At 36.1% G+C, this 67,306-nt stretch overlaps 1 protein-coding gene across 1 annotated transcript; it reads left to right on the forward strand.

The window, feature by feature from the left end:
- Positions 1-14,091: 14,091 nt before the first annotated feature.
- On the forward strand, positions 14,092-47,728 carry DSG4 (desmoglein 4; the record flags this gene model as incomplete). The annotated part of the gene is made up of 16 exons (XM_084252798.1): positions 14,092-14,139; positions 24,004-24,039; positions 25,823-25,954; positions 26,635-26,790; positions 27,137-27,281; positions 29,098-29,264; positions 29,853-29,987; positions 30,831-31,016; positions 35,051-35,325; positions 35,909-36,048; positions 38,390-38,608; positions 41,294-41,581; positions 42,638-42,777; positions 42,933-42,996; positions 44,003-44,211; positions 46,961-47,728. 16 exons carry the CDS (start codon positions 14,092-14,094, stop codon positions 47,726-47,728), a joined length of 3,108 nt encoding a protein of 1,035 aa, XP_084108924.1.
- Positions 47,729-67,306: the final 19,578 nt, after the last annotated feature.

Genomic DNA, 67,306 nt, shown 5'->3' on the forward strand with positions numbered 1-67,306 from the left:
AGTGGTAGATGCAATATTGATGAATCCTGGGGAGTTTGCAATATATCACACTAATTATTCTCTTCATCAATGGTTCTGACTTAATAAATGAAAACCTGCCAAGTACAGACCTGAGGGTGAAGTAAGTAATACCTTGTGTGGCTGTCATCACTAGTGATCAATTACCTCCCAAGGAAGCAGGCAGAAACCACATTGTACTCTCAGATTATGTTTTTAAAGTGCTATCCATTTATATCCAGCTCTTTATTTATACATCTCTTAAAGTTAAACTGATTTACTTAAGCTGAGCTGTGAATAAGAAACCTACAGTATGGTTAAGCTTTGGGGAAATTTTTTAAGGGGATCTGAAAAATGTTTTAGGACATGTAAAATATTAAATGGAAAAAATTAGAATTGCTTGGTAAAGTGATACCATACTGTTAGTTTTAATTGAGTTTAGTACTTTTTAAAACAATTCTCTTCTGTCACTTTGAAGGGATGAACTAGAAACTTTTAACAGAGTTGATGATATTGTGTTAGCAAGAATTGTACTAGACCACCCCATTTCCTTACTCTCTCCCCACCCCAGCTGAATTTGCTCACTAGCATAAATTTTATATTCCTGATTTGTCAACTGTCAATAAGCTCTTGGTATCTACATGCTTCAATTTATAGGTTCCAAATTATTTGGTATGATATATTTTTCTAGTGTCAAATTTAGCTATATACTATTTATGGTATGTCATTTCTGTATGTTTGCTATATCATGTTAACTAGTTAAAAATCTCTAAACAGAATTTAACTATTCTTAGAAAATTTATTATCTCATGATAAAGGAATTTTCTTCTCTTTTCTAAATTCAGTGTTAATATGTGCTCTCTAGAGTGAAACTGGATATGACAAAATCTTTTAAAGACTATCCCCACAACTACTTAAATTTCCCAGGGTCTTATCAGATCAAAGTTTAATTATTCAATTTCCAAAACATGTTAAAGGCAACTGGGGGGGGGGGTGAATTACTTTCCCAGTGCCATTTTGATCCATGTTATAACAGATGATGTCAATATTTTCAAAGCCATAATACACATCCTTTTTGAAACTCTGTAGCCTGTAAATTTTTGATAGTCTGTAGCATGCCAAAGTGCTGAGGTGTCAATAAATCATTCACAGGGAGTCTCTTTTATTTCTTCTTCCCAGTTGGAGGGTTCCACTAATAATGGGTACTCTTTACAGAAATAATCAAAATATATTTACTGAAATATACTTGAATATGCCTGGATGTAAGAGTTTGAAGAAATAAAAACAATTATTAATTAATTATAAGCTAGTTAATAAAGGGAAGGGTATCTGAACATAAAAAATTTACTTGTAACCTGGATATAACATCATCAGAAGTATTTTTTAATATCTTCCAGAAATTTTTTTTTAGGCTTTCTGAAAAATGCCAGAGTGACCATCCTTAAAAACTGTCACTATTAAGATCTATTTGTTATATAAAAACATGAGATACAGGGGAAAAAATGGCAGAATTAGTCATCAGTCTTTCTGGAAAGATAATTTGAAATCTAATTGCCTTTTATTTCAGGTTACATATTAATGTTTTAACTCTTTATTCCTAATTTTAAATGACCTTTTCTTAAGTCCTCAAACTTTCTGTCATTTAAAGGCATGTTATCTTTTTCAATGAACAGCCTTTGAGCAGAGTTTAGTTCTTTATTTTAGATGGTTTACTTCTCATATACTTTTAGGTCATTCCACAGACCTAAAAGATATTGAAATTATTATATAACTGAATACTTATAATTCAAATCCATATTATGAGTTGAATCTCAGATCAACTTATAAAAAAAGAGAAGAAAGTTAATTTAAATGGTATGTATATGTAGTTTATAAACAAAGTGTTTAATGTTTATAAAACATCTAACTTTCTAAAGAGGTGGTCCCCAGGGGCAAAAATTAGTGTACCATAATATTTTATTCTGTAACATTGACCAAATTACTATATTAAGCTGATTTTAATATTGAATTCCAGATATATCAGCTACATATTATTAGCTTCTATGCATGTTGCCCAATATAATTGTATTTTCACTGAAATTGTTAACAAAAACTGTTCCCATTTGGGGTTGTTTGTATGACTTCATCTGGCCATCTGTGCTAATTTGTGTATAAAGATTTTTGCATCATAATCTTTTGATACAATTTTCTAATAGATTTTTAGTTACACAAAAAAATTATGTATTTACTCTAATCAAATGTTTTTAGCTATATACACAGTCAATTTCTGAATTTATACCAGTATTTGAATGTCAGCCATGGTGTATAATACATTTAACATGTAACTATAATGGGAGTTTTAAATCATTGGTTAAAATTATCTTGGCTATTTGGGAAAGATATTTGATACCCAAAACAAACTTTTTAAATTATTTTTATACTTATTTCCCATGCTTATTTTATAAATTCTAAGCTTTTTGATGTATGGTATTTTTAAGACTTAATTCATACAGCACTAGAATACAGCAGTTCACACAGATTACTAGAACCCACAAAATAGTTCTGTTCAATTTGTCAGGACAAGCAATTAAATGAATCAACCTATTAACCATCAAATAAACAATGAATAAAACAATGCTAAGCAAAATATTAAAATGTAAAACAACAAATAATCTATTATTTGTCTATGTTCCCTTCATTTAGTTATATGTATTTGAGTTACTAAACACTTCATCTACAAGCTATAGTTAATCTAACCTGTTTTTTTTTTTTTTTGCTATTTTACAAGTATTTTTAGACTCTAATATGCAATTTTGGTGATGTTTAAAACGAAGTGCTTTTCTGCAAGTTTCAGTATAAAACTTTTTGGATTATTTGGGTGCTAGTTCATTGCTTGGTCATCTGTTGGTTATTTTAAGTTGGTTTGTATTTTTAAAAGAGTTGTGTTTGCAGCAATAAACTGATTGATATGACTCCTTATCTTTTCTGAGTTATAAAAGGGGGAGAGGTTTAGACTGTAAAGAATAATTAGTGATTCTCAAATTTAATTATTTTCATCACATATAGGGGAAGAAATTTTATTTTCACACCATTAAAACTTCTTTTCATTTTCCACTTCCCAGTTTTTTTTCTATGTTCACTGATGAGCTTCCCCTCCATAGTGCTGCTTAGTGAGGCAGAGCACAGAAGTGCAGCCTGATAAAATTGATAAACGAGAAAGAGCTTGTATTTTGAACCTTAATTTGATACTTTTAGTATCTTTATGTTTTCATCTTCCCCTCTTTCATAAATTTTTTATTTTGTTTACATTAGCATTTAATTTCTTTTAAAGTGGCTTTTCTTCTTTTTAAAATCCTACCTTTTCAGGCCTCCCTGGTGGTGCAAGAGGTTAAGATGCAAGCTATGAAGCTATCCGCAGCCACTGCAGCATGAGCTCAATCCCCGGCCAGGGAGCTTCCCACATGACACAGCAGACCTCTCCTGTCTAGCCCGCTGCTTCCCTCAACAGTGTATTTCAATCAATCTGCCCCTTCTATTCCCAACTCTGTCTCTGGTGAATCCTCTCACCCTCCACACCTCTGGCCTGCACCCAGTTCTTGTATGCATAAATAAATTAATCTTTAAAAAAAATAAAATAAAATCCTATTTTTTCATACTCATTGGGTATATATCTTTTTTGCTCTCAGTTCAACTTCCAGACCATTATCATCTCCACTTTTTCCAAAGCCCTTTCAGAACAGGTGATCGGTTTATTCCCTCTCCCTCTCTCTCATTGTGCCACTTACCAACCTCTTAAAGTCTCCATCTTTACTGAAGTACCTGTCCTGGTTTATATCTTTTCCTTCACCCCTGCTTCACCTACTTGATCCATTAGTAAGCTCCATTGATCCTATAAACAAAATACATCATGTCATCTAATAATTTATATCCCCATCTCCCTACCAATATGCCTCTTAAATGGTCTCTGTGCTTCCATTATGGTCTTCTTCAAGCAATTTCTATACATGAGCCTAGGTGGCCTTCTAAAATATCAATTAGATTAAGTTAATTCCCTCTTTTTAAGAATTTCAGTGGATTTTTATGTCTAAAATGCCCTAGAATATGTCCTACATGTGTGGCCCAGTTCTGTCATGAAAGATGATGGTGGTGAATGATGGTAGATTGATTGGACTGAGACAGTTGTAATGGAGAAGATAAAGTGATGTGGACTGAGGAAATGTTTTGGTCTTTGCAAGTAGTAGTCACTCTGCCTGAAACATTTTCCTTCTCGTTTTCATAAGGTTACCTCCTTTCATCTTTCAAGTAGCAGTTTAAGTATTTCTTTAGAAATATTTGACCAGCTTGTTCATTCTTTCACTCATTCATCCTTTCCACAGGTGTTTGTTGAATACTTGATAGTTCTTCCAAGCATTGGCGATATGACAGCAAACAAAACAGATGAAGTTCTGCCATGAGTTTATGTTCAAGATACAGAGGAGTAAGGGAGGTCTGACAATAAACAAGTAAATATATAGTAAGTTAGATGACAATCATTGGTAAATAGAAAAAAAAGTAGGGCAAATTGTGATAGGGAATGCAGGATGGAAGGGATGTTCCTACATATAAGGTAGTTGAAGCAGGACTCTTGTACAGAAATATTTGAGCAGACACCTGGGGAAAGTGAAGGAACAAGCCAAGTGGCTATGTAGGTACCAGATGCTTCAGGCACAGGGGTCAACAAAATTGCAAAACTTATGAGGTAGAACATTCTTGGAGTATATAAGAAAGAACAAAATAAAAAATGTGGCTGAAAAGTGAAAGAAGGCCAGCAGGAAGATATGTTGCCTGAGAGATAATAAGGATGAGACTGAGTTTGTCACTGAGGGTGACATATTCTGAGTCCCTGGGAAGCATGGGCAGGGGACTGCTCTGCTCAGATTTGCATTTTTAAAAGATCACCTAAGCTGGCTTTCTTAATGAAGCATGCCTACCACCTGGTTGGACTGTAACAGGTTAGTAACAAAGCAAGTGACAAAAATTAAACAAACCTCTAGACAGCTTAATAAGGTAACATGCAAAAAGAAATTTTTTTAAAAGCATACTGACCAATAGATTAATGTTAAATCTTATTAAAATTGTCTTGGAAAACCCCAAGAAGCACAATATATACAAATAGAATATAGTACAATGGCCAAAATGTCTGAAAACGAGGATAATTTTTGAGAATGTAGCTGGTGATAAGTTCAAATAAGACATACTGGGCCTCCCCTGGTGGTGCAGTGGTTGAGCGCTGGTCTGCGAAGCTGCCCACAACCTCTGCAGTGCTGGTTCGATCCCTGGATGCTGGCAAGGGTCCCACATGACATGACAGACCTCTCCTGCCATGCCCGCTGCTCCCCTCAGCAATGTATTTCATCAGTCTGCCTCTTCTGTTCCCCTCTCTGGCTCTGGTGAATTCTCTCACCCTCCCCTGCTTCTGACTATACCCAGTGCTTGTATAAATAAATAAATAAATCTTTAAAAAAAAAAAAAAAAGACTTACTCCAGCTGACCCTGGGAAACTTACTTTTCCTAATTTTATAAACAAAGCTTAATTATACCACACTTGGAATAGCCCAGTTGCTCTGTGCCAGGATCCCAGTCATCTCCCCTTATGTACAAACTCAGTGAAGCTCCTGCTTCAAGAACTGGTCTAAAAAAAATTGTCTAAAAATGAACAATGATGTAAAAAATAAATTTAAAAGTAAATAAATAAAAATTAAGAAAAGAAAAGAACTGGCCTACACCTGCTCACAATGTCAGGCTGCAGTTCTTATCAACACTACCATCTTGTTGAACCCAGAACATAATGAAGCATGACTTCCTAAGGTAAATCTGTTGATCAAATTTATAGATACCTCTTTCAAAATGTACACTAGTTCCTACTGGATAAATTACTGACCTGAGTGCCACAGTTTATTCTAATAACATCTTGGATTGGTTTCACCCAGAACAGATCCTGAAACAGGACTTGAGGGAGATTTGTGATTGGGAGGAGGAGGTGAAGAAACTACTGTAGCAAATGGGGAGATGAACCAGGAAAAGCCCCACCAGCCAGCCACCACCATGGGCATTGAAAACACTAGGGGCCAATGTAGTAGATGTATCACAGAATTAAACCTACACAGAAACGAGGGAAATCATGTATTTATACAACAGTTACCATCAGTTGAACAGCTGGAGACAGAATTCCCTGTGCCTGCTGCACAGATGGATAACATGACTCTGGCACCACTGAAATAAAGAAAGTAATAATAAAAAAGTAACAGGAGCAAACAGTTAGAAATTGATAATGGCAAAATATAGAAAGGGCACTAAAAAGGTCTGTCACAACTATTGGTATACTCAGTGGCACCCTGGTAAAATATGCTGAAAGTGACCTCAGAATTCTCTAATTTGGCAGGTTTTTCTTGAACATTCCTTTGCACCCTACTATCAGTCTACTCTATGGAAAAATATAATTATTCTCAATTACAAAAAAAAATCTAAAATAAATTTGAAAGAGAAAAAAATTAAAGAACAATTTTAACACATATGACAAAGGTTGATTTCCTTTATAGATGAAGAGAACTTATAAGGTCATAATAAAACATCAGTAGGGCCTGCCCGATAGCACAAGGGGTTAAGTTGCAGCACCATGAAGCTATCCGCAGCCACTGCAGCATCAGTTTGATCCCCAGAAGGGAGCTACCCACATGGCGCAGCAGGCTCTTCTGTCTCACCCGTTTCTCCCCTCAGCAGTGTGTTTCAGTTGATCCAGCTGCTCTGCTTCCCACTCTGTCTCTGGTGAATCCTTTCACCACTATCACCCCCTCACCTCTGGCCTGCACCCCAGCTCTTGTATGTATAAATAAATAAAATAAATCTTTAAAAAAAATCAGTATCAGGGCCTCCCCGGTGGTGCAGCGGTTGAGCACTAGCTTAAGAAGCTGCCCGCAGCCTCTGCAGCGCCTGTTCCATCCCCGGCCACGAGGGTCCCACATGGCACGCAGACCTCTCCTGCCACGCCTGCTGCTCCTCTCAGCAGTCTGCCTGTTCTATTCCCTGCTCTGGCTCTGGTGAATTTTCTCACCCTCCCGCACTTCTGACTGTACCCAATGTTTGTATAAATAAATAAATAAATCTTTAAAAAAAAATCAGTATCATAATGGTGAAAGGGAAGTAAAATTTCACATAAAAAGAAACACAAATAACCAATACCTCTCCCAATGAAGAGGTGCTTATCTTACCTCATTAGAAAAATGTCCATGTTAATCTGTTGACACATCTTCCTGAGCCACTCGTGAAGGTGGGTTAATTACCCTGGCCCAGTTATTCTTAAACTTTAACTTGCAACCCCAGAATTATCTGGAGACAATGCTAAGAATGAATAACTCTAGGCTCTATCTCCAGAGATTCTGATTCAGTAAATCAGGGGGCAAGAAATTTGACAGAGGTGCAAAGTCACCCAAGAAATATATTTCATATATTTATAAAGTCATAACAAATATCAGTAACATAATGGCAAAAAGGAAGTAAATATTTCACTTAAAAAGAAACTGTGTAGCTTTTGACCTTCTTACTTCTAGATTTCCTCTCAAACAGCTTGAGTCTAAATCTCATTCAGAGTCTGCTGGATGCATAACTAAATCATCAAAGAAAACTATATACACGTTGCAACTTTGCCAAGGAGGGGCATGGCCAATGCTAGCAAAGTAGCCAGAGTGACATCTGAGTAATTGCCACACCGTGGAACAGCTGCCAATGCCATCATCATTGGGAGTCAGGGAGAGGGCTAAGATGACATTTTTCAGGATAAGTATGCAACGAGTATGTAATAAGTATGCAGGTAATACACTTTAATTAATCCAGAGCTTAGAAGCCACGCTATTCTTTCTGCACTCATTTGGAGACACCCCACACCCAGAACATGAAGTCACAGAGAGAACCAAGGCTCTCTGTCAGTGGAAAAAGATGATGTTAGGGTATAAACTAACATCACTCTTATGGAATTAACATAACTCTTCAGGAAACTGACATTTAATCTCCATGATTTCTAACACCAACTAAATAACCTGGTAGCTGGCACCCGATTGTCATACATAAATTGACTTTAATGGGGAGACGGGTTGTTTATCTTCAATGCCATTATCTCAAGGTGAATGGTCAGACATGTATTCACAGCAACCACTCTATGTCAAAACCAAGACAAGCTTTGTTTACTTTTTATTCATTCCCCTCTGGCGCAAGCTAATGAGAATCTTTTTGCTTGAGTCAACTCTAAAAACTCCTTGCTTACTGATTTGACAAACACAGTTTAGGGCCATAAATATGTTTTAAATTTCCTTTCCTCTAACACCTGCTCTTAAGAAAGAGAGCTTCCCTGGGATACTTATACAGTATCCATTAGTCAAATGGATTTTTGAGGATATCACCTCAAATTTGTGATAATGTTATGGAAAACTTTGCTTTACCATCATTCTCATGGCATCTTTGCCTGAATAGATTTCATCTCTTTTTTCAAAAAGAATTTTTATTGGAACAAACTGAATTAGCTATCCTCTGTACAATTACCTTAAAAAGCAAGTATTAAAACACTGACTGGGTACTAGATTGATATGATATAGGAAACAGAAATGTCCTACTGTTTTGAAAGTAAGGTAAGACAGATTAGCCAAGCAGAAGAACAATAAGTAAATATCTAGAGCATCTCTGAAATTAAATGGACATGTTCATATGAGTAGATAAAATGCTACTATTTTTTTTATCAAACACAAATAATAGGACAAACTTCCTTGAAAAATTCTGTCTTCAGAACCAGCTATTAAACTCATAGTTAGGTAAACTCTAAGATATGGAAAGATATTTGAAAACAATAACATTCAGTCATCAACTCCTTTGCTTTTACTTATCTAACCAATACTGAAAAGTGGTTTAGCTTTTATATAAATTGACTATGAATCAAGAGGTGGAATCCTTTATTTTATCATCGACTATATTTTTTTATTGAGGTAACATTGCTTAACAATGTTGTATATGATTTAAAGTATGGGATTGCACAGCTTTAGATGTATGTCACCATAACACACCCACAACCAAAGGCACCTAAAGTCCTCCACCATAGTCCACTGGGCACCCTCCACATTTTGTTCTCTAATATCCCCCTATCCCTCCAGTAGCTTCAATTCTGCAGTCATAAATAGGGGTTTTTATTATTATTATTGGTTTAGTCTGTCTGGCCCTTTGTTTTGTTTATTTATATTCTAATGTAAGTAAAACCATCCAGTATTTGTTGATTTATCTCACTTATTTAGCTTAACATTATCATCTCCTGTTTCCTCCATGTTGTCATAAATGGCAAGAGCTCATTATTTTTATAGCTGAGTAGTACTCCGTTGTATATATAGACCACATCTTCTTAATCCACTCATCTATCCTTAGACACTTAGGTTGTTTCTATAACTTGGCTATTGTAAATAGTGCTACAATGTCAGCGAAATAAGCCAGCAAGAAAAAGAAAAATACCGGATGGTCTCACTCATAGCAGGAATTTAGAAAACCTAAATAAGGGGCCAGGAAAAAGACTAATTATAATAAAGTAAAAATCAAAATCAACAGGCAACTATAAACTAGAGACACACTATGAGAGGGGGAGGAGGGAGTAGGATCAAAACAAGAGGGGAGGGTGGGAATTGTATGGGGACTATAACCAAGATGAAAATGCATACATTGTGCAAAAATGATGTAAAAATATATAAAATTTAAAAAATAATAATAATAAATAAATAAATAGTGCTGCAAGGAACATAGGATTGGGTATATCCCTACAAATGAGTGGTTTTTTACTCTTTGGGTAGAAGAGAGAGGATTATTGCTCTATCTTTGCCATTAATAAACTGTAGAGTCTTTCTGGAATATAGCAGTAACATTGGTCAAAGAGAAGGAAGAGGGGGGAAAATAATTAGATTATCTCTATTAGTACATCATTCTATTTCCATGATAGCTGGTACCCCACAGGAGAAACAGGAGTAGCTGCTATGTATCCATCTAAGCTCAATTTTTTTTTTCTTGAAAGAGATTTCATTAACTGAAACTCTTTGGTGAGTCTATTTTGAAAGCATCTCTACATGTAGCTTTCCCAAGGAATAAGCACAAATGAGGTGATGGAGTATCAAGTGGCCACTTGTCAGTTATTTTTTTTTAATTAATAAATTTTATTTTTATATTCCCCATACAATTGCAATCCCCCCATTCTGACACCAATCCCTCCCCTCCCACCCCCCACCCCCCAAAAAGTGTCTCTGGTTCATAGTTTTTTGTTGATTTTGATTTTCACTTTCTTATAGTTATTCATTTTCTTGGACCCTTATTTAAGTTTTCTAGATTCCTGCTATGAGTGAGACCATCCGGTATTTTTCTTTTTCTTTCTGGCTTATTTCGCTGAGCATGATCCCTTCCAGCGCCATCCATGTTGCTGCAAATTGCATGTGTTTATCTTTTTTGAATGCTCAGTAATATTCCATGGTGTATATGTACCACATCTTCTTGATCCAGTCATCTATTTTTGGGCATTTGGGCTGTTTCCAAAGCTTAGCTATTGTAAACAGTGCTGCTATAAACATAGGGGTGCAGGTGCTCTTTGGAATTGATGTTTCTGTGTCCTTTGGGTAAATACCTAGGAGTGGAATTGCTGGATCATATGGAAGCTCTATGTTTAGTAGGTCCAGAAATCTCCACACAGCTCTCCATAGTGGTTGGACCAGTTTGCACTCCCACCAACAGTGCAGGAGAGTTCCTTTTTCTCCACAACCTCGCCAACATTTGTTGTTGCTAGTTTTTTTAATATGTGCCATTCTCACTGGTGTAAGATGGTATCTCGTGGTAGTTTTGATTTGCATTTCCCTGATTGCAAGTGATGTTGAACATTTTTTCATATGCCTGTTGGCCATTCGCATTTCCTCTTCTGAGAAGTTTCTTTTTAGCTCTTCTGCCCATTTTTTGACTGGATTATTTTCTTTGTTGTTGTTGAGTCTCATCAGCTCTTTGCAGATTTTTGTGATCAGTCCTTTATCATTAGTGTTGTGTGCAAAAATTTTCTCCCAGTTGGTGGGGTTTCTCTTTGTTTTTGTTATTGTCTCTGTTGCTGTGCAGAAGCTCTTTAATTTGATGTAGTCCCAGCTGTTGATCTTTGCCTTCACTATCACTGCTTTGGGTGATATGTCTGTAAAGATGTCTTTGCAGAATCTTTTCATCGCTTATAGTAGTATACCCAGATTCAAGTTCCGGGGTCTATTGAAATGAGGGGTTACAAATAAGGGGATCTTGAAGAATCACCTAAACAACCTAATACCTATTGATATTGCTTGTTATTTATTATCAATGAAATTCAGCCTGTATATAGCAATTCAGAAAGATCAAGTCTTTCTGTCAGAAGAACTCAACCAAAAGTGGCAGAAACAAACTCTTGCAAAATATCTTCATCAGACACACCAAAATAACTTTCCTCTTGTGGAAAACAACACATAAGAATCTAGACCTGTTTCACTTATTCTCTTTGGCTAATTAGGTTATTCTAAAGTAACATTAATTAAAATAAATTTCTATGCTGGTAAACAACTCTCAACTTTCCCTACAATGCCTGTTAGTGCAATACTCTATTATTGGTTGCCTCAGAGCCTGCTTGATAGTAGTTGTGAAAATAAAAGCATCATGACAGTTACTGACTTCTCCCTGATCCCTTCGTTCCTTCTTGAGCCCTGATTAATCCATTGTTTATAATAGTAATGCTAGTAAAGAGTCGCTTGACTTCTACTTTCTACTATTCTTCAGTGATTCCCATTGCAATTAAGGTTTCCCACATTGATTCTGCCTGATAACTCAAAGCACAATACTGTAACCATTGGAGCTTCTATATATTCTCTACCATCCTCTCATATTCATCCTTTTGATTTGGACAAAAAGACGGGTCTTATATACATGGCCATGATAAGCTGGCACATAGAAAATGGGTGTTAGCCATATTTTTTAAGACTGAAGTTGCATTTATTTGATCCACATTGTGCATAATTCAAATCTTAAATATTGTAACATGTTAAGTTTCCACAAGACACAAACCATCTCCAGAGCAGTTTATGGTGTGACTCTAGGAATACAAATATACACTGTTAGCTAGAACACAGCCCCACTCACTGGTTCAGTGCAAATTCTCATTATCCTTTACTCTAAAATAAGTCAAATTTCAAAATATTTGATACAAATATAAAAACAAGGCTGTAACATAATTAATGCCAATGAAAAGGCATAGTAATAGGGGAAAATGGCATTATATTCCAAGAGCCCAGTGTTTACTGGCACTATTGACAACGATATATCACCAGAATAAATGTTGCCTAATGCCATTTTGACCAAACTATAAAAAAGAAAATATTCTGTGGTAGATAAAATTGTTACATTTCCAGTCTCTGGGCAAAAATGCATGAAAACAAAGAATTGTGAAAGTCAATTGGATATAAATTACTATAAAATAATTTTAAATGCCTATTTATCAAGTATAGCTTTCCATTAAGTCTTGGTTTATAAATCATCAGTGGGTTTATAAATCAGTGGGTTTATAAATCATCCAGTCAGCGGGTGTATATTAGCATGCCAGATACTCTGGAGGACCACCTGAAGATGTATTTTAAAACATGGAACTACACCAGCCTAAATAGTGGTAAATTAGGCTGACCTCACTAAATATTAAGTTTAACTTGGCAGATATATACAAACACTGTCTCTTTGTAACAATTCATTTTTTTCCATTGCTAAAATACAATTTTCTGCTCTCTTCCTCATTAACGTCTTCAACATATAATCCATTTCTCTTCATTTGAGGATGCTATGTCAACCCTCTAATTGCCTAGACTCTTTTCTATGAATCCATAAATGCTAAACTAAGGTTCTCAAGAGACCAAGTGATATTTAGAATACTTTCCATTACTGGACATAGCACCTGTCTTGCTTCCAAATTGAAGTGATGGGGTAGTGAAGAAAAGATGCAGCCTCCCTTTGAAATTCCCCAACCAACAGATATTAGCAATTAGAAAACATTTAACTACATTTTTATCTTAGCATTTGTTGCTGGCAGTGTGAATTTTTTATGAGGAAACTATGACCTCTTCCAAACGCATTCTAAGAAGAGAGAAATACATAAGGGAACAATTTTCACAAATATCCTTACATTTTCAGGTTTTGGATTTCAGCTTCCTTTAAATAAATGTTTATAATAGTTTAAAAGGTGTTCCTCACTCATGTTTTTTACCCATGAAAGGCCTTGAAGAACACACTCTGTATTCTGCTTATCTTAAAACAATTTAGTTAATGTTAGAAAAAAAGTCAGAAAAAAATGGTGCTAAAAGGTGGAAACAGATACACATGTAAATTCATACAAATCAAAGGGTGTCTTTGACTTAATTTTTTTTCTCAGAACATCTGTAGGATTGAGAAATGCAGTTCAACTATAGAACTTCTTAAGGAGGGAAGCAAGAATCACCTGAATTAAGAATTGAGTTTCATTATTCCCTTTCTCCCCACAACACACTGGTATATTTTCACAATGTCCTCTGCTCAGTTCCTTAAAGGTGGTTCTGTAGTGGACAGGTGTATGTGTATGTGCTGTCAGTATATGTAATTTTGCTTTTACAATGTTGGCAGTAAGAAGAAGGCTACTAATTTTATTCAGCGTGATGATAGGTCCTAGCGTTTTAATTATTTTTCATGTAGTGAGTAATTTATTATTCATTGGGTATCTCCCCTGTAAATCTTGTCCTCACTCTGTAAGATTTTTTCTTTGGTGTCCAACAAAGGGTTTCATTGCAATAAGAATCAAGGTGTGTCTATGTTCTTACCCAGAGCCCAAACAATGCCAGCCTTGCAGACCAGCCCAAGAGTTTGGGGTGGGGAAACAGAGTCATTATAGAACATCTTCACTCCTCTCCCAGAGAGCACCAGAGTTATCACCCATGCCATCCTGAAGGGCATCTCAAAGCACATCTAACTGCAGAGCTGATTTCAGGAGCCAGAGGACTAAGACTAAAATTGAAGCTCACTTGGGTTTGTGCACAAAAGAAACCTGACGGAATGGACTGGCTCCTTTTCAGGAATATTTGCCTTTTGATCATTTTAATGGTGAGTAGAATTTAAAGGCCTGGGAATGAATTCAACCTGAGCTCTGTCTGCTGTCAGTTGTCAGACTTTCTAAATAGGATTTATTGCATTTTACACCCCTTTCCACAAAAGCAGTTTTTAAGTTCAACCTCTGGGAATTCAAAGGATTCTCCATGCCTTGAGGGACCAAACGCCATAGAGATTCAGGGTGAGAATGTACCTGAATTAGACTTAAATAGCATCAGAGACATAGTCTAGTTCAAATGAAATGTTAGAACAATTTTAACATTTATGATCAGAAATAAAATTGACAGATTGTTGTCAAAATTTCTAGTGCAAATGGATCCTAAATTTGTAGGGAAGTAAAGTTGATCAAGTGCATTTCTTTTAAATAGTTAATTCCCTGTGAGTTTGTTTCAAGGTAGAGAAATTTTAGATGTGACTAAAGTGCATTGCAAATAATTACCAAGTATTTAAATAATATTATAATTTTTTAGTAAGAAACAGCTTAAGAGTACTCTCCATAAAGCCATCAAGCATATTGTCTTTTGCCTGAAAGAAGTAGGGTAGCTCAAATGCCAGTTCCTTAAAGGGCCAAGGATCAGGTCAATTCCTGATTGCCAATTCAATTAGAAAGTCTACTTGAGACTCAATTGAAGTAGGTTAGGTTACAATAGGTTTCTGTCTATTGATTGCCAATGCCAGAGCAATTCAAACCAAAATAGTTAAAAGGTAAGTGAAAAGAAGGGGGGATTATTAGGAAGTTGTACTGCTGTTGCTGTTGTTGTTGTTGTTTTTCCCAAAGCAAATATAGATGTCTGCATCACAAACTTTCAGGAATGCCTGCAGACATAAGACAGAAGTAAGACATAAGGTTGGAAAATGATTTCCACCCTCTACCATGTTCTTAGACAAGTGTCATTCTACATGGAACTCATCTGAAAATCAGTTCTAAAAGGCAGAGCAGCTGAGGTTGGGAGATACAGGAACATATCTTGTCCAATTGACTTAGCAGTCGCCATTCTTCTAGAGTTCACTATTCTGTAATCTTCGCTACTGAAAGTCACACAGCCCACACTGGGAAGGGGACAGGGGTGGGACATTTCATTCTCTGAGGCTGGGAGACAAATGAGTAAACAAAACCATTTTTGAGAGATATTTGTAAACTGCAAAGAGAAGTGTCATGCCCTGTTATAAATTTTTACTTACATTGTTAAAGGGAGAGGGAAAATCTGGACTCAATATTTAATAAAAATATTCAATAAGATCTCCTGCTATATGCATGTTTCTACTCAGATACACTTGTTTTTGGTAAGGAAAACTGATTTCATTAATCAAGATTTTATAAACAACTTCTGAGCACTAAATTTTGCCTTTTACTCCACTCTGCACAGGCATGTTTTATGACAATATTATTTAATTGAAGACTTAATATTTTTTTTCCTCCTTGATCTTGAAAGAGTATTATGGTTCAGATTCTCAGGGTCTTCTCTTGTTAGTTTTATTACCCTTGGTAATTTGAGTGTTTTTGATTCTAATTTCTTCCCACACCCCACGGATACTAAAGTATTTATGTTTTACAGTTTTTGGTAATTGCAATAGACTTAAGTTCTTTATGTGTTTCTACTAGATCTCTTAAGATAACCATGAATAACTCTTTGAATTAATTAGAGATCTTGAGCATGATTCAAGATTGAAACAAATGAAGGAAATATTTAAGAAGAATCAATGTATTATTATAGATGTTGTGGAAAACAGGCGAGCCTGCTTGTCTTTCATTTCCTGAACTTGAACTCTGTCCCTTTTTCATTAACTAAATCAAAGGCTCTCTGGGGCATCATTGCAGTTTACAGTAAAGAGGGTGTGGCTGCCTCTTTAAAAAGACTCACCGGTACTTTGTGTCATCTATATCTCAACCACAAAGAGCACTTTGAACAAGGTTTTGACTTAACTTATAAAAGATACCCAAAACTCCAAGCTATAATAGGGTGCTTTATTTTATTACATAAATTCTTCCACATTTTCTTCCTAAGAATGCTCATTATGTTCTGTAAAATGAATTGGGGTCATGAGATACAGTCAATGCTGAACCAAGACTCAGAAGCCCCGGGATTGAGTCACTGTACCCCTCAAAGGGACTGCATAACTTTGGCCAAGGCACCTTGTCTCTCAGGGCCTCCCTGAGCCCATGTGAGAAAGTGTGGGTAGACATGATGTCATCAGATTTCTCTCAAAGCAGAAACACTGAGGTTCTCTAATTATCCCTGCTGAATAGTTATGTAGTAGAAGTTCCTCTCTGCTTCCCAAATACTATTTTCTTCTCTTTGGTTGAAGAATCTAAAGATTTGGGTATGATTGCATAAGTTTTACTATTACTTAAGGCAGAACAGTTATTAGTTCTAAGAGCCTGTATTTTATCCAGTTGACAAGATCATTAAAAACAGTCATGTAGCTTTTATCAGATAAGAAGTTTTGTGCACATATAGTGATCATTTGTGCTATGTAGGCGATGTAAACACTTCAATTAAATATTCTGATTCTTGGAAAGTAAAGCAGGTATGTGGCTAAACATGTAGTATTACCTCACTTTAAGTTAATAGACAGCAAAATTTCAAAATATATTTAGAACTGACCTAGTCACTGACTAGGCCAATTTAGTCCTTATCAATTTAGTTCTACCTAAAATAATGTGATTCTGATATATGAAACAAAAAATTGTTTTTATTTATATTATTGTCAGCAAATTTCTATAATGATAGACTGATAGGAAAAAACACCTTTTCTGAGTTGTGTTTTTATTTGTACTAAACAAAATGTCCTAGATTGTATTAAATAATTGTTTTTAGTATGGCTTGCTATAGAAAGTACTGGTTTCCTGATATCACCAAAGGTTATAAGGAAGCAAATCTCATCTCTAGTATTTTTCTGTTGTATAGTGACTAAAGTATAACCACATAGATTTTAAATCAAGTTGACAATTTTTTTTTGGTTCAAATTTCTGCAGAGCTCTTGGTACACTAAAACAAACTTTATACCAAAGAAATATCTAGTATTATTACCACAGCATGACCTATAACTAATGCAGTCTTTTCAATAATATCTGCCTATAGAATTATAAGATCAAAATTCTCTCAAAAATAACTCATGGCTCTTGAGACTCTATGAAGACATTTCATAGAGTCTTTTTTTTAAGGTATATCTCTGTTTTAGGGAATTTCCCAAGCTTAAGTACACAGTCTTATGAGTCCTGTTTTGTCCTTGAGTATCCAAGGAGGAGTTCTTTATAGAGCAATGAAACTGTTGTTTGATGTTTCTTTCCCATTCCCAAGTGGGATCACAGTTGGAATTCCTCATTTACAGACAGCATCTCTGATGACAGGGTTTGTGAAAGGAATGACTGCAGTGAAACCTTCAGGTATTACCTGTATGAGAAATGTTTGCCCTTCCTTTCTACATAGAAAATTACACGGCTTACAAACTAAAATGCCACTACTTGATACACCTGCAATTATAAACAAAAGTGGTATAATTAGACTTGAACTTGGCATCTCTACCGTGTTCCTATGAGGATGGCAATTGCTTTACTCAATTATTTTTATAAGGATTATTCAGGAGGGAACTGCTTATTAATAAGTTGGTCCTAGGTGTGTAAAGGACTTCGAAAACTGACTTCAGAAAAGGTAAGTTAGAGACAAAAAAAATAGCTTTGTGTAGAAGCTACTACTTTAAATACACTCAGTATGTAAGTAAATAATGCATATTCTTAATTCTACAATAATGACATATAATGACTTAGATTATACAGATCTCCTATAAAATCATCATAGTCTCTCTACAAAGTATTGAAAAAGAAAACTAGGCCCAGAAAAACTTCAGCAGTTTACCAAAGATTAGATAGACATAGATGAGGGCCTTCCCTGGTGGCGCAGTGGTTGAGTGCTGGGCTGCGAAGCTGCCTGCAGCCTCTGAGCACTGGTTTGATCCCCGGCCACCAGCGAGGGTCCCACGTGGAGCTCAGACCTCTCCTGCCACTCCCGCTGCTCCCCTTAGCAGTGTATTTCGTCAGTCTGCCTGTTCTGTTCCTTGCTCTGGCTCTGGTGAATTCTCTCACCCTCCCTCGCTTCTGACTGTACCCAGTGCTTGTATAAATGAATAAATAAATCTTTAAAAAAAAATAGACATAGATGACTTCATATCCTGTTATCCTTAGATGGTACATGTCAGAACAGATGAGAACTCATCTTGCATACAAAGATATTATATGCCTATACATAATATTTTATTAATGAAAACTTTTGAATGAATCAATGGATTTAGTTTCCAATCTGTCTTTCTTAGCAAGTCACTTCACCTGATATTTATGCTAATATGCTAATAGGCCACTTTAATGTGGCTAATGAGCTTCAAAGTGAACTTGAGGGTTAAAAATGGAGATAGAAAAAGAGACCAAAAATATTTAGTATATCAATCCATTCTCATTTCATGACCTTACACTAGCAAAACGTTTTAGAGTTAACAAAGTCATTTCACTCTCATATCAAAAACCCTGCAAGAAAAATACAAATACCTTCATTTTACAAATAAAGTAATTTTCAGGGCATAGACAATTCATAAGTGCACCATAAGTGAACCCAATCTGAACCAAATACTCATGTCCAAAACTCTATCCACTGTTTCAGAATCAAGTCCTTGTCCCTTTGGGCCAATGTTAAATCCTATTTATGCTTCTACATTGTCTATAAAATTCTAATCTCTTTTCCCATTTATCTGCTTTCTTCCCCCATTTTACAAACATGTGAGCCCTTTCTCTACTTAGTCTTCATTTTATTCCAGAGATTTATACACGCAAAGAAAAAAGAAGCGCAAACTCTGTCATGAACAACATGCAGAGACTGTAACACATTCAGGATGGAGCACACATCTCCCTGGGGTAGTTTTGCTTCCTCACCTGCAGGTGCCTCTAACCTTTACTAGTTCCCCTTTACTAGTTCCCTTTCACTCGTTCCTCACCATTACAGCAACTTGTTCAGCCATCTCCATTCTGTATGGTGTCTTTTAACCAGGCTCTCAGACCAAACCACATCCTAGGATGAGACATGACCTACATAGGCTCTAAAAAGGTAACTTTTATAGGCAAAGAATTTTTACAATTATCAGGAGCCTGTAACTACTTCACAGCTTGAGATTTGTGCAGTTAATGCTTCTGGGTGGAATTTAGGAAGATGATGTCATTTCATGTTTCTTCCAAAACACCCAATCATAGGTGATTCTTGAAAAATGAAGCGCCTCTTGATAGATTCATTTTTTTCATAAGGGCTGAGGATAAAACCTGTCAAGTTCCTACAGGGAAACTGGCACATAAATAGAGGGGATTTTTGGAGGGCTTGGCTATTGATTCATCAGTAGAACCACCTGCGCCAAAAGCAGAACTACTAACAATGTACCAAAGAGGCCTCCATGAGGCACAGTATAAATTCTGCTAGATAAGAATCTAAGGATCTAGCATTGAAACTGATATCTAGAAAAATGTCAGACAAGAAAAAGAATGAAAAGGAAATATTTACAAGGATTCTTAAGGCTACCTTCTATTGTAACCATTCTTTAATAAAGTTGGGTTCTGTAGTGAAAAAAAAAGCAAGGCAAAATAAATGCAAAACACTCCCTTCAAGACTCATACTCAGTCTTTCTGCCTCAAGTTTAAAGTATTTATGTCTAGACTACATTGCATTCTATGATATTAAACCCTAATTTAAGGTTATATATTCACTTAAGATATAAGTTATTTAACTTGGAAATATACATTTATTTTAAGGAACTTGATACCAGCTTAATTGCTACTATAACAATTAATCTGCAATTAAGTCACAGCTGTCCCTGAAATACAGGCTTCCCCCACTTTTTGAAAGTAAGTCTATTTGATATGATTTGATAGGTTATTTGTGGGGTCTGCTAATGCTCAAAAATTTTCATATATAAATTAATGTTAGATTATTTAAAGGCCCTGTTTAGGGCTACACCTGAGGGGAGAAACCCATTACTTACAAAAGTGAACAATAATATAAGAAAATAACAAATGTAAATAAAAATTAATTAATGTTAGAAATTTTGCTAAAAATCACCTATCAAATCATGCAAAATAGGAACTTTTGTATAGTGGGGGAAACCTGTAAGGGAATCCTTTCCTAGATCCTCAGAGTGTATACACACACATACATATTCACACACACATAAATACATACATACGCACACATACATCATTCCTCTAATTCCATCTAGACATGAGCATGCACCTGAACCTGAGGTATCAAGCTGTTCTCCTCCCCCAATTCCTGCTTTTAAAAAAATTATACCTCTCAGCTATGGAAAATATCGTACTGTTGCACTGCAATGGGTTGTAAAAATATCTGGGACAATAAAGCAAAGAATAATTCAAATATCAGCATTAGTATTGAGAAAGAGAATTTACTCTAAAGCTGGTAATGAATCCTTTTGAAAGTCATGTGGCCTTCAAATACTTCTTTTCAATAGAATTAAGAGAATCTAATAGAGTTGCCTCTAGTAGGTCATTAAAATGTCATTTTTCAAAGACAAATTACTCTACAGGTTTAGAGGATATGATTGAGAATAAGTTTAATGACTGCTACATTAGAAAATCCTTCAATATCATCTATTTATATAAATAAGTTTTCTCCCTTATAACTGAAAGACAAAACCAGACAAATTAGAATCAATGCTAAAATTTGTTTAATTCTAATAGTAATATTCATTCATGAAGTAATTTAAAAATATTTCATCCATCTCTTCACAATGAACTTGATAAGATTTTACTTTCTGTAAATAATAACACTGTATCAAAATTTCCATATTTGCATGCTGTGTAATCAACTGTGCTATTAAAATAGCATAGTTGTAAAATTAATTCAATCTATAAGAAATTGATTTTTAGATGCTTCCAATTACAGAAACAAAATAAAGTCTATATTCATACACATATTTTGTTACAGAGAAGTACGATAGAGTGCTTAACAAAATACTTAAACATATTTAAAATCTGTTTAAAAGTTAAAAATATATTCCAGTAGGATGAATCTTTGGAGTATAGAGGTCACTGACTGGGAATGTGATATCCAATTATTAAAGTGTTCATTCATCTATTTTTTAATGAATAGGAATGGTCATGAAATGACTACAGTATTTAGATTCTGTATACTATTTATTTAAAAAGAAATGTTAACAGTTTATCTTAAAATATCAACATTTATTGGAATCTGTCTGCAGAACAGAGACTAACCAGAGAGAGAGGATATGGGAACCAAAGAGAGAGCCCAGTGGACTATGATGCAGGAATATGGGTGCTTTGGTAGTGGGTGTGATATGGTAAGATACATCTGAGGAGTTATGAACCTATACCTGTGAACCATACACAGTTTTGTAAGTCAATGTTACCTCAATAAATATATATAATACATTTAAAAATTAATGAAACAAAATATCAGCCTTTGCAGTAGTCTTAAATTCTATCCTTTGCATCTATTTAAACTTACAATGAAATTTTTTTAAATGTCACTATAAAAAAAGTTTGAAGGAGCATATCATTTTTAAAAAAATGTAGAGCTACACAAGAAAAATCTTTTGAAGACTGGTGCAAAACAACATTAGAATTAGTCAACACAAACATCAATATTTTTCCTGAGACAAGGGCTGTAATTTTACAATAACAAAGTTTAAGTAAAGCCAGAGAGAGTTGGTAGTAAAATATCAGGTGATAGAAGGGAAGTTTAAGTTGTTGTGTAAATGAACATTTAAAAGAGCAACCGAGGTATTTTAAAATATTAAGAATTTATTTGAGCAAAGCTCTATTCCAGCTGGGTTGCTCAACCAGATGTGGCTCAAATGCTCTGCAGAAGTAAATAGAAAACACTTTTTTACCACTCTTACTTTTTTTTATTGACATAATATTGGTTGACACTGTCATTATATTTTGGAAGTATAGGATCCCTCTTTCAAGTGTAGTCACCCTAGCTCACCGACCACCAAAGGACCCATAGACCGTCACCACAGTGATTGTGCTCCCTTCCCATTTATTTTCACCCCTTCCCCTCCCCCCATGCCTCAGTTCTATATCAGCTTTCAAGGGTTAGTTTTTAAATTTGTCTTCATCTGAACCTTTGTTTGGTTTCTCTATATTCTATATCTAAGTGAAACTATTTGGTTTTTGGTTTTTTCTTTCTGACTTAGTTCACTTAGCCTAACCCCTTTCAGCTCCATTCATATTGTCACAAATGGCAAGCGTCCATTTTGGAAAAACTTCTGTGAGGTGGAAACAAGTAAGGAAATTGTTGATGGCTATAACTTAAAGCCTAGTTGACGATTTGTGATTGGTGCTTCTTTGCTTTTAATTTCATGACTTTCAGGTATTTATAGGCTTAGATTTTGATTTGCAAACACAGGTGCCAGGGCATCAGCATCCACTCAGTATAGTGGCACCCTTGTTTAATTAATTTAACAAGGATAACTAGTAAAATGGTGAATTGGATCTATTCCGGAATATACATACATACAATATTAACCTTGCAGACTTTTTTGTAAGCAGACAGAAACCAGGGAAGGATACAGAGAGAATTACCTGCCATACCTCTAATTGAATTATAAGTAGCTAGGCCTCCCTCTCACCACTTTACAGTTAAAAGTAGGTTATTGTGTTTATTAGAGCTCTGAGGAAAAACAGTAAAATAGGCTACTGGAATTCTGTGTCAGGCCTCTAATTTTGGAAGGGATTGAGTAATAGGTGGAAGAGAATATATAGAGGAGAAAGAAAAAGACAGAAGTGAAGAAGAGGAGGAAAAAGGAGAGACATGTAAGAAGCTGAAGACAAGGAAGAGAGCTTCTTATTAACAATGGGTTCATGTGCCAAGTTTACCAATATTTCTGCATCCACCAAGGCAGCACTTCCACAGGAAGACAGTGCCAGAGACTACATGTCAGAGTTTGGCACATAGCACTAAACAACAAAATAAATCAGCTCAGTTAACCTGCTTGTCCCACTGACCTGAATAGAAGACATCTATTAAAGTAATACACAAGGTAACCATAAAAATGCATGATGTCTATAGTATTAATTGACATGGGATTTTACCATGATAATCATTGTATGCAAAAAGCAAATTACCAAACGGCACATATAATTTTCTATTTGTTTTAAAAAAAAACTACAATTTATATATGCTTTGGGGGGAAGTCTAAAAGAATGTCTCCAGAGTCGTGGGATTTTGTGTGATTTTTGCTTTTTCTTCTATCATCCAGAATCATTTACTTTTCTGACAAAAAGAATATCTAACTCCCAAGAGGAAACATTTATTATGAAATAAAACATGATATACAGACAAATAAGACCATATTTTAAATACTGTACTTATTTTCTGGATCTAGATACTTTAGTAATATCTAATAATTACATGTGAGGAAGAAAGTGTAATAAGAGGAAACATTTGAATCTGCCAAACTTCTGATCTGTATTTTTCCCCTTTTGGATACAGTTCTCATTCCAGATCTTCACCCATCCCTCACCCCTCTTCCATCCAAATCCCTCCTCTCCTGTGAGACCATTTCTACCCTTCCATTTAGGCTCTTTGTAACTCCGTTGCGTGAGTATCCTAATTTGCTTTGCCGTAGAGTTTGTATATTTCTCTTCTCTAAAGGTTTAAAAGCATTGGAGGCTGAAAAGTCAATAGTCCTCATTTTCTAATATGCATGTTTATTCCATATTATCGACAAAATGTATATTTAAGAAATAAATTTATATAAGAGAAAAATCGTCAATGTTTTTATGACACTGCTTTCTTTAAATTATGCAAATTTGTGCTAATGCTCTGCCTTTTGTAACAGGTGGTGCTGGAAGTAAACAGTGAATTCATTGTTGAGGTAATGTATTTTCTTAACTTAAAGTTGAAAGAAAAACTAAATTTTTAATGCATCACATACCAAAATTCATAACATTTGGAATCAAAATCATTCAGATAAAATTTATACAAAATGGGGGGCCTTCCTGGTAGCGCAGGCAGTTGAGCGCAGCACTGTGAGGCTCTCCACAGCCTCTGCAGTGCAGGTTCGATCCCGGCCAGCCAGGGAGATACCCACATGGTGAAGCAGACCTCTCCTGTCTCACCTGCTGCTCCCCTCAGCAGTGTATTTCAGTCATTCTGCCTGTTCTGTTCCCCACTCTGTCTCTGGTGAATCCTCTCACCTTCCCACACATATGGCCTGCACCCCAGTTCTTGTATGCATAAATAAATAAATCTTCAAAAAAAGGTCACACACATGGACCCCTTTTGACATGAAATAGCAATGTAAAAACACACAATCCCAAATCTCCATGCTTTTAGGCATAGTTTGTGATAACTCAGTGTCGTCACTCCTACTTATCAAACTGTGTTTGTCACCCCTACTTATCAAACTATGTTAGTAACTTTATATGTTTCCCAATGTAAAGCAAAGCAAAAGGAGCACTGTAACGCATTAGAACAAAAGAGGAACTTCAGACAGTTACATCAGTAGGAAAGATAACTGATAGTCAGTCAATGAGATCAAAACTAAAACAAACAAGAGAGAATTTGGTGCCATTTAGAAAAGGACTCAGGAAATATAATCCTACTGTCCTCTCTGGCAGAGCTTTATCTTATTGGGTAGTTAAGTTTTCATTATGATGACCCTAAAAATTCTTTGGAAAAAAATTACTTTTCTAATCTCCATTAACAAAATAAGGAATATATGGTACATTTTAAGAATTTGTGTCAAATGGAGAAAAATGTGAATGTTTTGGTTTTTGAAAGAATGAGCTTCATTCTAATGGAACATTCTCCTTCCCAAATGGTAACTAAACAAAGCCTTACTGTAAACAAGCATACATCATCTGGGTCTCAATAAGTACATTACAAACAATAAGTACATAACACACATACAATACGTGTGTATGTACATGTATACAAATGTTTATGCATGCAGTTAAATTTCCAAACTCTTTAATAGCATAAAACTCTTAAATATTTTTCAACAGTAGCAACATAAGACTACAAAGAGAAAAACATATAGTAGCAAGCAGAGATACAAATGAGTAACTCTGAGAACCACATAAGTGTCCATGGCATTATTGCCGATACCATCAGTTCAGTTAAAATATTCTTCTAGTCCTGCAATAATACATTTAGATGCCTTAGCCACTGTGCTACCTTCGACAGAAGAGAAAAAAAACCCTTCCTCTTTTAGGTGAGTACACACACCACTACAACTTGCCTTTTCTATGGGATTCACTCACATGGAACAACAACAATCTTTTAAACTAAAGAGACCAAAATGTCCACTCAGAGCTCAGTGAAGGGTGAGGTCGGCAAAGTCTCACCCTGGTAAGGACAGATTGAGAAAAAGAAAAACTACAACATATCATCCAATATAACACATTATTAGCCCACACATGGCTAATTAGATTTGTTTCACTAAAATCATACAGGTTTAAAGAGATGATTGAAAAAAGTAACTAGCAGGGCAATCAAGTTACATCTATCTATAGTTATGAATTAGCAAGAATTTACTTTGTTTCTGAAATTCAATGCCATTGAATCTTCTGGGTACACCTCCCATGGTGAATAAATGCTCTTATTAAGTAAAATTGCCCTAACACAGTACAACATGTGAACTGTTTTTGCTTAAGGTGAAAGAATTAGACATTGCAAATGGCACTACAAAATGGCAAACTGTCAGAAGACAAAAGCGGGAGTGGATCAAGTTCGCTGCAGCCTGTCGAGAAGGAGAGGACAACTCCAAGAGGAATCCGATTGCCAGAGTGAGTGACGAAATGAGCAGGAGTATCCTGTGCTGATAACTAATGTTATCGCAGGGCAGAAAGCCCACAAACATCTTGACGATTTGCAGGCTTGTATTGAAAGCAGCCCCCCAATATGACTTAGAAAAATGGTTGACACAATCATTTGCTCATGTCACTAAGGGACTGTTTTGACTATCACTTGCTGGGACCTGATACAGAGTAGAGGGTTCTCAATGATCTTAGGGGAGAGACTGGGATCCCCACCACAACTGGGATTTGTTTCTCTGTGATCTGCTAATCCATGTTGTATTTCCAACTGTCTTTATTTAATTGTGGACATTTGGGTCACAAATCTTAGTATTTTACTGAGTGTTGTCATCTTTAGTGTACAGGTGAAATTTCAAATTTTAACTATCTTTGTTTAAATTAATGAGCAATAGATATAAAACTATTAAAACAAAATCTATGTGGCTGGATATTTACCACAAAACCTACTTGGCAAACAGTGATATGTTTGATATATAAAATTATTGCCAGTATCTCTAAATGGTGTATTTCTCTTCTGACTTAATTTATCTACCGTTTGATTAAATCATCAAACTCACATTTAGGTCAGTACATATTAATATAAAACACTACACTCATTTTTAAACAGTAGTAAGATTCTGATTTCACAATCCTACTTATTTTTCTCATAGATTCGATCAGACTGTGAAGCGAACCAGAAGATTACATACCGCATCTCAGGGGCAGGGATAGATCGGCCACCTTACGGAGTGTTCACCATTAATCCTCGGACAGGGGAGATTAACATCACTTCAGTGGTGGACAGAGAGATAACTCCACTTTTCTTGGTAAGTCACATCAGTGTATTTTGATTTATGCATATTCTTTTTCTTCCCTCATCATTCTTCCCAAAAAAATCATCTCAGGACTTGTGATAAAACACAGCAGACTGAGACCAAATGAAAGACTTGGAGTAGTAAAGCATATGAAAATATAAATTTATAGCTCGGAATTCTCTGTTGTGCTGCATATATATGCATGTGATCAAAATATTGATTGTATTTAAATTGCTAGATACTAATATGGTACAAGTCACTGGGAAAATTGTTCCCTTGCACATTTCCTGATATACATTCAAGCATGTTACTTTATTTCCTTTGGTAGAGAATAATAATTTTTCTCGACTTTCCACAGATTTATTGCCGGGCTCTGAATTCGCGGGGTGAAGATTTAGAAAGGCCTCTTGAGCTTAGAGTCAAAGTTATGGATATAAATGATAACCCTCCAGTTTTTACACAGAATGTGTACACAGCCAGCATTGAGGAAAACAGCGATGCAAGTAAGTAGAATGACATTCCTCTGCATTATTCATCCATTTGTCTTAGTCAGTAGACTTTGGAGACTATCACACAGACAATTTAAAGATCAGAAAATGCCAAACTTGCATTTTGAATAAACCCCACAAATATTAACTTAAAACTAAGATAGAAAAAATTTTCCTAAAATGCAAACTACCCACCTTGTTAGTGGAGGATTCTTAAATGTGTGATTTAGCCCCTTCCTTGAAGACTGTAACTGAGCTCATGACTAATTTATTCCAAATGAAAAAATTTTAGAAGAAATTGTGAGTGTGAAAAAGGGCTCTGTTCTGGTCTGTACCTCAAATTTTTTACTGAACCCCACCATAGAGTGAAGTATTCATTAGATCAGTCACAGAGAGTCATCAATGGCCTTCACAATTATGTTACAGTGTCTCAGTTCTTTATTTTTCCCATAATGTTTAATTTCATTTCCAAGTCTAACACTCTACTCTCTTCCTCTCTTTCTATCACTTCTGAATTTCTTTGTACATTTATGCTTTTTCTATATTGCTACCTATCTCTGTTCCCTCCCTCTTTGCCTTCTGCCTCTTTCTTCCCCCAATCCTCTTATACTCCTTTTCCTCTCAAATTTGTCTGCCCTTATACCTTTAAATAAAATTTTGGGGGGAAAAGAATGAAAAAAGAAATGTCAGAAGGACAAGGTAAGAAAGCAAAATATAGGTACTGAATCCAGAGTCAAAAAAAGAAGGAATGAGATAGTAGAGGAGAGCAGAGATAACAAAGGCAGAGATGAATTCGGGGTTTCAGGAAAAATCATTCAGATCCCCTAAAAATGATGTTGAAAATAAGAATTATAATTTTTTGTCCACATATAATGGAGGACATATAAAGTGAGGGTTTTGCCTCAGAGAAACAAAACAGCTTCCAAAGTCTGTCATTGTTTCTTCGGTGACATACTTCAGGATACCCTAGAAAAAAGGTGAAACCCACATCCAAGTTCACATCCATATTCATTTGGTTGCTGATTAGCAGCTAATTACTGCACCCTCATGTGAGAAGAGTTAATCACAGGGTCAAGGTACCCTTTGACATACTATCAACTCCATGAAACCTGGCTCATTCTCTTCAAGGAGTCCCTGACTCTGTGCTAGGATTTTTCACTTTGAGGACTGGCTGGCAAACACAGAAAGATCAGACCAACTCTGGAAAGTCAGTCTTATGGGCTGATATCTTTGGGGATCAGCCTGGGATGGCTATTCTTTCTTGCCATGAATAATTAAGAACTACTTATATACCTGTGGACAAATCTTTTCAATAATTGCATATTTTTGACTGTTTGGTAAAGTTTTGTTATCTTCCAATGCAACCAATAGTAATTTTCAGCCTTCCAGATGAGTGATAATTAAGAATATAGGTCTTCAATAAATAATTGCAACATTAAATTTAATTAAGCTGTAATCTTTTTAATTAAGCTTTTAAAAATAATATCACAGGGCTACAGCCAAAACAACTTGATAAAATTAGTTTCATTAGCTTTATGCTAACATCTATTGACCTTCATTTTCATATTTTAAAGATCACTATATTTTGTTACTAATTTATCAATATGAAAGGAATGCAAGTAATTTGTAAACTATGAAGGACTTCATAGGAGCAAACCATCGTTATTTTTGTAATCAGAGGTGTAGCTGTAAGTAAGCTAAGATTTTTCATGAAAATCTAGAACAGAGAGAATTCAAAAGGAAGCCAACCACTCTTTCATCGTATGCTTGATAATTTGCTGAACTGATTCTAAGAGTCCCAAATATTCTCCACCTTCATCTCCATTTCTAGACACATTGGTTGTAAAGTTAAGTGCCACAGATGCAGATGAAGATAATCATCTGAATTCTAAAATTGCCTACAAGATCATCTCTCAAGAGCCAACAGGTGCACCAATGTTCATCCTGAACAGGTACACTGGAGAAGTCCGCACGATGTCCAGTTTCCTTGACAGAGAGGTAAAACCTTCTATGAATAAATCATCAGAACTAAAGATTTTAAATCTGAGAATTGAAGGTGAAATGAACCCTATTTGTCCTTCCTCCCATGTAAAAGTGGGAAGAAAAAATAATCTTATGATTTTCAGATGAAAATTTTATAAAAGAAAAAATTATATTAAAAGACTATACAATTGGGCCTCCCCTGGTGGCGCAGCGGTTGAGCACTGGACTGTGAAGCTGCCCACAGCCTCTGCAGCACCAGTTCGATCCCCAGCCACCAGCAAGGGTCCCACATGGTGCACAGACCTCTCCTGCTGCGCCCGCTGCTCCCCTCAGCAGTGTACTTCAGTCCTGCCTGTTCTGCTCCCTGCTCTGGCTCTGGTGAATGCTCTCACCCTCCAGCGCTTCTGATTGTACCCAGTGCTAGTATAAATAAATAAATAAACAAATAAACAAACAAACAAACAAACAAATAAATAAATAAATAAATCTTAAAAAAAATAAAAGACCATACAATTATAAAAAGAAAGCACAATAACATCAACATGTATTAGTTTTTACTCAAAACAATTCTTAAGTTTACAATTATTTTTCATCTTAAATTAGGAACACAGTATGTATAACCTCCTTGTGAGAGGCTCAGATCGGGATGGAGCTACAGATGGACTATCTGCCGAATGCGACTGTAGAATCAAGGTTTTAGATGTCAATGATAATTTTCCCACCTTAGAAAAAACTTCAGTAAGTTGGTACTTTTATAATTCTTTCTCCATGAGTGTTGATAATCAATTTGTTTTCCTGCTAGTTTGTGAAACTGGTTCTATTCCATGTATGGACATATACAGCTTTGCTGTAGAAACCTTGGTGTTTCTTATGTATAAAATATACCTTAATAGATCATGTGATCTTTGAGTCATTATTCTGCACAAATCTCCTTTGTGAAAGCAGAAACCTGCCTGTTCCATGTTTTTTACTTGCAGAAAGTTGGAAATATATTACCATTGCACTAAAAAACATGTAACGATATAGATGCATCCTTATATGCCTGACTTGTTAACTCCATTAGAGTCCAAAGTATTCTCAACTTATATTATCATTTATAGGCATTAAAAAACTAAAACTAAAAATAGCAGGCACAAATTGGCTTGCCACTTGTTTTGGGGGTAAAAAAGCATCCTGTTGGACCACAGCCTCACTCCTGCCTTTACGTGATGTCTATGGTTTCTATGCTAGGCCAGCAGAGAAGAGTAGTCGCCACTTCAATTCTCTCCCCCACAACTACTAATAAATGTATTTCTTTCTGGCCCTTTACTATAAAAGAAGGAAGTAAATCAAGGAAAATCAAAAATAAGCAAGAAAATAAAGTATCAGTTTGGCTTTGACTTCACATACAGCATATGACAATTGATACTATCATAATCATTTTATTCTTATATTTCTGATTGGACAGTGGCATTTAATAATGGCACAAAATTGCTGGCATAGCTTATTGTTGTTGTAAATGATGATTCTGTATTATCTCACCATAAATATTTTTTCTCCTTCAAAAATTCATTGATTACACGGTGGGCTATGTTATTTCAGTACTCAGCAAGTATTGAAGAGAATTGTTTAAGTTCAGAACTGATACGATTGCAAGCAATTGATCTTGATGAAGAAGGCACCGATAATTGGTTGGCAAATTATTTAATACTCTCTGGAAATGACGGCAATTGGTTCGAAATCCAGACAGACCCACGAACAAATGAAGGAATTTTGAAAGTTGTCAAGGTATAGTATGGGATTTCAGTATTCTTCCAAAGTTTTAAATTAATAGAGACTCTGCCTCAAAAATTATACTCCACAGCTTTGAAATTGTTTATGTGGACAAGCACCTTAAGTTAGTTTAATGTGTCTGTCTGAGAATTCCAGTCCAGCAACACAACATGTATGACCAAGAGAAATAAGAAGATTGTTTTGTTCTCACAGTGCTTAATTTGAGGCAAGTACCCTCAAATTAGATAATAATATAAGAATTATAAATCACAATAGTAGTTTAGGGCCTCAAACTAATAGTAGTTTAGGGCCTCCCTGGTGGTGCAGGTAGTTGAGCACCGCATTGCAGAAGCTGTCCACAGCTTCTGCAGCGTGGATTCGATCCCAGTCTGCCAGCGAGAATCCCACATGGTGCAGCAGACTTCTGTCTCGCCTGCTGCTCCCTTCAGCAGTGTATTTTGTCAGTCTGCCTGTTCTGTTCCCCGCTCTGTCTCTGGTGAATCCTCTCACCCTCCCTCGCATCTGGCCTGTACACCAGTTCTTGTATAAATAAATAAATCTTAAAAAACTAATAGTAGTTTAGGTGTTATGATATTAAACAAGCAGTTGCCAAATAGATAGGATGGAGATAATAACTGAGAAGAAATTAGCTACTTTTAGCTAGATTTGTCCAAAAAGGTTTCATGCAGAGAATAGTGTTCAATGTCTTATAACTACAATTGTTAATGTGATAATGAAATGAGTAAACACATAACAATGAGAAAATGTAAAGCATGTTCAAGGCATGGTGAGCACTTTGTGGGACAACAGCAGAGTATTCACAGAGGAAAGGAAGGAGATATAAGAACTGAGATACTGAGCTGGGGTTAGTGCTGAGAACCTTGAATAAAGACTACAGCACTTGACATTTTTGTACAGATTAATTTTACTTAAACTATGCTTTATGGGCAATAATAAAATCTAAGAATAAAGATTAGAAACAAAACTACAAATCAGTGGAATTCAAATTCACAATACAATAAGGGAAACTAATATTCTCAGAAACATTACTAACAAAACTAAGGACTTATACCTCTAAAAATATATTTTGATATAAATATAAACACATTACATATAGCACACAATGTGAATGGTGATTAATCAACTGTTACTACCTTTCTCTATTCCAGTCACTGTGAAACTTTTCCAGACAGTACATTAGGGAGTCATTTTGCCTTCATCTGATACAAACATGTATTTCCCCATCAAATTTGCATTTATTTGATGGTTGTTTACAAAAATACATGATTGGAAATATAATTTCAGACCTCAAAATTGCACATACTTCAATCTATCAAAGTTCCAATGCCAATATACTATAACCTTTTACCCCCTTTATACCCTCCTTCCTTCCCTACCTCCCCTTTGGTAATCACCATAGTTTTCAGAGTCTGAGTTATTTATTTGTGTTTTGTCCATTTGTTTTCTTTTGTGGTTTATTTTCTACAAATGAGAGAAAACATCCAGTAATTGTCTTGCACTTTCTGACTTCAGTTGTCATAATCACCACAAGACCCAAAGAATAAAAATTAGAACCAAAACTACAAATCAATAAGAAACAAATTCACATTAATATAATAAGGGGAAATAATTTTCCTTTATTGCCCCAAAAGACTATTTTGACATTTTTAATAGCTGAGTAGCATTCAGTTGAATGTGTGTGTGTGTTTGTGCATGTGTGTGTATCACAATTTCTTTATCCAGTCCTCTGTCCATGAACATTTAGGTTGATTCATGTCTTAGCTATTGTGAACAATACTGCCATGAACACAAGCGTGCATAATCTTTTCATATAGTGTTTTCACACTTTTTGGATAAATACTTAGGTGTGCTATTGCTGAATATTTGACCATTTCTTGAGTCCCCACCATAGTGAATCTGCCCCTTTGCATTGAGATTTCTAACCTCCCCCTTGCATACTTTTTTTTTTTTTAAATAAATTTTATTGTTATATTCCCCATACAATTGCAGCCCCCCCATTCTGACCCCAATCCCTCCCCTCCCGCCCCCTAAAAGTGTCTCTGGTTCATAGTTTTTTGTTGATTTTGATTTTCACTATCTTATAGTTATTCATTTTCCTGGTCCCTTATTTAAGTTTTCTAGATTCCTGCTATGAGTGAGACCATCCGGTATTTTTCTTTTTCTTTTTGGCTTATTTCGCTGAGCATGATCCCTTCCAGCGCCATCCATGTTGCTGCCCCCTTGCATACTTAATATACTTAATATGAAAACATGAACCAGAATCTCCCAAGAATTAACAGTGTCATACTAAACTACGCCCAAAAAAAGCTGCATGTGAGAATCTTGCAACTTAAATTCCTATATTAAAATTTATTGAATAAAAATACTCACCAGTAGCCAAATCTCACTTTAAACTCCTACTGAATCACTTTTCAACCTTTTGGCTAAAATCAAGTGTAGTAAACTCCTACAGGTCACTCCCCTCCCACCAACTTCCTAACACACACCTGCATATTCTTTTTAAGAATAGTCTTTGATTATTTCTCAATCATGCCTTAAACTTCAGAGACTGAGTTTTTTCAGTTCTTCATTCTAAATCCAAGTGGAGGCTCAGGGTTAAGCAGTTGTTTTTATCATTCTTTGCACAACTCTAATCTCTGGGCACAATCAGAAAACCCTTGATAAACACTTGCAAAAAATGGTCTTGCCTTATCTTCCCTATAAGTTGGAAGATTGGACTTCAACTGATTTCCTTCCCTACATGCAGTGACTTTCTAGAATTGATGCATTTTGATGTGTATTAGTATATTTTCATACATTCTAATCAACAAGAAAACTCTTCTGGCTAACAAAAGCACACAAATTATGTAAACGTGAGAAAATGTCAAGAGATTTCTCTGTCAAATCAAAGGAGCTCAGATTTTTCATTTATTTAAGGATAGCATGGACTTTTAAAGAATAAAAAGTGGATTGTAGAAGAGGATTCTCTTCCAAGTAAAAATTCATTTTGAGGACAAAATTCATATTCATCTCTGTGCTTGACATTATGTGGACCAGGAAGGGAAACAGCAATTGAAATCCCAAATGTCAAGGGTTTTGGATGAAATTTAGTGAGGCATGTTGAACCAACCCCAAACAAGAGTTCAAGTGAGTTCCTATGAATATTTTTGTCCTATCAGTATATGTGGAAAATTTAAATAAAATCTAACATTTGTAATATAGAATTTTTCTAAGAAGCAGACTTACTGCTCAAGTTCTTGCTGATGACACTGACATCCTCTGTTGTCAATAAATGTGCTGCAAATGGGATATTTGCTTGCAGAACTCTTCTCAACAGACATTGCTCCCTTTCTTACAAACTCCTTTTCACTTGTGACTTTTCATGTCACCACATCAATCACTCTGGATCAAAAGATTCTATTCATCTTTTATCCAGGGAACCCATTTCAAAGGTGACTTTTCTCGGGTGTGATATTTACTTATTTAAATGTGCCTTGTGAAGGTGTCTTCTTGTTCACCAGACTCGGAGCAATTACAGTTTAGAGATGACTCTAACAATCATGAATTCTTCTTTAGAAGTCGTGCACACCTTTCTAAAAATTACATGTTCAATTACATCACCTATATTGGCTGCTTTATTCTGCTGATTACACTTTCAAGACATTCTCAGATGTGAATTCTACAAAGGAAGTCAAAGTCTTATTTATTCATTCAATGGTTGTGAACTTTTTAAGTTTCATTCTGTTTCATTTTCATTTTTCATAAACACCTCATTGGAAAAGAAAAATCATTTTTATATCAGGGTTTTTATATAATTTCAAAACTCCAAAATTTGAGTCCAATTTAAAGTCACAGATTGAAGTGACTTATCTGCTTGATCGCACAAAGGTAAAGGGAATAACATACCTGAAATACCTAATACAGTAATAAAATTTTATCAATTCTAAATAGGAATTTCATAGCTCTAGATATTATTCTAGCTTATTATTTGCTTATTGTGGCTTCTTAATCAGTCTTTCGCTGTTTCAGAGCTTCTTCTATCATTTCAGATGCTGGACTATGAGCAAATGCCTAATATTCATCTTAGTATTGGAGTTAAAAACCAAGCTGAATTTCACCACTCAGTTGCCTCTCAATTTCGAATGCACTCAACCCCTGTAAGAATTCAGGTTGTTAATGTGAGAGAAGGCCCCTCATTTCGTCCAAATTCTATGACTTTCAGTGTGCGAGACGGAGGAGTAAGAGGAGATTCTTTATTGAATTATGTACTTGGCACATATACAGCTGTAGATTTGGACACAGGAAATCCTGCAACAAATGTCAGGTACTGTAAATACTTTGCTCATGTTGGAGTGATAGAGCACAGTTCTATTCAGTGTTCATCCGTGTGGTGTGTGCTACTGTATGTGGGGGATTTTGTTTTTCTTTTTTCTTTTAGAAGATTATTGAGGAATTGACATTTCCTCTGAATTCTAATAGTATTTTAGAAGCTGTAAGGGCTCCTTCTGGCTGCAAGGGCTCCAACCTGTTACGTGTTGTATTCAGAGAGTAATTATAAGATCAAAGAGACTCCTATGGTTACTCTGTGAATCTCTTTGATCTTTTGTGGCCAGTTGTACCAACCTGGACCAAGATGAGTAAGCAATTTTGTAAACAATAAGTTACTAATTTTTTCCCTAAAACTTTTGTTACCTTGATTTTGGGGCCAATTTCAACCCTCTGTTTAATCTAAGAGAGGGGAAAAGTAATAAACAAAGTAGGTGTTTCAGAAATTTGATGAGCATAAAAAGAGTCAGAATTGGAGAAAAAGAAAGATAGGTATGTGTTAACACATTGTAGCTCTTATATGTCTTAAAATTGCTAACTTTGATATAAGCATAATGATGAACTCATTTATTTGAAAACAGGTATATCATAGGACATGATGCAGGTAGCTGGTTAAAAGTGGATTCGAGGACTGCTGAGATACAATTTTCTAGGGAATTTGATAAGAAGTCAAAATACATTACAAATGGGAAATACACAGCAGAGATCTTGGCTATAGATGGTAAGAGATTTATTTTCAGTTTTATGAAATTATTAGTACATTAAATATAAATATTATTTAATGTTGATATTGATTGACTCAAATAAAATACATCATTTTTTTGGTGCCAGCCAGACTTACTGAGAGTTCTAAATACCTCAGATCAAGAACTGAATTCATTATTCACTTACAACCAAAATTTATATTTAGGTCATCATTATGGTCTTATCTTTCGAGATGTTTAACTCAATTTATAGAGTATATTGGGAATTTTTACTTAAACTAAGTGCTACAAGGGGTGCATACAAGGGGTCATTTTGGGGTGATCTGAGCAGACATAGTGTCCCAAGGAATATAGATTTTGAGCCACTAAAACCGAGCAACAATGAGAGGCCTGTGTGAGTGTTACTCATTTGTGATGTTGTCTGAAATAAGATATTAAGGATACAAGAAAATACAAGGTTATTCCAACTTTGAGACATAATGTAAAAAGCACAGATGCACTGATTTAACTTGTAATCGGCTGCTTCTCATGGGAGGAAAAAAATCTATTAAGCATTTCTCTTAGAGAGTAGCAATAGGAGTTTGTTTTTTTATCAATAGTTAATTATTCTCTGGAGGAATTCATAGGAAACCAGCTACTACAGGATCAAGCAATACAAAAAGGCCAGTAACCAGAAAAGAAAGAAGAAAATAGATGTCCTAGATACATACCTAGTAGAAGATAGGCAATATGGGTTTGCATTAGTTTATGTATGGAGTTTTACAGTAGGCAAAAAATATATATATAGAAAGATAAATGGGCAGCATAAGATTATAAAAAAATTCGTAATAACACCCAAGCACAGTCAATGTAATTTTCTCTTTATCCTATGAGTGTCACTTTTAACATCTTGATCATTTCCATAAAGGATAGAGTCTTATTTGTCATGAATATTTTGAAAGTTCTGCTCCTAAAAAGAATTCTAGCCATGATGACCACAGTCTATATATTGGTGATATGTGAAAATGTTCCAAAACTAGAGTAAAATTATTTGTTTCAAGTAAATAAAGAGGGAAAAAAGGCATTATCAAAATGTGCCAACAGAAAACTAAACACAAGGTCCATATCTGTCTGGTCACCTAAGCCAACTGTCTGCACTGGCACAGAGCCATCCAGATGGTTCTGATAAGTTTGATACCTGGCAACCAGGTGAAGAGGTGGAGCTCTGTGGTTGACAAATGCCATAGTAGAGCGAACATTGTCAGCAACAGCTTGAACTTTGAGCTACTATATCACAAGGACACATGAAAGTTCCAGACTATGACACAGAAAGCAAATCTTTGAGTTAATCTGATGTCTGTCGAATGAGAGTTAAAGTCTAGGAAGTCCACTGCTGAATAGGGTACAGAACCACATAGGATACAGAGATAGGCTCATTTATTATCAATTTACTAAATTACAACATAAGAAGTCTTAAAAAGAAGTTTATTAATCTCTCAAAAAAGTGACCTTGTAAAATACCCTAGAGATGACAGCATTCTTTTTTAAATAGGGAAGCCAAAAATCTTTACAAGTAAAGCAAAATAAATTTTTTATTAACAGCAATGGAACATAAAGTAAAAGAAAAGTAGACTGAGTCCACTCCCATTTCTTGGTCCTCTGTGCTGTCTAATAAACTATAATCCAAAATTTGTTTCAGTGGGTTGGGAGGGGCTAGATTTGTATTTATTTTAATAAAACAAATATATTTTAAAGCTTATTTTAAAATGTATATTTATATTTTCAGAAGTGCCATTTCAGAGAGAAATGGCATCTAATGGATAGGATGAAAATAAACAGTAAATACAGAAAGAAAATCTGCACAATTATTTACTTTCAAATGTGGTGGTTTTGTTTGTTTGCTTGGTTTTTTGTTTGTTTGTTTGTTTGTTTGTTTGTTTGTTTGTTTTTTCACAAGGATTCGCCAGTATCCTATGAATGTAAGCTCTATGCTGGCCTAGAATCTAATTTGTGGGAACTAGAAGGAAATAAAAAGCACTCTTGAAGGAACACTCGAGAGTGAACACTCTCGAAGGAAGGACATTTCATGTTGCACATTAACTTGTGTAGAAGTTAGCAGGATGAGAAATATTTTAGGAAGAGTGAAAAGAATGTGCAAGAGTTCTGAGTTAGGAAGAGATTTGTCCAAAGAACTGGGAGGAGCCAGAGTGAAAGGTAGCAACCACTGGCAAAAGTGGCTGCAGGCTGTTGAAATAGATAGGAACCTCTCATGCACCATCCCAGGAGTCATTCATCCTGTTTCTGTCTGCTGCAGGATATGAGAATGAATTTTCAACCTGCACTATATTTCTCAAAACCCATGATGCTTTTCTGTTTCAGATGGTTCTGGGAAAACAGCTACGGGAACCATATGTATTGAAGTTCCTGATGCCGACGATTACTGTCCAGTTATTTTTGCTGAAAGTAGTACTATCTGCATTGACTCTCCATCCACCCTGATCTCTGTTAGTGATCACTCTTTTGGGGCTCCCTTTACCTTCTGTGTTGTCGATAAACCAGCAGGGACTGCTGACTTATGGGATATCAGATCAATAAATAGTAAGTGGAACACAAAGTTTCTCATACTTTCAGACCAAAAGCAAAAACAATTGCTAGGTAATTAATGAGGGCATGTAATAATACTTTATATCATCAATTTTGTGATACACTTAAGTTGTTGGAAAATTGTGATGTTTTCAGTTTTTAGTCATGTTTTTATTTATTTACTTATTTAACAATACTTGTCTCCAGAGCACCCCTAGTCCTTTACCATGCACCCATTAGGCCATCTCTCCCATTTGTTCTCACCCCTACCTACCCTCTCAAGTAGCCTCAACTCTGCAGTCGTATTTCTAGAGTTTGTTTTGGTTTAGTTTTGTCAGTTTCTTTGTTTTGTTTCTCTATATTCCATAGATGAGTGAAACCATCCAGTATTTGTCTTTTTCTTTCTGAGTTATTCATTTATTCACTTAGGATGATGCTCCCCTTTTTTAAACATCTGAGTAGCATTGCACAGTGTATATATACCACATTTATCTTAATCTTTTCATCTGCCATTGGGTACTTGGGTTCTTTCCATAACATGGCTATTATAAATAGTGAACATAGGAGTGCACATATGCCTTCAAATTAGTGGTTTTGTATTGTTTTGATAGATACTTGGAGTACAATTGCTAGGATATATGTTAAATCTATTTAAGTATTTGGAGGAACCTCCATACAGCCTTCCACAGGGACTAGCCTGTATTCCCATCAGGATTCCTTTTCTCCACATATGCCACAAAATTTGTTTCTAGTTTACTTTTTTAATAGGGGCCATTTTCATAGCACTGAGGTAGTTTCTCTTTGTAGTTGTAATTTGACTTTCCTTGGTGATAAGTGATGTTGAACATTTTTTTCATGTGCCTGCTGGCCATCTGTTATATTCTTTGGAGATGTGTCTAATTTATCTCTTCAGCCCATTTTTTTATTGGATCATATGTTTACTTTTTTCTTGAGTTGTATGAGTTCTTTGTATATTTTGGATATTAGCCTCTTGTCAGATGTATGATGTGCAAATATTTTCTCCCTTTTGGTAGGATGTCTTTTCACTTTAATGATAGTTTCACTGTGCAGAAGTGAAAGGAGCCCATTGTTCTTACATCCTCTGTGTGTGTGTGTCTGTCTGTCTGTCTGTCTGTCTGCCTGCCTGCTTGTCTCTCTCTCTCTCTCTCTCTCTCTCAATGAGATACCCATTATTCTTAAGTTGACTTTCTTCATGGCATTCAGTAGTTCTCTATTTGCTTCTTCATTTTCTTTTTTTTGTTTGTTTGTTTATTTGTTTTTTGTTTGTTTGCTTGTTTGTTTGTTTGTGGGACCCTCGCCAGCGGCCAGGGAACAAACCAGCGCTGCAGAGGCTGTGGGCAGCCTCGCAGCCCAGTGCTCAATCGCTGCGCCACCAGGGGAGGCCCGCTTCTTCATTTTCTTTAGGTCTCATTTCTCTCTTGTCCTTTTAAACCTGGGTCCTAGGGGTATTACTATCTTGAGTGTCGCCAATTTGATCTTCTATTTGAACTGTTGTATTTCCATAGCTTCCTCTAGAGGTGTTGATCTCATTTATTGAGCTATTTACCTCCTGAATTTCTGTGTTTTTTTAAAGCTTTACTTTCAAGCCTCTGTTCATTGATTTTATTTCTTATTTCAAAGCTCACTAATTTGAAATACAAGAACAACTTGTATTTGACCTGTTGTCCTGAGTTCTATTATCCTACATTGACTTGGTTTCTGAGTTTTATTTTAAGTTCATTTGTTATTACAGTAGTTGTGAACTCTCTATTTGATACGGAAATATAACTTTTCATCTTTTTGAGTTGTTCACTCTTCCAATGAATTTCCATGTGTTAACTAAAAATTACTGTTAAATTAAAATTTTTTAAATGTTTTATCTACATTGTGATTATAAATAGTTGTACATAAATATCAGTTTACAAATAACTTTATATAGGTGGGGTACTGAACAAATATATGATCAATTTGAAATAATAATTAATTTATCAGATGTTATAACTCTCTATTCTGTATTAATTCAGGCTAGTCACTTAATGTTTCTGAGATTTGGTTAATCCATAGATACATTTACACATTTTCCTCTCACTTAGGAGCACATAGGACCAATGAAGTCACTGTTATACAGAGCTCTGTGTGGGCCTTCCTGGTGGCCTAGGGGTTAAGTATCAGCACTATCATCACTATGGGCCTAAGTTCAATCCCGGACCAGGGAGCCAACCCACATATGGTACAGCAGACCGCTCCTTTCTTGCCCGCTGCTCTCTTTAGCAGTGTATTTCAGTAGATCTGCTTATCCCGATCCCTATTCTGTCTCTAGTGAATCTCTGCACCCCCGTACCTCTAGCCTACACCCCAGCTCTTCCATGCAAAAATAAATATATATAATAAAATTAAGAACTATGTGTATAAACATATTTGTAAATGTAAAAATCCAAATTTCCCAATATTAGAAAATGATTAGTAAAATTGTGGTATATATCATTTAAATGTAGCATTTTACAGCATTAAAATTAGAATTGTGAAGTATTTAGATACAAAATATTGCATAAACCCACATATATAAAGTGAAAAACAGATCTCAAAGTAGTATATGTATTTATGTTAACAGTTGCAATGTGATAATGAATTCTAACATTCATTTAAAAACTGAGACTATATTTCAATTTGTTTCTGTCCTACTCTTGCCCTCCTTTCCAGCTACCTCTTCGATCCTGACAGCTGAGCAGCTTTTAGTTCCTGCAGTTTACCAAATTCCAATACTAGTGAAGGACAGCCTTAACAGAGCATGTGAATTGCCACAGATCCTGCAGATAGAAGCCTGTGATTGTAACAACAACCACATGTGCTTGTACTCTAGTACCACAAACATCTACAACTCAGTGACCAATGACATATATGTCACTGATGACCGAGTTGGGGGTTCCAATGTTGGCCTCGGACCGACAGGGATTGGCATGATCATTCTTGGTCTCTTACTGCTACTTTGTAAGTACGAGATTATGTCCATCTTTTCAGTCATTCTTCAGAATAAGAATTTAATCAGGCTCAATGGGATAATTAGGTTCACTTTATCATTTATTTTTTGCTATCAACCCCAATTTTTATGGAAATTGGGGAAAGCACAATGGGACCACTAAAGATGTGTATATCTTCAATAATGATAACTAATAAGACCTGGGGTTAGTGAGAGTCATAAAGGTAGGACATATATGCAAATCCCTAAGTGTAATGCAGCAAAGTTTTAAAGTAAATCTATAATGAAAATTTTAGCAAAGTGCTTTAAGAGTAAAGAAATAGGCGTAATTAAACCAAAGGAGAGATTGGGAAGTCTTTATGAGAGAAGTGCCTTGAATCAGGCCCCAAAACTGAGACTTTTCTTAGAAGGAGGATGTTTTGTTTTGTTTTGTTCATGGGAAGGAGTATTTTAAAGGCAGATTTGGACAAGGGACTAGCACACACAGGAAAGGGATGGAAGGACAGAGCACACTCAGGAAGTGGAAAGGGTAAAAGGTAAGCAAGAAGCCATCACACAAGAACATTCAGGATGGGCTGTACATTCTGGGCTTCCATCCACAGGCAATGAGGAGTCAATGAGGACACATGAGCTCGGGTGGTGCCTGTTCTGGTGTAGTAGGAAGCAGGGGGAAGAGTCTAAATTCTCTAGGCTCTATATGAGTTTCTGAACCAAGACTATGGTCATCGGAACAGCAAACATTTCAAAGAGGATCCTTCTCTTCCAATGCCATTTTTTAAAACATGTATAACTTCAGAGGAGAAGGGCATCATGCATCAGTAAGGAAGCCTGATTACATAATCTTAAAATCCTTCTATTTCAACACTGAGGGTCTGTGGGATTTGGTGGGTGGTTATATTTATAAACATATGTATACTCAATCCTTTGGGAAAATTGATGATTTTATATTTGTATTTATCCCTTTGATTCTAAATATTGGCTCATATCCCCCTCCCCCCAAAAATGATATATTCAGTGACTTCCTAAATTAAGCAGTATGTGTTAACACTTTTCACTTTCTTGGGCAGTGGCACCACTGTTGCTGCTCATTTGCTGTTGCAAACGAAGACGGCCAGATGGTCTGGGGACAAGGTTTGCTCCTGTGCCGGAGGGAGGAGAAGGAGTGATGCAGCCTTGGGGAATCGAAGGAGCCCAACCCGAGGACAGGGTGAGTGGGCTGCCCATTTCAAGAGAAACTTGGGGTTTCAATGGAATGGAGCATGTCTTGACAATTACACACAACAAAAAATTAAAATCTGTCAATTTTCAAATGTTTAACATAAAGTGTTTACTTTAAAAATCTTTTTTTTTCTTTCTTTTCAGGATGTGTCAAATATGTGTGTACCAATGACAGCCTCTAATACCCACGAACGTATAGATTCCTCTGGTCAGTGGACACCAAAATCTGTTTTTCTTTTTAAATTATGCAACCAGATAAATCTCTACAGCAAACTCTAGAACAAGAATGCTTGGGTTTGACTCCCAGCTCCACCACTTAGTAATAAGTGCTTGGGCAAGACACTGAACCTTTCTGGGCCTCCATTTTCTGATCTTGAAATTCAGTTTATCATAGTACCTACTTCAAATTTTGCTGCAAGAAGTAAATGAATATGCACACACACACACAATTTGTTATGTGTCCATAATTATATCAAAAAACATACATTAAAATAGGGCAAAGTAAGTGCTGCTGTAGCCATTATTTGTAATACAAATTTAAAAGTTGTCCAAAAACAGAAAAGCAGCATGTACTTCTAATAATACATCAAAGAACTTTTCCTAAACTTATGCACACATTTGCCTCACTGTTCTTACACTCTCCGAATTTAGTAGTCCCATACACAATTAAGCATGCTGAAAAATACCCAGCTATTCAGCAACAATTGAACAAGAGAGATCACCCCATTCCAGAACACACCTCAGAATTTTCAGGAATAGTTCCTTATTCCCAAATGAGACCCTGGACACTCCTGTGAACACCAGTTCTCTATCCATTGCCAGGAGGGATGAAGACTGAGTTTTTGTCTCTGCGAACACATGTTGGTCTTGCTATGGAAGGTTCCAGTGTGTGCAAGCCTGTCAGATGGCTGGGGGAACTTTGCATGCAGCAAAAGCTGGAACTAGGACAGGCGCAGCATCCTCCCTCCTCTTAGCTACCTTTACACTTTTAAGTCTAGGGGAGAAATTTGTATAAATATGAAGGCTGACTCCCTCTGTATGGCCTGATTCCCTCTGTATAGTTTACTTATTTGTCAAGAAGCATGGGGATTGTAGGCCCAGCACTACCTGCTCTGCTGTGTGGTATGCCCAGCAGACATTGACAGGCAATGTTTTATGTGGATAAGCAATGCAGACAGCTCCAGCACTGTAACATGAACACCTTCTCCTTTCAGAAATCTACACTAACACCTACGCTGCCGGAGGAACAGTTGAAGGGGGTGTATCAGGAGTGGAACTCAACACAGGCATTGGGGCTGCCACTGGCCTGGTGGCTGCAGGAGCATCAGGAACCATGAGGAGGAGGAGCTCGACGGTAGGGATGCAGTGGGAATATGCAGACACAGGCCTGAATATGGCTTTCTTGGACAGTTATTTCTCTGAGGTAATTCTCCTGTACTCAGTGACATAAAATAGTATTGGGCCTCAATAATAATAATAATAATAATAATAATAATAATAGCAATGGCAGTGAGTTCTTCAGAAATAAATTCAGTTATTCTTAGCCCTATGCCAATCTTGAATAAAAAATTTCACTTCTTCAAATACAGAAAGCCAGTTTGCCAGAGTTTGCAGATTCAGTTGACATAGCACATCGCTGTGCTGTGAAGAAGGCCAGCATCCATCATTGCCCACTTTTCCCCTGTTTCTGCTTCTGTTTCCTTCTGGTTAGCCCACACTTTATTTGCTCAGCAACAGTAAAACAGGAGGATCCTGATTAAGATAAAAATATATATTTGTGTCCTTCCTGCTTTGTAGATGTCTCCAATAGAAAAAAAATTAATAAGCAGATTCAGGGAAGGAAGAGAATTACTAGTCAAGACAGAGTGTCACCATGACTCGGCCAAACATCAGGGCCTAGAATCTAGGTTTCCTGTTGTCTATCCAGTACCCCATCCACTAACTGCCCCTCACAGTGGAAAGTGGTTATCGCTGCATGAACATTCCAAAGTAGAAAGCCCCAGAGGCATTAGGTTAATTTAACCCAGTAGCATAAAGTATAAATAATTGCTCTTAAGAGTTCCTATTTCGGGCCTCCCCTGGTGGCGCAGTGGTTGAGCACTGGGCTGCGAAGCTGCCCGCAGCCTCTCCAGTGCCGGCTCGATCCCCGCCCACCAGCGAGGGTCCCACATGGCGCGCAGACCTCTCCTGCCACCCACTGCTCCCCTCAGCAGTGTACTTGGTCCTTCTGCCTGTTCTGTTCCCCGCTCTGGCTGTGGTAAATTCTCTTACCCTCCCGTGCTTCTGACGGTACCCAGTGCTTGTAGAAATAAATAAATAAATCTTAAAAAAAATTAAAAAAAAAGTTCCTATTTAGTATGTTTAGTTCACTAACTGTCCCTTTTATCTCAGACTTCAATTAGCCTGTTTTATACCCCATATGAAAATACATGACCTACACCACTGCTCTTAACAAAAACTGCTAAGCACATTGTTGCAATTGTAAACTATATCCTAAAATTGGTGATTATAAATACCATTGCAGATTGCATAAATAGTATCAGTTATTTGAATTACTAATTAGTACTACTAAGTATAACAAACAAATGGGCACAAATTATATATGTCATAGAAATATGTCATAGAAATGATATTGAAAGACTTGCTTACAAAAACCACACTAATTAAAGGAGTTTTACCATTAATATCAAATTTTCACTTTTCCTCTGTTGCCTAATGGACAAACAATATCAGAATGCTATCTCCTCTCTCTATGGGCACTGAGGTCCTTTCCCAAACATTTCAGCTCTACACTTAAAAAATGGCTCTAGATTTCAGAGATAGGGAGGCAAGAAGGGATCATACTCTTACTGAGGTGTCATTTAAAATATTGAACAGCAGAGCTTTAAGGTAATAACAAACTCATGAATAATTGGTTTCAAGACCTGAAATCACTCACTTCTAACAGCAGAAGTTCGATTCTGCACAGGCTTTAAGACAAGTAGCATGCTGTGGCATAAATGAGGTAGCATCCCCACAGTTTCAGGTCTTGGACATACCATTCACCTTCTTTGGCCCTTTGGTTCGCTTACTTATAAAATTTTTAAAAGGGTCAGATTATGTCAGGCCATTTCAGATGGGGTTTGGCAGGTCCTCTAGGATTCTGTGGAACCCATCACAGGCTATAGCAGAGAGAACTGGCACTCCCCTCCCTTCCCAAGGAGAAGTCTGACTCTTTTTCTTTCTCTTTTTTTTCTTTAACATGTTGGGTTCTCACTTAAGATTTCATTTAAAGGCCCTATCACTAAAAGTAATTTGAAAATCACAATAGGTAACCTCTTTTTTTTTTTAGGTTTATTTTACTCACCTATGCATACAAGAGCTGGGGTGTGCAGGTCTGAGGTGCAGGGGATGGGTTGGGGGGTGAGAGGATTCACCAGAGGTAGAGTGGGGAGCAGAACAGGCAGACTGACTGAAATACTCTGCTGAGGGGAGCAGCAGTCAAGGCAGGAGAGAGGTCTGCTGTGCCATGTGGATTAGCTCCCTGGCTAGGATCAAACCCGAGCTACAGCGGTTGCCAACAGCCTCACAGTGCTGAGACTCAACCCCTTAAGCCACCAGGGAGGCCCAAGGGTAACATCTTAATATTTTCTTCTTGTTAACCTGAATTCAGGCACATCCCAAGGGGGTGCAAGGGGTACATAAATATTCTGATATGTCCAAGAAACAGAGAAATAGTTGTATGTTTATACAGATTTTGTTTCAAAGTGATCAAGTTTGAATAAATAACTTATTCAAATAATTTATTATATAATAATGTATTCAATAAATAATTCATATTTTGAACATAACTAAATATATTTTGTTTCTGAACCACCTCAGACACAAAAGGCTAAAAATCCAAAAGATTAAAATATTGTCTTTGACTCAAAATCTGAATAAAATGTAAAAATTATTAATTAGCTTCAAATAAAAGAAATTTATATTTATTCAAAATGTATACACCATTAATACACCCTGATCTCCTTTAAAAATTCCAATTATTTAGAAATACAAAAAAGAACCAGTGTTTGTCTCAGTTCATTCCATGAAATTGTCTTAGATGAGATATCGCTAAAGGATTATTGTTCTTCTTCTTTGATTATTTTAAGGAAAAACAAACTTTTGATTTCCTATTTTACTTCTGATTCTAGAAAGCATATGCTTATGCAGATGAAGATGAAGGTCGGCCAGCAAATGACTGTCTGCTCATTTATGACCACGAGGGATCAGGGTCCCCTGTGGGCTCCATTGGTTGTTGCAGTTGGATTGTGGATGATTTAGATGAAAGCTACATGGAAACATTAGATCCAAAATTTAGGACTCTTGCTGAAATCTGCTTAGACACAGAAATTGAACCATTTCCTTCAAACCAGATCTGTATACCTATTAGTACTGACCTTCCTTTGCTTGGACCTAATTACTTTGTTAATGAATCTTCAGGAATGACTCTCTCAGAGGCTGAATTCCAGGCAGAAATGGCAGAAATGGCAATGTCTGAACCCATTATTCATGGGGACATTGTAGTGACTGAGACTTACACTACTGCTGATCAATGTGTACAGCCCACCACAATTGTTTTTGATCCTCAGCTCGCACCCAATGTTGTAGTAACTGAAACAGTAATGACACCTGTCTATGATGTTCAAGGAAATATTTGTATACCTGCTGAGTTAGCAGACACACACAATGTAATCTATACTGAGAGAGTAATGTCTAGTCCTGGTATGCCAGACATGAATAATAGTAACATGACTGAAGGTTGTATGGGACCTATGATGAGTGGCAGTATTTTGGTAGGGCCAGAAATTCAAGTGACACAAATGGTGAGTCCAGACATTCACATAAGCCAAACCACATCCCCAATGACATCTCGACATAGAGTAACACGATATAGTAATGTACAATACTCTCAACAGTAAGTGTTTATGGTCAGTATTCTATATGGTGGTCTTGCACCTTGCAATCACCAACATGTCCATCAAAGATGTACAATATACTTAACTTCTCAACAGTCAACATATGTGCAAATATTCAAAGTTCAATGCAACTCCTTGGTTATATCTTCTGAGGGTAAATTTGGCCAAGCATTTTAGATAAACTTGTTGTAATCCTTTCTAATTTTAAAAAGTATGCCATAAAAACTTTGAGAAAATTGCTCCATCCTTTAGTGGTGTCTAATAAAAAGCATATAACTCAAAAGGCAAATCAAGGTCATGTAAACCAAGATGACCTTGTTCTTAGAGATTGCAAAACAAATCTTGTCTGCATTTACCTATAATATTTATCTTTAAAAAAATATTTCCATGAAGAATTTCCAATTGAAAAAGTGAATTAAATGTACATTTCTAAGAGGAGATTTAAAAGGTGAATGAGCGATCATTAGAGATCTGAAGTCATTCATCTCTTCCAACAATTTCTCAAGATATGCAATATTTACTAAATGCGTAATATAATATACTTTATCAGCTAAACACATCACTAAATGTGATTCATCAAAAAGAATTATATGTATGTATATATGCATATATCATAAATCAACGTGGATGAATTTTTATTGCACTTTATTGATTTATATCATCAATTATATGTTAAAGCAGCTAAAAAATCATGACAACACTCCAGTAGAAACAGTTTTTTTTGGAAATATTAGGATTTTTTGCCCCCTCACAGGGAATTTTCCCCCATGCTTGCTGATAATGCCAAAATAACACATGAAATATTGTTCTAAGTCATAAAAGTTTGATTTGTTTTCCAGATAGTCTAAAAATTATGTAATTATGTAATTATGCATATTTTCAAGTATAATTACAAGTATAATTACAAGTCTGTAATTATGCATAAATTCAACAATATTTACTTAGAAACTAGTAGGTATTGAATGCTGTTCTTGGCTCTGTGGATATATAGGTAAGAAGAAAGACATGATTCCTGTCTTCAAAGATCTTCCAATTCATTTCTAGACTTAAAACTCTGGGGATATAGTTTTAAGATCCTACCAAAAATATTTAACAAAAAATTTAAGTCCATTACCATGTTGTAGTTCTCTTTTTGACCTGCTACTTATGTTGAGTGAATGAAATGGAAATACATGCATAGATTGCTTATTTTTAGTAGGTATAAAGGTTATTTGAGATTAAAAACTCTAGCAAGATAGTTTTATTTAATTATGTAAAATATGTAAATTAAGTAGTAGTAACTATAATGTGACTAGTAAGATAATGTAAATGAAATAAACATCAGGGCTTACTCTTTTTTGAAATGAAATAATTATAGTGCTTCTTGCTTAATTTTGTTCCTCTATAAATAAAACTATTATAGAATGTGGGACATCTCACATAATCTCTTGCTCATTCTCTCAGTTTACAAAAAAGGAATATAAAATGAGTAATGTTTAATGGCCACAATCAGTTAGTTGTGGTACAAAACCTTGAACCCTTTGCTCAAGTATTCTGGCCAGTATGCTTTTCAATACTGTAACTTAATCAGACATGGAAAGAAAATATCCAGTTTGACCAGTTACATGGTCTTTGCCATTTCTGAATTTCAAAAAAAAAAATTCTCAAAAAAGAAAATATTTTGTGAAATGTAAGTGCAGAATAGCTAAATCATCATAATGCCCCAAAATTACTCATATATTTTCTAATCTTTTCCAAATTACATGTATTACAAATTATTATTTCCATTCCTTACTTTAGTTTACTCACAACAAAGATTCTACTACATTTCATTACTCTGTAATCTGATGAAATCCATAGGGTAATCACAAATCATTCATGCCATGGTCTTTTTAACACTTATTCAAAAACTAGTCATGTCACGTCTTTAATACATTCATCCTGAGACATATCCTTACATGAATATTTCTCTCTTGCATTAATAATTCTAAGGATATTGAAACAACTAGCAAATGATTAAAGGTAAGGTGCTAAAGATATTAAAACTGAAAATACACAAGATTTGAGAAATTAATAAAATAGCACTAAGCATTTAATTGACAAATTAAATTTTAAAAGGAGGTGAAAACACTTGTGAGAAGGTTAAGAAAATTTTTCTATGAGCCTTCTCCTGTATTTCTGCATCAATGCTAAGATTTAAGGGTGTTTTCAGAAGAAGAAATCTACCTCTGCTGGACACCTTTACCCATACTATCTGTGGAAATGAGACCAGTCATTTCATCTACTCTGTCATGATTATCACTGAGGAGAAACTTCTGCTATTCCAAGAGGGTCAGTATTGCTCATATTTGACTAACATCTCTGAAATTGTTGTATTTTTAAGCATTATCTCCAACAAAATGAAAAGCGTAAAGTAATATTCCCCTTAACTCCTTAAGAATTAAATATCGATTTATCTAAGCAGTAAAGATGACATAGTATTTATGTTAAGGATTGAAAATGAATCCACAAGCCCAGGAAATGAGATTTAATAAATAAATCTAATAACATATGCTTTGAGTCATTTTTCCTACTATATGACATTGAGAGGGTTGTCTTATTTTTTAAAAAGTTCTTTAAAAATAAATAAAAATAAATAAGTCTCATCAGGCACAGGAAAAAGAAGATATCAAAAACACAAAGAATAAGAATTTGTTTTAGAAAAAAATTATTTTCAAAGAAATTCCCTCTTTTGGATTAGATATTTCTGATTGCAATATATTGCTAAATGTAATAATGTTTTATATATTCAATAAAAATATGTAATATGGAAAGATATGTTTCATTTTCTCTTTTAAGCATGTAATATTCTATATACACACATTTCAGAAAAATCATATTCCATTGTGTTGCTAGATAATTGTCATCTTTATTTTCATGGTATAATATAGAAGCATGGATTTATTTGCAAATTGAAATTCATTATAATTGATTTATTTATTAATGTTAAGACTTCTCAGTAGAATGCTCACTATAAACCAACAAGTCAATTGATTTAACTGCAGCAATTGCTCTAGGTATTGTATGAATTATATGATTACATGCTATCTCTTCCTGCTGGATTTAAATAATAAAATTACTACTTTCCCGAACCAGACAATAAAAAAAGAATAATTTTAATTAGTAGAATTGAGGCCAGCTCCTCAAAAATGGTAAGAGCTGAACTTAGTCTAACTAGAATTTTGTTTTATGGAGTCCCAATGTGCAAAACAAAAACACGGGATATTCAGAGAATATTAAATAGGCAAACTAAATATAATAAAAATATCTGAAATAAAGAAGTATTATGAAATTATTACATAGTTATCTTACATAATACTATATTAATTATTGAAAATACACCATCCTATTGATTGTCAAAAGAGCACTATGTGGTATGATTCACACTCCTGTCATAGATAAGACACCAGGTTAAGTTGCTATTTTTATGTGAGACCTTAAGTGAGTAGCAGATTTAAAATTCAAATCCAGGGCCTCCCTGGTGGTGCAGCGGGTTGAGCGCAGCACCATGAAGCTGTCTGCAGCCTCTGCAGCACAGGTTCAATCCCCAGCCAGCCAGGGAGCTACACACATGGCGTGGCATACCTCTCCTGTCTCCCCCGCTGCTCCCCTCAGCAGTGTTTTTCGTCAGTCTGCCTGTTCTGTTCCCCCTCTATCTCTGGTGAATCCTCTCACCCACCTGTGCATCTGGCCTGTACCTCAGTTCTTGTATAAAATAAATAAATAAATATTTTTAAAAGACTCATTTTTAAAAATAAATAAATAAATAAATAAATAAATAAATAAATAAATAAATTCAAATCCAAGACAGCATAACTCCAAAAACCTTACGCTGATTCAGTAAATTTTTTTCATTTAGTTCTGGAAGAATTTGCAAGAGGCAGACAGTAGAGGATCTTAAATCCTATTAAAGGTCTGAATCTACATTGGTAGAAAATGAGGAACCAGTGGAATTTTTTGTGCTTGGGAATGACCAGGTCTCATTGCATGAGACCTGGGCTGAGCCCCAGGAGTGCCCTGAAAGTTGGCATGGTCTTGTCACCATGACACAGAGACCACTTTGTGATTGCATCACTAAGCCAGAGAGCCTGGGATCTTTTGAAAAGTCAACATTCCAAAGTGAACTCTCTAGACCCAAAGTCTGAGATATTCCTCAGACCCCCTCGACCCCCCCCGAGGTGAAAGGTCCATAGTGGGTAACCTAAAATAACATTTATCAGTCATTTTATGTGTTAATCAAAGTAATTGTTTTTATTGTATTCATTTTATTGAGGTAACATTCATATACAGGACTGTATATGATACAGAGGTATAGGTCTACACCCCTTTGGATATATATTACTACACCACACCTACCACCAATTGGTCAGAGTGCGCACTACAGACATTGAGCCTTTTATATTACTTTAGGTGAGGTGGATGGAATATTTGTCTGTTTCTAGACAAATAGAACATGCTTTCTCATACTTCCATCACTGATCTGGTTCCTTAATCTGGATCGTCATTCCTCTCATCTATACAACTTTTTCTTTCCACCCCACAATACTCATTCAAAGCACTGCCACTCTTGGGAACGCTTCTTGATCTCTCTTCCACTGCACGAAACTGCTTGCTTAGCTAGCACTCCTTCTATACTCTGTTCAATAGCTAGCACACTATTTTTCCTATGCCTGCCAGCCTGTGAGCTCCTTATGAACAAGGATAATGCTTCTCTCATTTCTGTATCTCCAATATTAGTATATAGAATGTGTATAGCTAAATTATAGAATGCAGTCATTAATTTTGGTCATTAATTCTATTTTTTAAGATTTATTTATTTATACAAGAACCAGGGTACAGGCCGGATGAGTGGGAGGGTGATAGGATTCAGCAGAGACATAGTGGGGAACAGAACAGGCAGACTGACAAGTGGGTGAGACAGGAGAGGTCTGTTTTGCCATGTGGGACCCTCCCCGGCCAGCCGAGATTGAACTGACGCTGCAGAGGCTGCGGACAGCTTCATAGTGCAGTGCTCTACCATCTGCGCCACCAGGGAGGCCCAATTTTGGTCTTTAATTCTTTCAAGCACCTAAGAGGAAGTGTATGCAGTTCAACAGTGTTGCCTCTAGATAACAGCCATTGGAATGATCTTTGAAAAGGTGTGTGTAAATGGCACCCTTAGCAAGTCAATGGCACCCTTAGATACAAGTCTAAACTCATGTAGCCCATTAATTTCAGGAAATATTTACCAGTTGCGGAAAGAATAGTAAAGTTTTCAGTACAACCTCATATGCTTTGCAAAAGAAATTATAATATCACTAAATAAAATTAATTCTAAGTTGATTCAGAGAAAATAAATTTTATGTTCCTCAAAGACATAAAAATGGATGATGATAAAGCAAAGTTGAAAATTGGCAATCCCGCATAAATGCATATCCAAAACAGCTAGTTTTGAAGCAGTGATAACAGAGTTACTTTGCCTAGATTCCAAAAAAGCATTAGAGTGATTTAGCACCAAGACTCTCATTGAATTTTTCCACAAAACTCTTCCAAACTTGATTTTATCACATTATCATGAATATCATTGTAAGTCAGAGCATGTGTATACATATGTACACATATTTCTTCAAAATTCTATACATAGAACTTCAAATTTCTGCATAATATTCATAAATCCTACCACACCTTTTTAACCATATCATTTTTACCAGAGTTAGGTCAATTCCAGTTTTTGCTACTATTAACAGTGCCACAATGAATATTTACATATATTCCAGAAATTTGAGACTGCTTATAATAAAATATCTTTCATTATAACCATTTGTTGTTGATCTTTTTATCTTCTTTCAAAACCATTTTCTACTTCTTATGTATAAGTTCAGTAGCCAAACAAATAAAAATCACACAAGAGACAAAATCACATTCCTAATATTAAGTTATTACTTCTCATCATAATATATTTCTCAAAACAACCAAAAACAAATAAATGAAACCAAAACTTACTTACATATCACATTCAAAAATCCTATTCTCTGGGCCTCCCCGGTGGTGTAGTGGTTGAGCACTGGGTTGCAAAGCTGCCCACAGCTTCTGCAGAGCCAGGTAGATCCCCGGCTGCCTGCCCAGGGTCCCACATGGTGCACAGACGTCTCCTGCCGCGCCCATTGCTCCCCGCAGCAGTTTATTTAGTCAGTCTGCCTGTTCTATTCCCTGCTCTGGCGAATTCTCTCACCCTCCCATGCTTCTGACTGTACCCAGTGCTTGTATAAATAAATAAATAAATATTAAAAAAAAAACCCTTTAAAAATATCCTATTCTCATAAAACCAAAAATATGCTTTTTTTTTTTTTTTACTTTTTCTTGGATGGTACAATCTATAAATTACATGACTAAATATTAAATACAGAAAATGAAGATTATCTAGTAATTTTCTACTTAGTACTTCTTTAAATTGAATACAACTGCTTTAAGTTCAATTTCAGCTTATCTGAAATAACAGTAAGACTGAAAAAACTGTGTTCACATTGGGAAAGAATGACTGTGGGGATTTTGCCAGTTTTTGTCAATTGTTAAGAAAGTCAATAAATAAAAAAATGTAAAATATTTTTATCATTTTTTAAAAATAACAACACTAAGTGGAGAAAATATAAGGGAAAAGGCACTAACATATTGAGTTCTGTCTTATGAATAAAAATGCCAATTGCCTAGTACTGAACTGTTGAGAGGCAGGTATCAGGTGCTAATAGGAGGTGCTTGTTCCTTAGTTCATAAGCTGCCTGAATTTGGACATAAGAAATGTGCAGTATGTGTAGATAAAGCATAGAACAAATGAAAATTGAGGACTACCTGTATTTGCTGTTCTTAAAAAGAACACCATGCTCTGGTAATGAATAGAGCTAAATAACTCTGTGATTAGTAAGATAACTGAGTGAAGGTAAGAGATGCTGAATGTGTGCTCAACAGAAAGCAGTGAGTATGTCTTGTGAGTGATGGTGAGGTGTTGGTACAAAAGTCATTTTGCATAGATGTGATCAGCGTAAGTATTGGTTGACTGGAGATTCTTCATTATGTATTTAACAGGAAGGCTCTGACTGGGTAGAACTTTGGTATCAGAGAGGCATGAGCCACCCGGGTGGGGAAAACGAAACTATCTAGTGGTTATAAAACAAGAAGAATGAACGAATAAACAAATATTATTATGTACTAAGCATTAATCTAATTGCTTTCAAAATAGTTTCTTATTAACCCTCTTTGCAATCATTCTTTTATAGAAAACTGAGGGGAGGGCCTCCCTGGTGGCGCAGGGGTTAAAGACAGCACTTTCAAGCTATGGCCAGACTCTGCAGCTGGAGTTCTATCCCCCCACTGGCCAGGAAGCAACCCATACGGCACAGCCAATCTCTCGTGCCTCCCCCACTGCTCCCCTCAGCAGTGTATTTCAGTAGATCTGCCTGTTCTGCTCCCCACTCTCTCTGGTGAATCCTCTCACACCCCTCATCCCCATATCTCTGGCTTACACCCAGTTCTTGTATGCATAAATAATAAAACTTTATTTAAAAAAAATAAGAAAACTGAGGGGAAATTTGACATGGGAACTACCATGACCTCGTTCTGAAGTTCATTCAGTCATTAAAAGTTTTGAGCTGGGCCTCCCCAGTTGGGCAGTGGTTGAGCGCTGGGCTGCAAAGCTGCCCGCAATCTCTGCAGCACCGGTTGGATCCCCGGCCGCCAGTGAGGGTCCCACATGGAGCTCAGACCTCTCCTGCTGCCCTCACTGCTCCCCTCAGCAGTGTACTTCGTCAGTCTGCCTGTTCTGTTCCCTGCTCTGGCCTTGGTGAATTCTCTCACCCTCCAGTGCTTCTGACTGTACCCAGTGCTTGTATTAATAAATAAATAAATCTTAAAAAAAAAAAAAGTTTTTGAGCATTTCACTATTTCCTGGCAGCGATGTCATGGAGAGTGAACTAGGGTACTGTCCTTCACAGACCTCACAGTCAGATGGAGAAAGAAGAGTTAAAACACAGTAAGACAAGAGTCATTCAAAAAGCATTGAAAGAGTGGGCTCTAGGAGGAGATAAGCGGAGTCTAGCTGAGTGAAGTTGAGAAAGGCTTCTCTGAAGAAATTACCTTTGAGCTGAGGTTGGAAGGACTCAAGAAAAACAAGGATGAAGAAATGGCAAGGGACTTTCCAGCCAATAGTACAGAATGGGAGAGAGGGAGGCAAACAGGGAATTTGGAGAAAGAGACTTGCTCCTTCTAAAAACTGGAAGTAATTTGGTAAAACTGGGGAATGAAAGACGATGGTGGATGGACAAGAAGAAATCAGAGGCCTAAATATAGATGATATACTAAAAAGGTTTATTTTAATCTATAAATTAAAGGGAACCACAGAACTATTTAAAGGACCACCTTGAATTTGAAATCACTTGTGAAGGTTGCACTGGTACAGATAGGAGCGAGATAAGGCTGTTGGGTCAGTTCAGTAAAGAAGTCGTTTCAATGAACCAACACAGTGAAAGAATGATTTGAGTTTCATCTCACATTGTAATCCTTGAGATAACTGACTAATTTACTGCTCATATCATAAGCCACAATAATTGTGTACGTCACATCACCAGCAAATGGCAGCAACAGGTTATGCCAGTGATGCCCCAGAGGTGGCACTGTAACCTTAAAGCACCAAGTCTAGCAAATGTCCTTGAAGCTGTAGGACTCCTTGTAGTACTATCTTCTGAAGGAGCAAAACACCCAGAGAAAGACCCAGCCTTCATCTCAATAATAATATACTTTCTAGATGTTTAAGGAATAGAAATGAAATCAAAGAAAAATCATTGTTAAATTTTAAGGGCTTTGCGAGGGGGGGTTGCTGTTATGTAGCATTACTTTTCTAATATAACATTAATGTTTGCTATTTTAGGAAATTTAGAAAATCTAAAACAAAATGAAAATCATGTTCCATCACCCAGAGACAACTACCTGTAACATTATAATTCTCCTTTCAGTTCATGCTAACACAGTTCTACCTTTTCTGGCAGGCAATGCCTAAGAACCCCAAAGTTGTGACTATTCCTTTGTTGCTATATTCTTAATCATTGCATATAATTTTAAAATTAAGATTATTATACAGTACAATTTTCTTCTACTTTACCATTTAAAATTCTTTGTATAAGTACTTTAAGGGATATTTCATCTCATGAATAGACATTTGATTTTTTTTCTCTCTTATTGTAAAAGATAATGTGATCAGTATCTTTGTGCATAGAGCTTGCATGTGCTTTACATTATTTACATTGGAATTGAAATTTCTGGATCAAAGATGCACAGATTTCAATATCTTTAGATCCCAACACATTAGCAAAGTAGTCCTGAATGTTAATAAAAACACCTTATGCATCAAAGTACAATAATCATAGCTGTAATATATATATATATTTTTTTTTTTACTTCTGGAGTTCAGTTTAACTTCCAGTTCTGAGATTTAACTTCATTCAATAATCAATGAACCCAATATATCATTATGAAGCTTATTTTTTTTGTAAAAATGCCAACAGTTGAGATGTTCACACTGTCCAGAATACATTAAGCTATGGCTAATCTGCTACAATTTATAGATTTCAAGTACTAACCTGTTCCCCATTATTTTCCTTTTCCATAGATTCAAATCAATCTTCCTACCTTTCACCACACCCCCTTCACTTAGGGAATTTACATTCTCTGTTTCACCTGCACTGAGATATTGGTAGGGAAATACCATGACAAATGACATTGAAAAAACAAAGAGGAAATGTTTAGTTTGAATCCTTGAACAGAGAGAATGAAAGACCTGCATATCTGAGGGAATGTCTGACTTATCTAGCAATCACTTTGATAACAATCATTTTCATAACAATCACAAACGGAGAAGAAAATACCCAGAAATAAATATCACAAGCTAAAAAGATTCATTGACTGTATCTGATGACCATTACCTATTCATACAGCAGCATATGTCTCACTGCCTGATGTCTATCAATAGTAGTACATCAGCACCAAATCACACAGCAAGCACAATAAAACATTAGCTGGAAACTTGACATTTTTAATCCATTACAATTTCATCAAATTTTAGTAAATCTGCAGAAAGAGAACAAATTTCATAAAACTTTTAGGTGAAGAATAACTGATTATTTAAAGAAATGAAAAGGAAAATCCTTTATCATATTCAGATGATTGACTAGTTTAGATAGTGTCTTACTCCCTCAATCATCAGATTGAGGCTCTCTCAGGGAGCCTGTTTTCTGCACAGAGAGAAAAAAGCATAAGAAAATAAAAGAAGGGCTGTTCTCTAGCAGAACAAAGAGAGAACAGGACACCTACCCTCTACAACTCCAGCTTGCCCAGTCTCTCTGCAAGTCAAGTGTTCTTTTCTGCCTTGAACCACAGCTCTTTTACTACAAAAAGGGAAAACCAGCAGGTCAAGAGGGCAGAAGATTCCTTCCACTCCCTTCCCTCCTTCACAGAGCAAAAGGAGGGGCTGGGAAGATAGACCACAGAAAATCTCACTAGTTTAGGAATTACACTTTTCATGGAATCAAAGGTGTGTCCTTTCTCTAAAGAAATGGGTGTGTTTGGTTTTCGCGAAGTACTTGTCAAACACCCTCAACTAAGACAGAAATGCATGACACTTCCCAAAAAAGGCTGAAAATGATAGCTGAAGCTGAAACCACTAAGCTCCATGATAGATTGATGAACCATGAACACTTAAAAGAAAACACATCCATCACTTCGTCATCTGGAAAATCTGGCCACGATTTTAAAATACTTGATCATGAGTTTTGAAATCTGGAGCAATTAGTAATTCTTTGCACTGAGTACATAATTAATCATAACTGTACTTCCTGGATTTCCAGAACAAGATCATAATTATTGTTCTCATCCCTTTTAGCTTTACATAAAATCATCTACCCATTGTCCCCTTAAACATGCATTTTGGTTTGACCAAGTTGAGTTACAGAAAACAGTCACAGTGGAGGCATTCAATAATTATTTGTCTGTTTCACAAGCAAAATGCTTCACAGCATGAACTAAATTAGTTCCTTTCTTCCCATGCCTATGAGTACACCCTGATCCAAAATTCCATCATTATATCACTTATTGTTTTATCTCTAGATCCAAACTCTACATAGAACATGCTAGGCACAATAAATGCCTATAACAATACATGCTAACTGAAATGAGAATTCTTCAAACTCTACTTAATAGTGTTATAAAAATTATTTCTTTTAGGGCCTCCCTGGTGGCGCAGCGGTTGAGCGCTGGGTTGCGAAGCTGCCCGCTGCGTCTGCGGTGCCGGTTCGATCCCCGGCTGCTCCCCGGCCACCGGAGGAGGGTCCCATATGGCGCGCAGACCCCTACTGCCGCCCGCTGCTCCCCTCAGCAGTGTACTTCGGTCCTTCTGCCTGCTCTGCTCCCCTCTCTGGCTCTGGTGAATTCTCTCACCCTCCCGCGCTTCTGACTGTACCCAGTGCTTGTATAAATAAATAAATAAATAAAATAAATAATAAATAAATGAATAAATCTTTAAAAAAAATTATTTCTTTTATTAGTGGTAGATTATGGGATAATCCATCTTTCTAAAAGAAAAATTATAAAGACCATTTTTTTCCTCAGGAGGAAAAAAAATGATTAAATATTTCAACCTCTAACAAGACTTGCAGCTCTGCATAACTGGACTCAAAATTCTAATCATATTTGAATCCAATTTTTGGATAAGTCATTTAAATCTGTTCACCCTACTTTGCTTATTTGTTAAATTAGTGGATTGGATTAAATTGGCATTTTTCACACTACGGATTTTCACTCCTTCCAATAATGAGTCATGAAGTCAATTTAGTATGCCAATATAGACAAACATTTTCAATTGACTTAAATAGAACATAAAAGAAAAATAAATAGCAGAGTGTCTCACACATAGTGGGAGAATGTGTTTTTATAAGTATGTATTGGCTGGTGACATGAACCATGTTTTTGACTGTGGGTGTGGTTAAAGGAAGTTTGAATAGCAGTAGACTAGATCATCTTAAGTTTGAATTCTATGAAAAAATTAAAAGACAAATAGGAAGGGTTCTACAGCTAGGAACAGGGAAGCTAAGAACAGGGAGCAACAGACTGGAGCAGAGTAAAATCTATGCAAGAGATACTTCAGTGCATTGAATATTATTAACATCATGTGAAAAAAAGCACTGGGTAGATCTTTCATACCCTTCCTTCCTGGAAAGCACTAGGAAAATATGGATGTTGTCAAATCCCTGGAGTATAACAGAAGAATCTGCAGAAATGAGTACTCAGTGACTGACCCTCATCTATGCAGGCCAATGATAGTTGTCACCATGAAGAGACAGTTTATGTGGAGAGAAGGCATGCGATGGCAGGTGCATTTTATTTCTTCATTCATTTACACTGAATCTAGACAACCCCACTTTTGACTCTCTTTGCTTTGATCTTCAACATTTGGAGTACGAAACAGATAGTATTTTGCAATGTTGAGACATGTGCCCATGGTTCCTGCTCAGCAGCAGCCTGTCATCCTAACTGAGCACTGGGGATGGGGTACCCTGCTAGGGTCTGCTGCAGACAAGCCACATGATGGTGAATAAGTCCCTAACCTCTCTTGGCTTCATAGTCATCGCCTTCACAATGTGAGTTCCTTGGCCAACTTGCGTCTCTAGGTCTGAAATTTCTCTCTGCTCCTACTTAACATGATAATCCCTAGTAGATATTAGATCTTTCCTAGAATAAGAGTAACCTGAGGCATCACAGACATCTTTTTTGAGAACAAACCACTTCTTGTGAGTAAAAACTCCAGATATATAATCCCTAGAATGTTTTATGGCCAACTAAGAAAGTTGGGAATGAAGACTCTTGGAGAACAATGAGTTATTCTTCCCCAATAGATAATTTTTCTGAAAGAACCTCTAGAAGTCCTTGATATTTTGTGTCACCCCACTTGTTTCCCTGTGCTGCCATCCTTGATTAGGTGGAGGGGGAGAGTCAGGCTCAGTGCATCCATCCCTCCCTACCTTTTACCTTTTACCCTCTACCCTACCACCACCCCACACACATTAGCTTGCTTTTTCTTCAAGCTCAAACAGAGTGGATTCAGTTGAATTAATTAATATTAAGTAATTTAATTAGTAGTCTCTTCTGTTAAATGTGAAAAATGAGTACAAACTTCCTATCTACATTTTGCCCAGAGGTAGTGTAGAAGGGGGAAGGTAACACAAAGAACCGAAAAGATAGGCAGAGAGGTGAAAAAGACCTGAAGGAATAGGGTAAGAGAAAGGAGAGGGAAAGCAGTGGGGAGAGGGAGCGGGCTGTATCCAGAAAGACAGGAGGGCAGAGGGACACACCCTGAAAGGACTTGCGGAGACTGTGCTGAGCTCACTAGCCCTGCAGGAGCCTGTTCCCGCTCAGAGGGAGCCACACCCACGCAGCCTCTCTGACCTCACCAGGAAGCACACAGGACTAAGCAGAGGTGAAACCCTTTTACAAGAGACAGTCATTTCCTGGTTGAGAGCTGGATGAACTATGTATTGCCGGGCATTGCCTGTTTTGAATGCTAAAGGATTATTCTAATTTGTACTCTACTGTCATTTGTTGGGGTTGTTTTGTCATACTAATTCCCACATGCCAATTCTGACTGCTTCTCCTCTTATACCTGACTTGAATTTCCAACTGCTTACTTAGCAAAAACAGTTTCAGACTGCGATTTACCGGCACACTACAATCTCACCTGGCATCTCTAATCCAGATCTTACTTTTCCACCTAGGACTTACTTCCAGGCCTATTTTTTTTCTAAGTAACCCTGAGAGATGTGATTCGCTCCCCACAATTTGCTGAATTTGAATCCAAGAATTCATTTCTATTCAACAAATGCTCATTATCTGCCATAAATACTGTAGACAATGAGGCTACAAAGAGGAGCAAAGTGCAGCACCACCCTTGGGGATGTTATAGACTAGTAAGAGCCATCAAGTCTTAAGCAAACATTGTATTATAATCTCCAAAAAGCAGATACAGAGCACAGACTGGTTTGGGGGTTAGAGAAGAGGAATTTCAGCTTCCTGTTAAGGAGGCAGCTAACAAAGAGTTAGGGGTACAGCAGCCTTGGGGGTACAAGCACAGTCAGTTGGCAGTCTGGAATCACACAAACATAAAGAGCACAAATGACAGGCCAGGCAATGGCATGACACTTCCAATCCATTGGACCAACTTAGTGAAAACCATGTGTGCATGTCAAAGAACTACACATTTTTCTTGCCAGAGCTAAGGAAACACTGAAGCAATTTAAACAAGGAAACACACACCCACATGAGCATTTCACACTACTCCTTTCAGTGCCTCTTGCTGGTGAATTGTGGACGGTAGACTTGATGAGGGGAGGGAACTGGGTTGACCCTGTTCTTGGTTTTGCCCCTCCCAGCCCACCCCGTGATAGTCTGTGGCCAACTGGGCACTACTGGAGGCAGCTTCATAAACTGCTTTGTCTTTTGTTCTTAAAGGGTATTACCAATGAGCCAGTTTAATATCTAATGTATCTTTGCAATACTGGGCATTAATAATTGAAATATTTTGGAACTCGTCTCACAGTTTAAAAAAAAAAATCATTACTTCAGATCACTAGAATTTTCATAGAAATCTGCAAAACCTAAATACTAATCAGTGATGTTAAAACAAATACAAGAAGCAGGCCTCCCTGGTGGTGCAAGGGGTTGGGCACCGCACTATGAGGCAATCTGAAGCCACTGCAGCACGAGTTCGATCCCCGGGCAGCCAGGGAGCAACCCACATAGTGAAGCAGACCTCTCCTGTCTCTCCCGCTTCTCCCCTCAGCAGTGTATTTCAGTCAGTCTACCTGTTCTGTTCCCCCTCTGTCTTTGGTGAATCCTCTCAACCCCCACATCTCTGGCCTGTGCCCCAGCTCTTATATGCATAAATAAATAATAAAAAAATCTTTAAAAAAAATGCAAGAAGAAATCAGCAGGTCAAATAGATATTTATTCTGTCTTCTGATGTGATGCAAAATAAAGTGTACAGGTCTTATTGTAAACAAAATGTTTGACAGGAACCTGATAAAACCTTATCTATAATAAGTTAAATACAAGGAATTGGAAATACGAGGGTTAAACATGATAAATTAAACATCGCAAGGCCAATCCAAACAAGTTGGTATCATTTAAAATATATATAAAACAAAAAAAATATTAGAATAAAATATAAACTTATGGTGAAATTGTGGTTGCGAATTAAATCCTAATTTGAATGTTTGAGCCTTAAAAACCATTTTTGACTTCAGAAAATCTGAGTATAGATTAAGTGTTAAAGAAGAACAATGTTTATTGACCTGGGAAGATATAAATTATGCATAGAAAAAAAGCAAGGGCAAAGTATCATGTACAGTAGAATCTCATTGTAGCATAAATAAAAATCCACATATGTAAATGGAAAAGTAAATGGAAGAACTTCAAGCAGGAAAGCAAAATAATATTCACCTTCTATATACTTAAATGTTATGCTAAGTATTTCCTTTACATAACTTATTTAATTATTTAATTCTCCCAAACACCCTGCAAAGACTCATTTTCCAAACAAGACATGAACTTGAAAGCATTAAAAGAAGTAATTTCTGGGTGGCCAGAAATTGGTAAGTTTATTTATTTATTTTTGTTTGTATTTTCTAACTTTCTGCAGTGCATGTTTACTGCTTATGTATAATAATAAAAAAATAACCCTAAGAACAAAGTGAAGACAAAATAGGCAAATATAGTACTTTCCACCTTTTGCAAACCCATATCACCATTTGATAAACAAATCTGTAGCTGATGCTATAGCTGGGGAGACGATAAACATAGAAGGCAGACAAATCTGGTTCACATCCCACTGACACTGCTTTACCAGTACGGTGATCTTGAAGAAAGTATCGTGTCATTTCTGAGTCTTGGTTTTCTCACTTGCAAATTGGAATTCATACATCTTCCTTGCAGGATGATTGGGGAAACTGAGCAATTAAATAAATGATATGAAGAAAACACTTAGTGCCATGTACATAGCATAGCGGGTACTCAATAAATACCAGCCCCCTTGACTAACTGAAAAGAAAATGCAGTTAGGTAGGTGTTCAATGAACTTGAAATGCTAGCTTCCTTAAAAGAACCCTGCTATGCATCAACAGTTCCTGTAACAGATCCTCTGTGTATTTCTCACTCTTAGCTATTATTTTATTTTCCTGCTCAATCTGGAGCCCAGCTAAGAATTACAATTCAGTTCCCTTTCTCTCTACACCTCCATCCAATCATTCATCCATGTAATTATTTATTCTACCTGAAGCTACTGAGAACCGAAGAGTGGACCTGGTAAGAAGTGGCAAATGAAACTTGGTCCCTGCCCTCTCTAAGCTTGCAGTCTCATCCTTACAAAAGAGACCCACTCTCTTGGGCATTGCTTGTATTAAATTGGGGCTGCCTTGATTTACAGTGTAGTCACGCATCCAAAGGCACTGCCTAAAAGCCCCCTCATCCATCTTTGCATTCCATTGGATAAAGATGCAGGCCCACAGATGAGTAGACTCCCCAAGAGTGTTCCCTTGGACATGGCGATGAGGACAGCAGGCTCTCACACTGACTCACTGTGAGTCCTACTATGTGCCAAGTCCTCCTATAGCAGGGATCACTTTCTAAAAATCTTTCATTCATGCTCCTAGATATTGCTCGTCCATCCCAGTGCACCTAGTAATGCCACTTTTCTATTCACACTCATTGCCAGCAAAGCATTTCTCTTGCTTTATCTTCAACATTAAAAATGCTATTTCCAAAATAATGAAAGATGCTATTTGGAGTTTTCCTTTCAGATTTATGGCAGTACTTGAATTTTGAGAGCAGCAAAGTACACATCTCTACCAGACATAAAAGTAGTCACTGTGCCACGACCTTCAAAAGCACTCACATACCTGATTCATGTCTTTTCACATATGTTCTGATCTAATCAAAACACATGAAAAAGAAATTCAATAGTTCAGTATTTTATGCTAATTTTTACTAAAAGAATAATATACTTTTATGCTTTGGGGCAAGTCCATCTTTTTCTAAATGATTTTAAAATCAAATAGTAAAATCCCTATTTCATTTTTTTAATTGAGATAACATTAGTTTATAACTCTGTATATGATTCAGATGTACAGGATCACACCTAATGTAACCACACTGCGCCTACCACTGAGCCAACCATACTCCACCATCATAGTCTTTTGTGCCTTGTCCACATCCTGCTCTCCACCCTCCCCCAAAACCTCTGGTAGCCTCAGTTCTGTAGTCAAGCACATAGGATGATTTGTTATTGGTTTGGTTCTGTATGACTCTTTGTTCTGTTTGTAGATTCATCTCTAATGATAAGAGAAACAAAAGAGAATATAAATAAATGGGACTACAGCAAACTAAAAGGCTTTTCTGCACAGTGAAAGGAACTACCATTAAAACAAAAAAGCACACTACCGAATTGGAGAAAATATTTGCATATCATACCTCTGATGGGGATGATATACAAGATCTACAAAGAACTCATACTATTCAACAAAAAGAAAACCCAATCGAAAAATGGACAGAAGAACTAAACAAACACTTCTCCAAAGAAGATGTATGCGTGGTCAACAGACAAATGAAAAAATGCTCATCATCACTTATCATCAGGGAAATGCAAATCATAATCTCTATTTCTTAATAATTAATGCCTTGAAGTGAAAAATAATCAAAATATTGTTATTAAGTTTAGCACAAAATATTATTAAGTTTAGCGCATAAATGAGTAAATATGTTGTCATATATATGGAGAATTTTAATTGAAATTTGTTTTATATGTCCAGTTTAAATACCCTTTCCTCTCCTGAATACGTAATAGCAACATTCTTTTGCATAAAGTCCAGTATCTGTCATTCATATTTTTCTCTATGTTCAAGTGATCACTTACAAATATATAAATATATACACATATATACATGCATGTGTGCATACACATGTGTAGATATACATATATTTATGCACCAGTACATATACATGTATATATTTACATTACATACACATAATACTATTCTACATCTTGCTCTTCTCACTCAACAGTACCCCCATGCAATTACCTCTGTGTCAACTGATACACTTTTATTTTCATTGTTTGCAGAATATTCTACTTTCTGTTCTTTATATATTTCTAAAATAGTGCCATATATTTAGAGTGTTACAGAACCAACTCTTTCTCCTCATTCTGTTGGACTAATTAAGAACTAAGGAATAGGAGACCCAAAAAAATATATCTTTATTATTTGTAACAAAATGTGGATAATATGGTTCAGATGCATGTAATGATGAGCATACTAATACTCATTACAAAATTAAACTTACTCACCAGTCACAGACAACCCCCCAACCAGGAGCAAAGGATGGAGCTTGCTGCTGTGAGCTTATAACTAGAAGTAGATGTGTCTTGTTAACTTGTGGGCTCAAAAGAGAAAAAACCCTGACTAGGGAGTCACAAGTGAAGAGGAACAGTGGGTTAGGACCAGTGTGTATAATTTTTGCCCCTAGTTCACAGTCATATTTTCTGTCCTCCGTCCATTACGGGAGCAAAGAAGGTGTGGGGAGTAAAGGCAATTAACTGTACTGCACCTGAGTCCCCTAACATAGAGACATGAGTCCAGAAGTAAGAATTGTACCTAATAATTTTTTCTGTTGATAATAACATTATAGTAAATTTTGGAATCTGGTATGGCAAAAGCCTTTTGTATTCTTAATAATCCTTTTATTAATTGTTTGGGATTATTTTTTCTTACATATGGACTTAAGTATTTTTTTTATCCTCCTCCACCTCCATTCCTCAGATAGACTAAGAGTCAAGTCTGAGAATTCCGCTAAGAATTTTTTTTTAGGAACTGACATTTTATTAATAGTGTTTTTTTTAAATTCAAGAACATAATATCTATTTTCTTAGATGTTGTTTCTTGCCTTTTATTAGCATTCTTCTGCTCATCTTTAAGTAAATTTCTTCTAAACACTTTACAGTTTTTAACTGAGATTGCAAATGGATTCCTTTTCATTTTGCTTTCTAGATTTTTATTGCTAAGGTAAAAAATAGTTACTGATTTATTCTATTAAAAATCACCTTAAATTCTATAAAAAGTGCTATATCAAAAATGTGTGATAATAAATTTGAAAGCACTACAAGATGTGAAAAATTTCTTTGCAAAATATAAATTATCAAAATGTAGACCAAAAGATAGAAAACTTCAACAGGTCAGTTGAATATCAAGGTGCTTCAATATAGTGAAACGTGGGGTAACTGGGGAAAAAATTTCATAAGCTTAAAACACTTCCTTAAAATGAAGATGGACTAACACAGATTAGTAAAATTTGCAACATTTCAAAATCAAAAGGAATAAAAATGTCAATCTGTTCTTCTGGAGAATTTGTCAATTCTAACTTCAAACAAAGAATTGAAGATTAATATCAAGTCCCCAACTTGTACAAGTTGACCAACATGCTCAAACATCCATGAAATTGACC

This window comes from Talpa europaea, assembly GCF_964194135.1.
Source record: "Talpa europaea genome assembly, chromosome: 13".
Taxonomy (NCBI): Eukaryota; Metazoa; Chordata; class Mammalia; order Eulipotyphla; family Talpidae; genus Talpa; species Talpa europaea.